The sequence below is a fragment of the Gossypium hirsutum genome, chromosome A08 (assembly GCF_007990345.1).
Source record: "Gossypium hirsutum isolate 1008001.06 chromosome A08, Gossypium_hirsutum_v2.1, whole genome shotgun sequence".
NCBI lineage: Eukaryota > Viridiplantae > Streptophyta > Magnoliopsida > Malvales > Malvaceae > Gossypium > Gossypium hirsutum.
In genome coordinates this window covers 122342935-122403882 of record NC_053431.1, presented here as the reverse complement: position 1 = coordinate 122403882, position 60948 = coordinate 122342935, and the positions used below count along the sequence as shown (strand labels likewise).

At 32.4% G+C, this 60948-nt stretch overlaps 6 protein-coding genes across 9 annotated transcripts; 3 read left to right on the top strand and 3 right to left on the bottom strand.

Moving 5' to 3' along the window:
* The first annotated feature begins 2411 nt into the window (after positions 1-2411).
* LOC107894236 (lysine-specific demethylase JMJ25) lies at positions 2412-8312 on the top strand. Its single transcript, XM_016819499.2, is given in 15 exon segments — positions 2412-2720; positions 3063-3245; positions 3248-3654; positions 4059-4195; positions 4267-4366; positions 4471-4603; positions 4692-4746; positions 4919-5597; positions 5708-6037; positions 6420-6827; positions 6914-6986; positions 7198-7283; positions 7460-7579; positions 7731-7801; positions 8038-8312. Coding segments are annotated over 14 exon segments (2826 nt in total). The 5' UTR covers positions 2412-2720; positions 3063-3115; the 3' UTR covers positions 8135-8312.
* A 10691-nt stretch (positions 8313-19003) lies between these two features.
* On the bottom strand, positions 19004-23485 carry LOC107894224 (uncharacterized). Of its 2 annotated transcripts, none has more exons than XM_016819478.2 (3): positions 23306-23485; positions 21463-22263; positions 19004-21321 (listed from the first exon to the last, which is right to left on the bottom strand). In XM_016819478.2, the coding sequence occupies exons 2-3, from the start codon at positions 22261-22263 to the stop codon at positions 19279-19281; spliced, it is 2844 nt and encodes a 947-aa protein (XP_016674967.2). In that variant the 5' UTR covers positions 23306-23485; the 3' UTR covers positions 19004-19278. The 2 variants fall into 2 exon arrangements, with proteins under 2 accessions (XP_016674967.2, XP_016674975.2); XM_016819486.2 differs by having other exon boundaries at positions 19004-21318.
* A 2151-nt stretch (positions 23486-25636) lies between these two features.
* On the top strand, positions 25637-27222 carry LOC107905207 (probable methyltransferase At1g29790). The gene has a single exon (XM_016831801.2). It carries the CDS (start codon positions 25814-25816, stop codon positions 27176-27178), a length of 1365 nt encoding a protein of 454 aa, XP_016687290.1. The 5' UTR covers positions 25637-25813; the 3' UTR covers positions 27179-27222.
* Positions 27223-29537: 2315 nt separating this feature from the next.
* LOC107958132 (uncharacterized) lies at positions 29538-33641 on the top strand. The gene is made up of 5 exons (XM_016893812.1): positions 29538-29570; positions 29683-29915; positions 30177-30573; positions 30655-30789; positions 33576-33641. The coding sequence occupies exons 1-5, from the start codon at positions 29538-29540 to the stop codon at positions 33639-33641; spliced, it is 864 nt and encodes a 287-aa protein (XP_016749301.1).
* Positions 33642-41167: 7526 nt separating this feature from the next.
* On the bottom strand, positions 41168-44656 carry LOC107894209 (putative protease Do-like 14). 3 transcript variants are annotated; one of them, XM_016819451.2, is made up of 11 exons: positions 44436-44656; positions 44248-44350; positions 44063-44158; positions 43779-43958; positions 43559-43686; positions 43213-43424; positions 42867-42948; positions 42374-42516; positions 41962-42082; positions 41721-41813; positions 41168-41600 (listed from the first exon to the last, which is right to left on the bottom strand). In XM_016819451.2, the coding sequence occupies exons 1-11, from the start codon at positions 44448-44450 to the stop codon at positions 41484-41486; spliced, it is 1290 nt and encodes a 429-aa protein (XP_016674940.1). In that variant the 5' UTR covers positions 44451-44656; the 3' UTR covers positions 41168-41483. The 3 variants fall into 3 exon arrangements, with proteins under 3 accessions (XP_016674940.1, XP_016674946.1, XP_016674956.1); XM_016819457.2 differs by having other exon boundaries at positions 44063-44155; positions 44436-44624; XM_016819467.2 differs by lacking the exon at positions 44063-44158.
* Positions 44657-46312: 1656 nt separating this feature from the next.
* Positions 46313-47264, bottom strand: LOC107894206 (probable histone H2A.5). The gene is made up of 2 exons (XM_016819444.2): positions 46959-47264; positions 46313-46767 (listed from the first exon to the last, which is right to left on the bottom strand). The coding sequence occupies exons 1-2, from the start codon at positions 47154-47156 to the stop codon at positions 46531-46533; spliced, it is 435 nt and encodes a 144-aa protein (XP_016674933.2). The 5' UTR covers positions 47157-47264; the 3' UTR covers positions 46313-46530.
* Positions 47265-60948: the final 13684 nt, after the last annotated feature.

The window sequence follows — 60948 nt, the reverse complement described above, 5'->3', positions numbered from 1 at the left end:
TTTAGTCCCTACAACATAAAACTTATAACTTACTTTACAATTTGATCCTATTATCAATTCTAGCTTGAAATTTACTCAATTAAACCCTTAATTCACTATTTTATTCAACATGAACTATACTTGAAAATCTATAAACTCTCAAAATATCAACTTAATTTCATCAAAGTCTTGTTCCAAAGCTTCTAAAACATCAAAATTTAAGAAGAAATGACTTAATTGACTTACCAAATTAAACTTTGAGCCTTGAAACCCAAATTTTCCTTTTCCTTTTTCTTTTTCTTTCTTTCTTTCTCCCGTGTTTCTTCTTTGTTTCGTTTGCTTTCATTCTGTTTCTTATGTTTCTTTACTTATTTATATAATATAATATATAATATAATATTCTATAATATAATAATAATTTAATATATATATTTTAACACATAAAAAATCTCAGATTTTTATGTTTATGCAGCCTCACTTAGGACAAATGGCATAATTGCCATTTTGGTCATCTTCATTTTCTTTTATTCTACAATTCAACTTTCATCCTTTATTCAATTTAGTCATTTTTCCTAATTACTCTTAATTAAACTAAATTTACTTAATTAAACTCTAATTAACCACTCAATTGACTTCGTAAATATTTTTAATAAATATTTACAAATCCATTTTTCAGAAACGGAGACCCGAAAATACACTTTTTCGGTAACGGTAAAATTCGGATCGTTACAAAAGTACTTAAACAATAGAGCTTGGTACAATAGACCTTCATACCTATACATGTTGTTAGGGAGATTAATTACATTGGAGATCGGATTGTCAAGATGGTACAAAGTGATTTAGAGGGTATCAACATATTAGTAGAAACTCCTTTTAATTGAACCGAAGACCTTAATAATGATAAGGCTAAAGGCTTGTTCGAACTAATCAATGTAGTTTAATTCTCTAAATTTTGTTTTTATTTACCAAAAAAAATAGACCTATTTATATGATTTTTAATAAAGTTATTTGCCAATCAATGTTTTATTGATATTTAATTTTGAGATATAAAAATTCTATAAATAAATTGATAAAATTCGAAAGTACACATCAAAGTTACACTTATTATTTCTAATATTTTATTAGAAGCATTTAGTTAATTGAATGATTATTTTTGATAATAAGATTACAATAGAATGTAAAATTATTTGAAGTTATTAATATGTTACGCTACCTTTCATTTTTTTTCCTATTAACGAAATTTAGGATTATCTAAAAACACATTTTATTAATTTATTTTACTACACAAAGTTTGAAACTTATAATATTTTATTTATGTATTTCTGGAGTAAATTAATTTCATCTCCTTTCTCGAATAAATAAACTGAAATTGCATAGGTGATATAAGTAGTTAAGACTTTTTTTTTTAATCAAAGTGATTGAAGAAAGAAAGAAGAAAAATACAATTATTATTATTATTATTAAAACACTATATGTATACGGTTAAAAGAAAATTGATCAAAATGATAAAAAAAATGGTAAATTTGTTAATGCATATAGAATGTAATATGCAAAATGTAATATAACTGACTAATGCGTCAGTTGGTTACTAGTGTTATAACATTATAAAAAAAGCTTATTTATTATATATGTATTAAAATAATTAAACATAAAATAAAGAATAATCTATATAAATTTAAATTTGAAATTAGAAATATAAATAAAAATTCTTGTAAAGAATAAGAATTTTTCAAAATAAACAAAAAAAATTAGTTGAAAAACATATTAAAGAATTGATGAATTTGATTTATTAGCTTTGGGGTTTAGTTAGATTTATTAATCACTCAGTTATAGGTAAGTTTTCATTTTGACTATTTAACTAAAAAAATTACAATTTAATTTGTAATGTTTTCGAAAATATTTTTCTTATGATCCTACGGTGAAGTGACTAATGATGCCATTTTTTTAATTGGTATAATAACAATTTTAATTCTAAACATTTATACTTTATGTCACTTTAACCCTAATTCCATATAAAATAATAAAAAATTGAAATTCTTTTTAAAAAGTTAGAAAATTCTAAAAAGTTCTAAAAAAACATAAAAATTAAAAAAAAGAATATAAAATTTGAAGAATAAAATTATTATTATAACGACTAAAAAAGTTCCATTCGAATATATTAATGATCAAATCGTAACTTTTTTTAATTAGATGATTAAAATAAAAACTTACTCATAAATAAATAACTAATAATAAAATTTATCCACATTAATTTTGAAGCCTAAAATGATAGAGGTATTAATGAATCATGTCATCATTATATCATTAAACCTTAAAAACACTTTCGTTATGTAAAAATTAAATCGAGAATTAAACATATCTAAATTTAAAATGTAAATCCAAAGTTAATTAAATTAGAGGAATAAATAAATGTAAAATGTGTGGGACGATTTATGCAAATTCAAAATTTTGAGTTTCCTGTTTTGGGCTGATGATGTTGGGGATTTTATGGTACGGCAGAAGTTAACAGTTGTTCAGTACTTTAGTTATTACGAACTTCCACAAAGACATGTCTGAAATAACCAGCAACCAAAAAAAGAACAAAAAAAAGAAAAAAGGAACCCACAGTAGAAGCGAAAAACCGTGAAGTCAAGTAACAGTTCGATCCAACCACTGTTTATTTGGCTTTACAAAACTCTGGGTCGCCCCATATATATCCTTTTTTCTCCGTCTCATACTCTCTATCAAAGCCCTAGCTTCAGGTTCTTTCATTCTTCTTCTTTCTTTGTTTCCCCCCCCCTCAATTTATTGGGGGTTTTGGTTTTGTTTTTACATTGCTTTTTTTTTTAAAGTTACTTCTGGGTTTAAGAGTCTGGGGTTCTCTTTGAAAATTAAGTGATTGATTCTTTGTTTAATGATCTGGGTTTTGTTCTTCTGTCTTGCCAATCTTGTTTATTTTTATGATTTTGGTTCAATTTTTTGAATTTCCAATAAAGGGTTTGTAGTTATTTTTTTGGATTTTTTTTTGGTTGATTGTTTTTGGTGATATTCTTTTTACTGGTTTAGTAGGTGAATTTAGGAACTTTTTTTTTACTGTTTTTTAGGTTGAATTTGGGGATGCTTTACTGCTAGTGGATTTGAATTGCAAAGAAGTGGAATGGAGCATCCAAGATCAGGTTCTGGGAATGGTGAGGATAATGTTGGGATACCTGATGATTTGCGATGCAAAAGGTCAGATGGGAAGCAATGGAGGTGTACTGCCATGTCTATGCCAGATAAAACTGTTTGTGAAAACATTATATCCAGGCTAAAAGGAGGGCTGCCAATTCTGCGTTAAGAGCTAGCCTTAAGAAAAAGAGGAAGTTGGGTGGTGATACTGAGATGTATGGGGGAGACACTAAGAGTGATGACTTTGATGTGCCGCCTGTTAGCAGGAAAGTGGAGGACTATCCTCCTCCAGTTTCTGGGAAGAAACATAAAGAGAAGGTTTCTAAGAATCAAATTCAGTATTCACCCGAGACACCTCCTATGAGGAATCTCTCGGCACGAAATTCTGCAAAGGTGGAAGATGATTATCAAAGAGATGGCTCACCTTTTGAAGAGAGTTGGAGGTCATACAAGACACCGTCTTTTTCTGCTGCAGATTCATCCAGGAACAGATCACAGAGAAGCAATGATGATGTTGCTATGGCGGCGGTGAGTTAACTTACAACATGGTGGTTCTGGTAGCATTAGTATTGTTTGATCTTAAAGAATAAAACATGTATTGAATACACTCGACTTTTAGTAAGGGTGATTCTTCATGAGGAGGAATCTTGCCCATATAAGACATTGTGGCGGTCCTATTGTTGATCGTGATAATAGTATCAATTAGAAAAAAATGGAGAGAATAGGTTACCATCTTATTAGGTTTCATAGCAAATGAATGGGTAAAATGAGTTGAAAGTTTATAGTTAATTTATAATCAGATTTTTTATGATTGTTTTCTCCAAGATATTGCTGATTTGCAGGGTTCCTTTCATGCTCTATGATGATTATTTCTCTTTTTTCTTTTTACTATTTTATGTTGCTGATACAGATATTAATGTGGTGGTTTTCAGGATGACTCCGAAGATTCCTCCGAAGAAGTTTTTGTCGGGCAAACTTGCCATCAATGCCGGCAGAATGATAGAGAGAGAGTTACTTCATGCCTCAAATGTGAAAAGAGAGGATATTGTGATAGCTGTATCTCTTCATGGTAAGTTGAACGTTTAGTTAAAAATGCCCACATTTCCGTTTTCTAGCAATTATTTATGCTTTTCTTATTAGGTACTCGAACACCCCATTGGAAGAAATTGAGAAGGCTTGTCCTGCATGTCGTGGTTCCTGTAATTGCAAGGCATGCTTACGAGGTGATAACATGATAAAGGTATTGCCCTCCCTTTCAAAGGGTTTGCATGTCTAATTAATAGATTTTTTGACAGTTTAATTGTATAATTTCTTGAGGAATAATTTACTTTTCACCGAGTGCAGGTAAGGATACGGGAAATACCTGTCCTGGACAAGCTACAGTATCACTACTGTCTTTTATCTTCAGTGCTTCCTGTTATTAAGAAGATCCATCAGGAACAGTGTTCTGAAGTGGAATTGGAAAGAAAACTTCGTAGTAAGATGCTTGTTGATTAAATGGTTTGAGCTCAGGTTCCTACTGAGTTTAATGTCCTTATCTAACCATTAATAAATATGTTTTTCAGGAACTGAAATAGACCTTTTTAGGGCAAAGGTGAATGCAGATGAGCAGATGTGCTGGTACCTAATAACATTTACTAGCTATTTTAAAATCATCTCGCTTAGTGTGGTTAGTTTAATAGGTTAATTTTCTGTCCATTTGGTGAGGTTTATTAATTAGATTTACAAAAGTATGGTTAACACATTCTCATATTTATTGTGCTAAGGACATATAGTTCATGTCTTTTTGCAGCAACTTTTGTAGGATACCAATTGTTGATTATCATCGGCATTGTCCAAATTGCTCATATGATCTGTGTCTCCGTTGCTGTCAAGATCTTCGGGGTGCATCTTCTGTCGGTGTTGAAGATATAGGAAATGAGACTGGTGAGAGAACTCCAGACAAAGAAACTTCTATGGGACAAGTATCCAAATTGAAACTGAATTTCTTGGATAAGTTCTCTGGCTGGAAAGCCAACAGTGATGGCAGTATACCATGTCCTCCAAAGGAGTATGGTGGTTGCGGTCATAACTCATTAAACCTAAATCGTATTTTTAAGATGAATTGGGTTGCAAAGCTGGTTAAGAATGTAGAGGAAATGGTTAGTGGCTGTAAGGTTTATGATGTTGAAAGTTCAGAAAAGATTGAATTGAATGATCCCAGACTTTGTCAGTTTGCTGACAGAGAAGGTAGTGATGATAATCTTTTGTACTGCCCTTCATCTCATGATACTAAAGCAGAAGGGATTGCTGATTTTAGAAGGCATTGGAGCAAGGGTGAACCTGTGATTGTTAAAGAGGTATTTGATAGCTCATCCATTTCAAGTTGGGATCCCCTGGCTATTTGGAGAGGAATTCAGGAGACGGCTGATGAGAAAATAAAAGATGAGACCAGAATGGTGAAGGCCCTAGATTGCTTAGACTGGTCAGAGGTAGGCTCTATGCTCCTGCTTATATGTGCGTGATCTTCATATCTCTGTAATTTAATTGATATTATGTGTCACTCTCTTATAGATGCATGTTGGGTTTGATATGATGTCAGGTTGATATTGAACTTGATCAATTCATTAAAGGATACACAGAGGGGCGGACACATGAAAATGGACCGCCAGCAATGTTGAAGTTGAAAGATTGGCCTTCTCCCGGTGCTTCGGAAGAGTTTTTGATGTTCCAGAGACCTGAGTTCATCAGTAAACTTCCCTTACTTGAGTACATTCATTCCAGGTTGGGTCTCCTAAATGTCGCTGCAAAATTGCCCCATTATTCTTTGCAAAATGATGCTGGACCTAAGATTTATTTATCTTATGGGACCTATGAAGAACTTGATAGAGGGAATTCGGTAACCAATCTCCATTTCAAAATGCGAGATATGGTAAGTTGCATTTCCCCTCTCCTTGACTAATCAAGGAAATTCATTTTTGATTAATTATTACAAGGACACTATGAAACTGAAGTCTTCTATGTTTATATTACTTTTATGACTTGATCTCTGTATCTTATACTGGAATCTAATGCTTGAATAAGATTTAGGCTTTCATTCAGTGCATCTTGTTTTGCAATTTTTAGTCTATTATACATGTGAGGTCAAGGCCTTGTTTTGTCTTATACTAGCTCAAACCTTTTAATATAAAAGGGACACTGAATTAAGTCACTAACAAAATCTGTATAACCGTCAAGGCTTTCTTGTAATAATTAAAAGTAAATATGAATCTTTGTGGTGAAGCGTATGAATTGAAAGCTGAGTTGTTTTCCAGGTGTATCTGTTGGTGCATACATGTGAAGTAAAGGTAAATGGTCAGAGGACAAAAAAGGACATACTCAAATCCAATGGGAAATCTGAGGTAAATGAGTCCTTGAGGGATTCTGAAACAAGGTCAGATGAGAAAAGATTGCCTGATTTATCTATTGATGGACCTGATATTGATGACGAATCTGAGAGCACATCTGATGTACATGAGGATCAAGAAACTGAAACTACCATGATTGCAGAGAAATCTGCAGATTTTGAACAGTTAAATGGGGATAGCAGGGACGTGATAGGAAATCCTAAAGCAGGAGCGTGTTGGGATGTCTTTCGTCGACAGGATGTTCCGAAGTTAACTGAGTATTTGCAAAAGCATTGGAGGGATTTCAGGAAGCCTGAAAGTGCAGTAAGTGATTCTGTAAGTTTATGCTCTTAGTTGTAGAATATACTTTTTAACACATTGCGTAAAAGTGCATGTTGATGATTTTCTATTTTCATTATTAGGTGATGCGTCCTCTGTATGACGAAGTGGTGTACTTGAATGAGCATCATAAGAGAAAATTAAGGCAAGAATTTGGTAAGATAAGATAAACAACCTGTCTATAAAAAGTTTACAAACCGATTTTATAGTAGATGAAATTGGATTTTGGGTCAAAACAAATTCTCCTGGAAAATCTTATTCTAATTTTTAATCCAGTAAAAAGTTCAATATTTTCCTTTTATTGCTATAATAGAATCATTAATATAGTAGATGATCAAGTGTTGATTGTCGTTCATTTCGTTTACAGGAGTGGTGCCATGGTCATTCGAACAGAATTTGGGGCAAGCTGTCTTTCTCCCTGCTGGTTGCCCTTTCCAAGTGAGGAATCTCCAGGTAGGTCTCTCTGATAAATAACCTTCCATGTTTCGATATTTGTTGCAAATCCTGCTGAGAAGGTGATCTTTGATGTCATTGAGTATGTCCGATATGATAATCTTTTACCTTGTTCAATAAATGATGTTCGTCAGCATGGAAATTAATAACTTATTTCCTTCTTGTTGAACTTTCAGTCCAATGTTCAGTTAGGACTTGACTTCTTATTTCCAGAAAGTGTGGGGGAGGCTGTAAGATTGGCTGAAGATATCCGCTGTCTTCCAAATGACCATGATGGAAAACTTCAAATTTTGGAGGTCAGGCTAATAAAATTATCCCGAAAAGTGTTCAGTGCTTTTTTTTATCACGTGTTTGTCAAGTTCCTAGACTCTTTTTAAATCATGAGTTATGTATGTTAGACCTTTTTGTCCCAGTGAGTTTACCAACTTTACCATCATGTTCAATCAGGTTGGGAAGATCTCGTTATATGCAGCTAGTTCGGCCATTAAAGAGGTCCAGAAATTGGTGCTGGATCCAAAGTAAGTAAAATTTTAACTTATCTTGGTCTTTATGTAAACATTTCATTTTGTTCATTTTGATAATTTAGATGCAATTGCATGTTCAGTTAGGAATTTGGTCTTGCGAAAGTATAGGCCATTCTAGAGCTTACCCTCTGTAAAACTGCTTCTCCGACCCATTACTTTTTCATTTTCCCTTCGAAGTTGCTTTTCTCTTCCGCTGAATCCATTCTTTCTAATCCCTGCCCCTGTTGCAGATTGGGTGCTGAGCTTGGATTTGAAGATCCTAATTTAACCGCAGCAGTATCGGAGAATCTGGAGGTTGTGAAGCGAAGTCAAATAACTTGTGCCTGAATTTCTGTATAGTAACTGTAGGTTTGTTATGGAAACCATAGTTTCTCCATAAGCCATTGTGGGTTCCTGAAGGAATTTTAGTGTATAAATGTATTTATATGTAATCTTCTTAATGCTTTTGATACTTGATGATTCAAAACATCCTATTCTTGACAATATTATCATGTTTTAGAAGGAACATTGGCAACTTCTACTATACGGTTTAAATGTATCAGTTTATATTCATACAACCTATTCACTACGAAAGTTCCATAGCTATATGAAAACATTGATGAACCACCACCAGCATCCACCTTGAACCTCAGAGCCTTCTTGATTGCTAGTGAGGCATCGAGTGCAGTTGACTTTGTAACAATGGATGCAAGTTGCCGCAACTTGTGTAGCTATGTTCGGCACAGTCGAAAAAGTGGATGCTGACCAAAACTCTGATGGAGAACCATGATTATGAACACCATAAGTTTAAGATACAACTGGCCATTCTATTCGTAGACTCCCTCCAAGTCCCTCTTGCTAAAACTATACGACTAGTATCTATACGAATCGGTTTCAGCATAGCTGTATTTTTAAGCAAATAAGCAACAACTTCAGCTTCTGCTTCATCCCAACTACGGAAGCCAATTATTTCCATATCTCCTGCACTTCACTACTCTTATCTTCTTCTTCATCTAATCATCACTATGACGAACCTGTGACAATTATTAGTATATTTTTCAACAATCAATTGATGCAAATTAGTTAGAAGGAACCCCAGTTCGAATTTGGAATGGGGCTACCTCTATCATCGAAGCAATGTTTGGGGAAATGCGAAAAGCTTCACACGTCAAGTGCTTCAATTTAGGGATGAAGCCAAAAAAAAAAAAATTAGGAGAGGCAGAAATTAAGTTGTAATTTTTACAATAGTAAATATATTATTAAAAAATTATTTATTTTAAAATCTCATAAATATTTAACTTAGTGGATTAGATGACTATTATAAAGAATAGATATTCGGATTTAATATAAAGATATTAACGTTTATGATTTTTTTAATTTATAATTATTTTTTTATAATTTTTAAATTATTTATTAACGTGACATATAAGATAAATAGTGTCATGCAAACATAAAGTTTATATGAATTGTCATCTAGGTTGTCACGCTAGTAATATTAAAAAAATAAATATTTTAATTAGTATTTTTGTTAAAGAAAAGTAATTTGATTTTTTTTAAAATATTAATAATAAATTTAATTAAAAATAAATATAAAATAAGTTGAAAACTAAATCAATCAATATACCTAAAAAAGAGAGGTTTGAATTTATTAAACTTTGGACATGTGGTTGTATAAGCTATTTAGGATTGTTGGAGGATCTTGGATCATAGTAATTTATTACTCACACGTTACCTTGTTATTAGAGCTACGTTGGCTGTTACCGGTGATTAAAATCGAAGAGAAAAAATTTCAAAAAAAAAAAAAATAATAAAAACGAAGAGAAAAAAAAATAAAAAAATTCTGAACTTAAATTGAATTTGGATCTAATTGTTTATAATTAAAAAATGATGACATATTTAGGTAATCATTATAATTGGTGAGTTTCATTAATTGGGTGTAAATGGAGCTAGGAATGTAAATGAACAGAACATTTGATGAACCGTTCGTATAACATTTGTTTATGTTCGTTTATTAAGCTAAATAAACAAGTATGAACAAAATTTTTATGTTCGTTTAATAAACAAACAAGCTCGTTTATTAACTCGTATATGATTCATTTATTTATTAATGATATTTTCTTATAAAAATTCTATTAGAATATATTAATAAAATTATCTTGGTTTGTATTTTTTTCATTTATAATATGATTATTAATATTTATATTTGACTATTTTATATCTAAACAATATATGTGTGTATGTATTTATTTATTATTTGTTTGTTTATTATTTATTAACATTGTTCGTGAACATGTTCGATTAAATTAAATGAACATGGTCGTGAACATTAAACAAACGAACATGAACAAAAATTTGAAATTCTTAACTAATACAAATTGAACACAAACAAGCTTAAAAATAAATAAACGAACATGAACAGAGATTTGTTCATTCAAGTTCAGTTTATTTACAGCCCTAAATTTGGAGCACCCACTTACACTCAATTTTTAGGGAGAATGTGAAAATTGAAATAATTACATAGGTAATTACACCCAAATCTAATTTTAAAAATTATTTTTATAAAAGTTATATTATAAACATGAATGCGTATGAGTGCTTAAGATGATTACAACAAAAAAAAATATATTATAAATATTAAAAAATTATATTATTTAAATCTTAAAAAAAGTTCTAAAATAATGACAAAAAAATTATTATAAAAACAATTTACCTGCTATAAAAATGTTATAATACATCTATTTATAAAAAGTTCTGGCCAAATATGGATATAAATTATTTATGTGTCAATGCCTATATATAATAAAAATAATTTACTTATTTATAAAAAATGGTATAGGTTTTTTTATTATAACTTATTTATAAAAAATAAATTTTGAAAAAAAAAATTATTTATAAAAAGTGTTATGAAAGTTTTGGGCAATATATACAATTTTTTTATATAGGTTTTATATTTTTTTTACTTATTTTTCGAATTAAGTTTATATGGTTAAAGCTACAAACTATTTGGATTGTGAACTCAAATATTATAAGGTTGATGCATGCAAATATAAAAAGTTTTCTTGCAGTATTTTGTGGGATATGATACTATTTAAGAGAATGATACCAAATACAAGCACCATAGATAGTTTACGAATTTTTTAATTTGAGACATTCAAGGCTTCGAAATATGGTTGGAAAAACATATGTTGTTCCAAAATATATTTCTCATGTTAACACTACCACCTTAGTAAAGCATAACAAAACAATGTTGGATCTTACTAGCATGTTACATATTTCAACACTTTAATCATAGGTGGAATAGAGATTATCCATACTCCATAGAGTACATTAAGAAGGAGATTTTGATAATTTTAATTATGCATATTCAAATTCGTATGGTGATGATGAACTCAGTCAAAGATCAACAAATGATTATAAAGAGTATATGTTAAATATTAAAGAGGAAATAACCAATAAATATGCAACAGAACAATTAGATAAAATTGTAAATGAGGTTTATTTTTCTAGCTATTTTTACTATTAATCATGTTATTAGCTACTTTTTTAGATTAACATAAAGCATAAGATGATTCAATTTTAATTATTGCTACTTGTTTAGAAATGATTTTGATCATACTAATAATTTTTATAGTAATTAATGTATTTATAAAAATATGAATAATGTAACTATATAATTACAATTTGTACTACCACACATGACATAATTACGATGTAATTACACTATATCAGCCAAACACATCTAGAAAATTGCAACACTTTCATTCAATTAGTTTGTGCTATCCAAACAAACCCTTAATGAAAATTAAGACTAAATTACCTAAAAAGGCCATTTTTCATGCATATTTAAGGAAATGGGCCGATTACACCATTATTTACCGGAAATGGCTGATTTTTACAAAACGCGCCTATGTGACCGCATTTTAGGGGGAAAAGCCAGGAAATCGCTCCCTTGAGGAACCGTTTTTTGCCACATCATCCAAAAACGCGCTTACGTGGAAGCGTTTTGCTGACATGGCGAAAAACGCTTGCTCAAGGGAGCGGTTTGCTCCGTGTTTTTATGTTAAGGATATTTGCATGTTTAGTCCCTATGGTTTTTAGGGTTTTTAAGGTTAGGGTTTTGGTAAAACAAGTTAGGGTTTAGTATTTAGGTTTTTGTTAAAACAAATTATGGTTTTAGAGTTTTAGTAGCTTTTAAAAATAAATCAGGATTTAGTGTTATTTTATAAAAATTATTTAAATTAGGGTTAATTATTTTTAAATAAATTAAGTTAGGGTTTTAAATAAATTAGGGCTTAGGTTTTAAATAGATTAAGTAAATTAGGGTTCTAGGATTTTAAATAAATTAAGTTAGTGTTTAAAATAAATTAAATTAAGGTTTAGGGTTTATTAAATTAGGGTTTATGTTTTTAAATATATTAAGTAAATTAGGGTTCTAGGGTTTTAAATAAATTAAGTTAGGGTTTTAAATAAATTAAATTAAATATTTGGGTTTAGGGAATTAGGGCTTATGTTTTTTAAATAGATTAAGTAAATTAGAGTTCTAGGGTTTTAAATAAATTAAGTTAAGATTTAAAGTAAACTAAATTAGGGTTTAAGGTTTATTAAATTAGGGTTTATGTTTTTTAAATAGAGTAATTAAATTAGGGTTTAGTTTTTAAAAAAATAACATTGTGTTTTTTTGAGAAAATTGACTATTTTTACCGTGAAAAAATAATTTTAAGAAGCGTTTCTGAACAAATAGTGTCAAAAATGCTTCAAGCAGGATGCAATGTCAGCAAAAATACAGAAAAAAGCTCCCACGTGGACGCTGTTTTGCTACAGTAGTTTCTGAAAAAATAATTTTGAGAAGACGTTTTTGAATAAATAGTGTCAAAAACGCTTCAAGCAGGATACAATGTCAGCAAAATTTATGAAAAAAGCTCCCATGTGGACGCTCTTTTTCTACAGTAGTTCCTGAAAAAATAATTTTGAGAAGACGTTTCTGAACAAATAGTGTCAAAAACGCTTCAAGCAGGATGCAATGTCAACAAAATTTATGAAAAAAGCTCCCACGTGAATGCTCTTTTTCTACTATAAACGAGGCAAATATCATTCTTAGGTTGCATAAGTTTCGGTAAGAAAAATTAGAGAGGCTAAGCAGAATATAAATTGAAGATGAGTGAACGTACTAGTGCTATTATTTACTATGATAGTGAGGTCTATGACACCGAGAACGACGTTGTTTTTTTATCAGAGAACACAACGCAAATGGCTTTTAACCAGAGTATAGATTTATAGAATTTTGTAAAAGAATTAGGCGCAAATTCTTCGGAACGACGCCAAATAGAGTTTCTTCTATTAAGTATCGATTTTGTGCTTCGATTGATCTCGTGACATATGACTCATTTGATATCAAAAGTGTTCATAGCTTTGAGGCGATTGTACAGACTCATCTCATTAGTGGATCACCCTATCTTGAGTTATATGTTCAATTTTCATCGCCAAATGAAACATTTGTGACTTCAATATCAACTGCTGTTCGAGAGGAATACACGACCCCTAGCCGACACTCTGTTAGTGAGAGGCAGAACACGGAAGTGCCCATGTTTGGTGGCAGTATGAAAAACATAACTCCTGCGTGACACTCGATTAGTGGATGGGACGTGCAGATCGGTAGGTTGATATTCAATGTTGAAAATACGTATTGAGGAACGACATCAACTTTTAGTGGTTGGTTTTCCATGTATGATTGGGGATGTTATGAAACATCTACAAGAAGGGATGATGTACTCCCTACGACGTCCATCGGCGAGAGGACCTCATATGTTGCAGATGATGGTGGGTTGGATGATGAGTTCGATGTGGATCCACTTCGAGAGCCCGGTCCCAATGGTGCAGAAGTTGCATTATTTTCTGAACCGGAGTCTGTTCCATCCGAACCTGAAGACGTTGAAGGGGGTTCAGATGAAGAAAAAGAAGATCCACGATTCAGGCCGTACTCACCTCCAGCTCACATGCATAATGTCGATATAGCAACAGATAATGTGTTGGAGTTTCCAGATCTACCACACAGAACGCGTGACCATACAGGTTCGACATTGGATTCGGGTGATTTGGAAGTCGGTAAGGAGTTTTCCAATAAGGATAGTTTTCTTGGTGCTTTGAAACAACATAGCATCAATCACGAGGTTAACTACAACGTGGTTAAATCCAAACCCGAGAAGTTTGAGGCCAAGTGTGCAGTGCAAGACGGTACATGTTCATGGAAAATAATAGATTCTTTAAGGAAAAATACAGAATTGTGAGAGATAAAAGAGTACAAAGGTCCACATATCTGTGTTGCTGGTACAGTATCACTGAGTGTTTAGAGTTTTGAATAATAATGTTATTACTTAATGTTGTATTGTTTAACGTACTTTGCTAAAATGTGTTTCATAAGATCATCCCAAGATGGATTTAGGCATGATAGCTAGCTTAATACTACTGATTTTGAAGGCAGATATCGGAACTTCTATGTCATGCATAATTGCCAGTATTCGTAGCCAAAAGAGGTACATGCCCTCTTACCGCAAGGTTTGGATAGCAAAGAAAAAACGTAGGAAAAGATGTATAGTGGGTGGGATGCTTTATATAATGAGGTTTGACAATGGTGTCAAGTGCTGAAGAGGTACGTCCCAAGTTGCATAACAGACCTTTAAATGGTCCCTCCGTACTACAATGACCGATTGCTCCGTGGATGCCAAGTGTTCAAACGTCTTTTTTGGAGCTTTAAACAATGTCGGAACGCATTTGTGTACTACAAGCCATGGGTACAAATTGACGGTACATTTATGTATGGTAGATATACCCATCTGTTATTGCTAGCTGTGGCACAGAGAGACAGTGGGAGAATTCTTCCAATTGCGTTTACAATAACATCGGGGGAGTCACTTGATGACTGAGATTTCTTTCTTTCTAGGACAAGGAGGCATGTATGCCCCCAACCTGATATCTGCGTTATATCAGATCGGGGCATTAGAATACTAGTTACAATTGAGCGACATAGAAGCCTATGGGATCGCACACACTATCGATATTGTCAAAGGCACGTTGTGTCCAACTACTACGGGTAATATCGCTCTACGACTGAACGAAAGCAAGTGACCAACATGGGTATTTAATCTCTATTAATATACTCTCGGTTGTAATATTTAATTTATTCTGAATGGAATCTTGGTATGTAATTTTTACTATCAACTTATATTGGCAAGGTACGAGATCAATAATGACTGTTTTTATGAGATGTTGGGGATTTTGCGTTCAGTTCATGATCAAATAGCGGACTACCTTTTTAACATACCCTTCGAACAGTGGATACAAGCATACGACGGCGGCTTACGATATGGTCATATGACCACAAAACTAGCTTAATGCATAAATTTTGCTCTAAAAGAAACGCATCATTTGTTGATAACCTCGGTTGTGTGAGAGGCATATTTTCATTTGGTGGCACTATTCCCAAAGCGAGCAGCAAGTTATAAAGGCCAAATGCAGGGAGGCCATGTATGGTTACGGAAGGTATTGCAAGAAATTAACAAGGCCAAGACGTGGGGCAACACGATGCATATTGTGTGTCACGATCGCGACAACCTATGGTTTTGTGTGACGGAGTTTGACAGATCGAGCTAATGTATTACTAGCTGGTAATATCGTGTACACATGATAAATAGAACTTGCAACTGTGGGATGTTTGACGCACTTCGTTCTTCATGCGCTCATGCAATTACAGCTTGTCAGAATCTCTGTTTGGATCCAATGAGATATGTCGACAAAGTGTATAAAATAGAAAACATGTAAAATATGTGGAGACACGTATTCCCACTGGTCCTAGATGAATGTAAGTGGCCGTCTGTATCACTTGCTCCGTTTAAGTTTTTACCGGATAGAGAATTGTGTCGCAAACCAAAATGTCAACCTTGCTCGAGTAGAATACATAATAATATAGATATTCGGGAAAGAATGAACCAACAAAAGTTGTGTAGATGGTGTAGAAACCCAGGTCATACAATTCGATCATGTCCAAACCGAAATGTTGATAATTGTTGTAATGAAACGATGTTGCATTATTTCTATTCCGCTTATTCAAAAGAACTTATATTTTATTAAAATTATAAAATAAAAAATAATTTACTATTAAAATATAAAAAAACAACTTTTTTATTAAATGAAACAATATAGAAACAACTTTTACAAATATATTAAAAACAAATCAATGTATATGCCAGTCGGAATCAGTGTCACATAAGGGTGGACGACGGTTACGCGCTGGATTCCTCCTTGGTTACTCCGGCGGGGGTCGTAGTTGTTCTGATAGAGGTTGTAATTGCTAAGGCGGGAGTTGTAGTTGCTCCGATTGTGGGTGTTGAGAGGATGACCCACCTTGGTAGAATAAAGAATGTCGAGGTGTTTGGATCACCCACGACAGAGATGTTTGAATCCAATAAGGCGATGGTGAATGGTAATGAGATGAGTTCCCCGACGGTGCCTCGTGCGACCTCTCCGACGATGATGGCCTATATATCATTGGTTAAGTCAGAGTCATCAGGAAAGGAGTTACACCGGGCCATGTATTCTAACTTGGCTTAGAACTGAAAAAAGGAAAATAGATTAGGATACATATAAGGGCTAGGATACACACCTAGCAAAATCTAAAGGAGCTGTGATGTTGGTGTTGTAGGTTGACGCATTGGGCCCGATGATTGGTGGGTACTGTTGATGAGCCAGATGATTGTGTGGGTACTGTTGATGGGCCCATGTCGTCATCCATTCTCCTTGGATTTAAAGGACCCTGTTGTTCCTTTTCCACACGGATTTGCCGACGTCTCTGCTCTTCCGCAAGCAAATATGGCTTACCATGGATCCTAAATTATGGCATGTAATCTGGGGTGCAAGCTAACTCTGGGACGATGATCGGTTCGCGATCAGGTATATGATCGTACCGATTTTTCCAAATTTTGATATATTCCGACCAGAATAACGACCAATTTGTATTCGTTAGCCGTAAGTCTATTTTGTGCTACTCATCGAGCACCTCAGGTTCCTCAGGAATTGATTGTCGAAATCCAAATTGTTGCAACATTCTATCTGTCTGGTGCATATCGACAATAGAATAATTTACCAATGGGACCTTAACATCCAAATGTTCAAATTTTGAAAGAATTCTTCCGGAATCACTGCCCGTATTGCCGGATCCTCGTATGGTGTCCATTGAAACTATATGAACAAGATAAAAATATTAGTTATATACATAATACTAAATACTAAATATTAAATATGAAACGACTATTTTATGTATATATATTATTCAATACTTACTTGCGCTTCCAATTGTTGGTCTAATAGAAGCCATATATCTTCAAGAGCGGTAGGTATTCCAACATAACTCATCGGATGGTTCCACCTAATTATATAAATTTTAAGCATACAATTTTATTTTAAATCTATAGAATAATTGTAAAATCAAATAAAAATTTTACCTTGTTATGAGTGAGAATGTATATGGGTGGTTCACTCGAGGACGTAAAAATAGAAAGAAAAATCGAGCCCATAATTGTAGTAGGATAGGCAACCTCTAATTTTTACTTTATTTGGTGGCGTCGTCTCGCATATCTCCCGGTACAATGTTTCCAACATAGCAGACCCCCAACTAAGTTCGCCAACTGCTCTAAAATCAACGAGTTTCAGCAGCCACATCAGATGTACGAGGTTTCGTTACAAGTCTGGCATCAAATAACCTCTAATCATCTCAAGGATATATGTCCGAGCATATTGTATTCTTTCTAATTCAGTCGAATCATTCCTCGGCTCTGGGAATGTGTCTCGTAACCAGCCCATCTCGATCCGACCTCCGTAAATATTATTCGGAATGAAACCCAAAAGATCGTAGCATATGGGTCCCCAATCAGCAAATTGAACAGACTCGGTGAGTGCGGCCCCATCCACCGGCAATCCTAATTGTAATTGGACGTCCTCCAAAGTGATAGCACACTCTTCGCATGGAAGATGGAATGTGTGCGTCTCCGGTCTCCACCTCTCTATTAACGCGCTGATGAGTTTCGGGTCCAACTTGCACCCCCAGCCTATAGTGGCCGCGTGCCAAAAACCCGCTTCCCTCAAGTAATTTTCTATCAATGGTGATAGCGGACCAGACATGTTACGAATATAACATTGTAACACCCGATCTACAAACTATTATAAAAAATTATAAAATACAAATTAATTAAAATTACATAAATGAAAAAAAAATTAAATAATATTCAATATCTAAAAGAAACTGTTACCATTTTCATTTGTTCGACGGAGATATGTTTATGATCGAGACGAATTAATCCCCGGGCCATTGCTAACATGATCAAATATCTTTAAAATTATAAAAAAATAATACTAATTTAGGAAAAATAAAAGTAAATAATTAATTATAAGAGCTTTAAGAAATTTAATAAGAAATTTGAGAGCTCTAAGGAGAAATTGTAGAGAATTTTTGCTAAATTGTTAAGAAATTTTGTGTGAAAATAAGTTGAGGGGAGGGGGTTTTTATAGTTCTTTTTTTTTGTTTCTTTTTTTTATCATTGGAACCCCCCAATGGTCAAAAAAATGTAGCCGTTGAAGTTGAAAAAGCCAAAAAATCGCTCCCCCAAGGGAGCGTTTTTTGCCACGTTAGCAAAACGCGCTGACGTGGCAAAAAACGCTTCCTTGGGGGCGTGATTTCCTGGTTTTTTTTCCCCTAAAACGTGGCCACGTAGGCACATTTTGCCAAAAACGGCATTTCCAGAAAATATTGTTATCGGCCCATTTCCGTAAATTTACTTGGAAATGAGCCTTTTTAGGTAATTTAGTAAAAAATTAAATACAAATATTGTGTTTGGTACAAGAAGTTTAAATCTTTTCCATATGCATTGTTCATTTATATTTATATTCAAAATTGCTAATTATATAAGATTTGTTATAATTTCCCAATCATTGAGATTAATCATTAAGTGAAGGAAAACAAAGTGCACAAGAATCATGGGTTGAATTTAACAAACAAACTACTATACCTATGATTTCATCCATGAAAATGATGGAATGACTCTCTTGAGATCAGCTGTATCCATGTACTAATTGTGGAGATGCCTCATTAAATTGCTTGAATTTCACAAAAATGTTCAATGTCTTGATGTTTAGCAATATCATTGTGGTTCTTAAATATTGATCCATGGCTACACAAGAATATTATATTTGAAGATATATAGAGAACAAAGGAAAATACAAGAAGTTGACAAGGATAGTTAATCAAACAACTAAACAAGTTCTATTTAGAGCTACCTCTAACTTTAATTTTAAAGTTTCTGAAAATGGCTCAAGCCTTGCATTCTTGCTCGGCCAATTCCTCCTAATCGACATCTTGTTGTTGATGATGATGATGACGATGACTGTTTTCCGAGGAATGTCCTCGATGTCTGCCAATTCCGCAAACTGTTGGTTACTGTGCATAGCTAGTGAGCCATTTGAGGAGGTTCATTTGTAACATCTTTGGAACAGATAGATGCACCACCTTCCACAGTCTTATCGCTAGCACTCTCACGCTTTGATGTTGCATCGACTGTACTGAGTGCCTTTAGGGAAGGGCTCGATAATCGCATTGCTTCTGCTTGTGCATCTCTAACCTTTTTCATCCTCTTCATGTTCAAGAATCCGCTCTCAAGAGCTTCCAACACTTTACTTGTCAATGGTCTGATTCTTTTGCTTTGCCTCCGAGAGCTTGTCATAGGTTGTTCGTCTTCTGCACAGATAGTAGCATCGGTTTTCGACAAATCAGCATAATCATTCTCAATGGCCAACTGGCTGCCATCAGTTTCCAGCATTCCTGGCTCACCATTTCTAGCATCCAGCGGAAGCAGGGGTGGGTTTGAACCATCTGATGACAGCAATGGAAGCTTCTCACTACTCCCTTGAAGAGTCTCTATGGATTGAGGATTGCCTTCAGCAGAAGAACCGATAGATGATACTTTCTCTTCAGAATCACTTACGCGGAGAACCTCAATGCTGCCATCATCTTGAGATTTTAAGGCACAACATAGCTCCGTTTGTTCATGAATGTCAGCAGGAAATTTCTCACTGAAGCAACTTTCCTCTATCTTTCCACAAGCATTGAGTCTCTGTCTCTTCACAGGAGAAACCGAATGAATTGGATTACTAGAGATATTCTCAGTACGGTGCCTTCTCTGTGTCTTAGCAGGAGCAGTTAATCTTTCCCCTTTCATTGGAGAAGCTAAACTAATTGCCGGAGCAGTTATTTTCTTTCCCGAGGGAACTAAACAAGGAGAATGACTAGATTTAGCTCTTCTACTGAAATGGTGCTTTATAATCGTATTTGACCTTGTATCTTCTGATGCATTGGTCCTCTCATACTGGTGAGTAAGAAAACCCTGGTCTGCCATGCATGAGTTCTTCGGATTTTGGTTATCAGCAGTAACTGGTTTACTGCCAGGTTTCATATCCATGACAACTGAACCATGACTTGATAATCCGTCAGTGATTCTTTGCTCACGCTCATCTGAAGAATCATCACTTGAATTATCTTCATTTCCTCCTGAACAAACCTTAATTTTGGAAGAAATGTCAAACTTAACCGGCAAATATCTGAGTTCTCTGACCTGGGAGGATTTTCCTCCATGGAGCAAACTGGTATCCACAACGCTGAATTTAGTATGGCGTGCAGTAGAGCTAGCGGTTATGCCCTCACAATGGCGAGCCTTAGTATGATTAGCATTTACCTGGCCAGAATCTTGAGTTACCTTCTGCATTGGTTTGGAAGTAAACATCAAATCAATTGGCGAACATCTAAGTTCTCTCATCTTGGATGCTTTTCCTCCATGGACCAAACTGGAATCAACAACCGTGAACTTCATATGGTTTGAACTGAAAATAGAGACTCGGGGCTTGAGATAATGAGGCTTATGATTGGGAAGATCATCTTGATCTGATGATTCTCCTGAAAGGCAACTATTTTCTCCATTGCAGCTCCGAAAATCATTTCCTTCAGCATCAAGCTCAATGAGCGTTGGCTCAGATACCACTTTGCTCAAAACATCGCTAACGGAATCAAAGTAGTGATTTCCTTTAACAAGCTTTCTTCGTGAGAACTTCTTCACTCCAGGAATAAGAAACACTAGACAATGTTTGGAGCTAAAAGAGCATTGATTCTTGGGTTGCTCCGAGTGCCATCCTCTAGCTAGCAGACGTGGCCAAACAGCTTCCCAAAAAATATCATTGCATCGAGCTTTGCTCAACCGACAACCTGCTGTTAAAAAACCGAGGATTTCACCACATGTAAGAGATGAACAAGCCTTACCAGAAGGTATTTCAGGGGAAACTTGAGTGGTCCTTGGAGGCTCCATGGCCAGGCCTGTAAGATCAACCTTCCCCTTACCAATGCCAACAGCTTCTACAAGATTACATATCCCAACATTATCCTTCAAATGGAAGACATAATTTTCAAGTGAAGTTCTCCCCTCAACAAATGACTTCGAGACCTGCTAATAGTGAGAGGAGAGTGCAACCATGATCAGAACAACGTTCAGTAACTAACTAGAAGATTTATCAAAGTCAACAGAAGGACCATGAATAATGATTCTGAAGCAAACTTCTACATGAAGTCAGTAGTAAATTAAGTTTACCTCTAGAAAATTATTTTGTAATTCATCCTGGACATGAGTAAGCAAACGAGACAACAATTTCTGTTGCCTCCAGCCAGTAAAGATTTTCCGTCCACATATAATTCTTCGATTTCTTCTCTTTTGGCCACTTGACCATCTGCGGTATCTATCTGACTTATAAAATGCCCCATAGTAAAATGACAATATATCCCCCATCTTCTTGTTTCCAATTAATTGTTTTATCTTCCCGAAATCTTTCCCAAATATATACAAACCAAGAAGAAAACTATCCGCTTCTGTGTTGTTCCAGGCATCACTTGATGAACCAGGAATCAGATGAGAGCTTTTACCTCCACATGGTGCCATTCCACATTCAAGGTTCTCTGCATTTGATTCCTTTTCATCGACCAACCTAGCATTCGACCGTTCAGCACTTAGTTCTGAATTTTTCTTCCTCTTAGAATTCTGGCCCTTTCTGCACTTTCTAGCCACCTTTGTTGCATCATCAGGCTTACTTGGACCCTCCTTGCCTTCATCCTCGAAATCAATATCTTGTTCGTGGATCCAAGTGACTGGGACAGCTAAGCTGAATATAAAGGAATGGTCAATATAAGGACTACCTTCTGAGTTCATCAAAAGCTGAAGATGTTCCCATCCTGCTATCATAGGAGGAATTTCCGCCTGGTATCTGTTGCCAACTCTCGGACTTAATTGTGAATCGCCAAATATATCACTTATATCAGGAGAATCCGGGGGAAGCAACTGCTTTGGAGATGTTTCTTGAGTAAGGTTGCAGTTAGGATCAACCTGAATTGTCTCCATCTGCAAAAAGAATATGGTACTGAGCATCAAATCCGAACTCATTAAAAGGACACTGACAACTTTAAGTCATGAACAGAGAAAATGGTAAACGTAGATCAGTACTTGGGTTTAAAAATGAAAGAAAATCTCTCCGAGATGGTGAAATGTAGTGAATTTAATCAAAGACAATATTTAAGGAATGGTTCAAACTATGGGGTTCATGATTCATAGCTGAAGAATCAATTTTCACTCCCAGATGAACAATTAAAGCAACAGGAACAAAGATTCAAGCAGCAGAAAGATTCAATCTTGGGGAACCATATAAATATATATATATTTCTTATTTCTAAAACTGAAAACATAACAGGCAATTTAGTTCTCAGGGCATTCATATATTGCACGCAAACATGCATTAACCGATCACTGCACAAAATCAAACACATCAGAAACATAAACAGAAACCTAAAAAAAAAAAAAAAAAACCCAGATTAAAGAAACACAAAGAACAGCAGCTAATAACAAGATCACCAACCACAGTTCCTCTTTCATATCCAAACAATTCACCATTCAAACAAAAACCTAACAAGTGATACAAAAGAATACATTAACATACGAAAAAAAAAAATTAAACCAACACAGAAATTACTATCAAAACGATGACAACACAAGTAACCCAATGAATTACAACCAAAATCATGATGTGATCCTATCTATAATAAGGTTAACTTGGTTTTTTTTTTGAAAAAACAGATAGCTTAAGGAGCAAAGAAGCAGAAACATTGCATAAAGGAAAACAACATTAGATTGAAACAGTAAACATAACCCATCTATAAGGAAGAAGAAGAAAAGCTTTGAAACGTTAAAAGTAAAAGGGTCTGAGCAAATGGGTAGTTATGCATTGATTCACAGCTTCTTATTAAATCAAAATATGAACATATCAAATAAGAAGAAACATGAAAACTATAAACAAAAACAAGTGGCTGGTCCTTGCGTTTTATAACTAAAAATCTAGGGGAAAAAATATACCAAAAAAAAGAGATTGAAGAAGAGTTGGAGATAGTACCTGGGCTTGAAGAGAGGATTAGCCTTTATTATTACATAAAAGAAACCGAATTGTATGTATGGTTTTGGCAGAGATTGAAGGACAAAAGTATGGTTGGTCTTTATAGAAAAGCTTTTATTTTGGTAGTAGACCTCTCCACGGCCGGGTCGTGAGTCGTGACTCAATTCTTCAATTTTCAAGCTTGGTTCTTTGAGTTGAGTTGAAATGTTGGATCATATTTGTTATTAATTAGGGTAAATTACATTCAAGATTATTAAATTATTAATAAGTTTATGTTTTGGTCACTTAGCTTTAAAAAGTTGCAAAATAATTGTTGAACTATTCGAAAGTTTTCATTTATATTACTAGTTTGTTAAAATCACTACTGAATGTCTTTTTTTGCTTTCAGCGTTTGCACTAATTGAAAGTTCTCCTTTTCATTCTCTTTTATAATTTGGTTTTTTTTTCATAAAACAACTTTGAATATCAAAAATTGCGACAGCGGACCAAATTTAAATAATTTTCTTCTTCAATCTTTGACATTAACTTTCATATCGGTTTGGATCTAAGATATATTCTACTCGTTGATGGGTACTAATCTACCTACCACTAGTCGAATTGTCACTTGAAACTTATTAGCCGAACTTTTAAAAAAAATATTAACAACATAATGAATTAAATAAAACCTTTTAAATAGTTCAATTATTTAAATGAAATTTTTTGAATAATTTAGTGATCATTTTATTACTTTTTAAAATTGGGTGACCAAAACGTAAATTTACTAATAATTTAGGGACTTTGGATGTATTTTACCCTATTAATTAAACAATAAAAAATATTTAAAGAAAAACAGCAATAAAATATCATTGGCCAAAAAAATATTAATATTTATATATTTTGTAATTGAATTAAATGAAAATGTTTATAATTAGATTTTATTATCAAATTTCAACCGAAAACTTAAAAGCATAAATCTTTACATTTTATCTATAGTTGAATTTAATTTACAATTTATTTACTATTAAATGATTTGAAATATTAAGGATAGTTAAAAGAATAATTAATCATATTAGGGTTTAACTTTGGAGAAAGTGCTTTAGTTTAGTCTTTAGGAGCACTTCACATTATTTAGTATTAATTTAGTGTCTTCTATTAAATTAAATTATATGGTATTTTTAAAATAATAAATTAAATGTGGGAGTTGTAAGTTTCTTTTAACACCGTGGAAATTAATATTTCTTTTTTTTACTTACAGTTTTAATTAATCAGGTGATCATATTTTCAATCTTATAAAAATTGTGTAATTATTTTATCAATTAAACTTAAATGGTTAAATCATTGTTCTTGATACAAAGCTTACTACTACTTAAAACCTCTCCTCACTCTTAAATCAAAGGAAAAAACGGCTTAAACACACTCAAACTCAGTTCTCTTGATTGTTGTAATAGTAATGATACTAATTGAGCTAAAACTCAATTAATAAATTATTATTTAATCAATAGAATAAAAAGATTAAAATTTAAATATATAAGGAATATAAGGACCAAAAATAAAATTTAACCGAATTAAAAAATCAGATTTAAGATGGTTGAAACTTTATAAACACCAATGAAAGTGGCCTAAATTTGCTGGCTTTGCCAATGAAGCTAAACCAGCCCCCGTTTCATTTCATTTTCAACCATACAAATTAATCAAATTTCTTTTCTTTTTTCTCTTTTCAGTACCGATACAAATTGGGGTATTTGAAGTGCAATAAGGACCATTGACTCCATTCCACGACCTTTTTCTACTCTATTTTTTCCCCTTAGAAATTTGTTTTCTTCTTAAAGCAAATATAGCCATTTCTGATCTGTTATCTGATTGAGGTGGACTTGATTTTTTTTACTTTAATAGTTAAACCATTCAGTTCGCTTGTATGAGTTCATAATTAATGAGTCCGCGTCATCATACAAGTGAACTCATACTCAAGGGCATGATTCTAGAATATAATACATATTGATATACATCAAAATTTACTTAATACATCACATTGAGAAATCATATCATATAAATAAAAAACTTAAGGGAGAGAGAATCACGAAATACTCAACAGGTAGCAATAGTTTGATAGCTTTGAGTCAACGCTAGAAGATTTATCTTATGTTAAAAGCTAATGTAAGTAATAAATAATTAATCTTCTGCACCGTGGCTGTTAATGCTCAACGAGATCCGAGCAATTTGTCCCTTCTGTTTATAATAATTTATAATATATGATGTATAGCCTGCCTCTTGCTTCACTAGTATTTAGCTTAGGTTCTACGATTTTCCAGCTTTATAGATCAAGTTGAGCAATTCTGGATAGCTGCACTGAGATCTGTTTTAGAGCAAATTTCTGGGTATACGTAGTTTTTTGCCAGTTTTATCAGGTATGTTCTAATTTTGGTCATAAATCTTTGTGTTTTTTTTTTTCACTTCCATTCATAATTTTCCCACTTTTTCTTGGGAACCAAACAGAGCTAGTGCAAATTTTTATGAACCAAGGTTTTGCAAATGGGGAGATCATGTTTTCCAAGATGTGGATTTGCAAGAATAATAGCATGGCTTCAGCTTGTTCTGGGGATTCTTGTTATAGTTGTAAGTATATCAAGTCTCTTTAGGTTCTATTCTGCTGGATTTTTTGTGCACAATGAAGATATATGCCGCCATTTTTACGGTCCCAAGGATGTTTATCAAGGTTTCGATATAAACGATCGGATCGCGGAAGTACTAACAACAATCGAAAACTTGCACAAGAAGTTAGAGATGAATCTGCAACAGATGGAGAAGAGCAATACAAGATTGGAGTATAAGAAATATTTGGAAGTGGAAGTTCTTAGGCCAGTTTATAGTGCTTACACTGCTCTTAAACAGCTTCGGCTACCTAAGATTGGGAACGGTACGGTGAAAGAGGAGTCATTGATTGATACATTCACAACGGAAGAAATCCGGAAGTATATAACCCCGAAAGAGAACAGAATTGGGAAGATCAATTTTTACGGAACCGAGAAGATATATAATACAATAGGGCATGCATGTGTTTTGATGAAGAAGGAACTTGAAGAGTACATGGATTATGATATAGGATCATATTGTAAAGATGACTGGAATTTAGCTCAGAAGCTTATGGTAAACGGTTGTGATCCGTTGCCTCGAAGGCGGTGCTTGACGAGAGCTTCCAAGGTGTTCCAGAAGCCTTATCCTATCAACGAGTCTCTATGGAAGTTGCCTGATGACCGAAATGTCAGGTGGGGTAATTATCAGTGCAGGAATTTCGGTTGCTTGTCAGGCAAGAATCCGAAACGAGGTTACACAAAGTGTATCGGATGTTTCGAGATGGAAAAGGAGAAGCTTAAGTGGGTAACCAACACTTCCCTTCAAGTTGATTTCTTGATTAGAAATGTTCTAGCCATTAAACCGGGCCAGATAAGGATCGGTCTAGACTACGGTGTCGGGACCGGGACTTTCGCAGCAAGGATGCGAGAATTGAACGTAACGATTGTTTCAACTGCTTTGAACCTCGGGGCTCCTTTCAATGAGATCATTGCACTTAGGGGCCTAATTCCTTTGTATGCAACTTTGAACCAACGCCTTCCATTCTTCGACAACACGATGGACTTGATTCACACGACTGGGTTCTTGGACGGGTGGATCGACCTCCTGCTGATGGATTTCATAATTTTCGATTGGGACAGGGTGCTAAGACCAGGAGGACTGTTGTGGATAGACAGATTCTTTTGTAATAAAAAGGACATGGAGGACTACACGTACATGTTTCAGCAATTGAGATATAAGAAACACAAGTGGGTTATTGCTCCTAAATCACAACACCAAGTTTATCTTTCTGCTGTCTTAGAGAAACCTCCCCGAGCTATTTGAATCATGTAACAAACACAAACTGAGTTACTTGCTCTTCAATTAAAGCATGAACTTTTATCTTTCTTTAATCATAATTTATCACTTATGTAGGTTGTGGCAAGCTAGTAGTAGACAGTCATGAAACCAGGAAAATATTTTAAGGGACCGAAATTAAATTGTCTATATTTTTATAATTTTTAAAAGATTAAATTAAATTTTGATATTTTTAGGATGAGCCAAAGTACAATTTTACTTTAATAATTTAAAATTTTTAAAAAATTTAAAGGACCAAAATAGTAAAATTTCCATTTTAGAGGGACCGGCCTATTAATATTATTAATTAATATTAATTATTTAAAAACATTTAAAATTTATATTTTATATACTAAAATATTAATAATGAGTTACAATAAATTTTTTTTATTTTTCTACTAAAATATCATAATATTAATGAATTTGAAATTATTTAAAAGGATAATATCAAGATTTATCCTTGTACTTTTAACAAAATTATCATTTCGATACCTGTACTTTCAATTTGTTCATTTTATTACATATACTTTTGTTAATTTGTTAACAAAAAATTGACTACAAAGTTTTTTATATCGGCCACAAAGAAAAGGCTAAATAAATTATTGTTTTTTTTTCTTTTTGTTTTGAAGGTAAAAATCATTAAATATTGTAATAAATTTAATTTTTTTTTCTTCTCCCATTTTTCTTCTACATGCATGTGTCTAAACAATAATATCATACGACAATCACTTCCTAAATGTGAATCATCTACTTTTCGAAGGTCATTTGGTCAAAAACTAAGAGAAAGACGGCTAATGCTTTCTTAAGATTGGGAATTTGATACACTTTTATCTGTGGTGGTTGCTTCACCTGTCATCGTTGCTGCTCCTGTTGCTCCTCCCAATTGCTTGAGCCAACGGCGTTGGATCTGTGTAGAGAATCACATTCCTCACCACCAGTTATAGAATAAGAAGTCATTCATCCATTCAAGCACAAACAAAAAATCTCATAAAAAGAAAGAAGCACTCATCTTTAGATTGTGACAACAGCACCGTCGACCTTTTGCAATGTGGCCATATCTTTAAGAATCTGGTTGGAGAATGGATGAAGAAGAGTTCCCTTGTTGCTAGGATTGAAGCCACTTTCAATTCGCAGACCAATTTTAAAACTTCCCACTTTCAAAGTGCAAATAGAAAGAAAAAGAAAAGAGAGGCGATCAACAACCCAACCGAACCCAGATCGAACGCCTAACCGAGAATGCATGGCCAACTGGTGGTTGGTAGTGGTCAGCTGTGATCGATGTTCAAGGGCCACAGTGACTTTTGGTTTTATAGTGAAGTAGTAAATAATATATATATATATAAATATAGAAAGAAATAACAAATATTTTTATAGTAATAAATGTGAAATATATTATACGGTTAAATATATTATACTAATAAATATTAAATCTTCTAGAAAAAAATATTTTGTAAACATAATTTACAATTAAACTTTTCAAATCTAGTTTGTATTTTTTAGCTTACTAAAGTTGAAATATTCGCCAATTTTACATGAACGATTATCTCGCAACACATATATAATTTTTAGTTATTTTATTTAAGTATTATATAAAAGTATGAAAATTATAACAATATTAGTTATCATTTAAAAGAAAGAATATATTATTATTTTTAATTAAATTAGTATTTTTAATTAAATTAGTATCCTGTTAAATCATGATATCAATTAAATAAGAGGCTTATGAGAAGTATAGATATATCTATTATTACATAAAATATAAGTATATTGATAAATTTAGCCTTTGACGTTTATCTCTAAAATCGGTTTGTTTTTAAAAAAAATTGAATTAGACCATCAACTTTTCACAAAAGAGAATTGTTTTTTTTAATTGTAATATTGATTAAAACGTTAATTTCAATTTTTTTAATTTTCTATAAATTATTTTGAATATTTTTATATTTTTAATTTTATTTATTGATATGATATATAAAACAAATAATGTCATATGTATGAAATATATGTGAATTATTATGTCAATATCAATAAAAAATAAAAATAAAAATATTTTAATCTGAATTTCTATTAAAAATGATTTGATTGTTTTTGGAAAATTAATAATTTAATTTAATTTAAAAATAAAAATTAAATTATCATAAGATATAATACATAAATTTTAATAACTAAATTTATTATTTTTCATAAAATATATATATTTGAACACCTATAAAAAAACCTAATAAAATTTAAAGAGAAAAAAACACATTGAATTCAAATCCAAATCAAAATCAAAGACTAACTGCAGAGAGAGCAGTCTCACCACATTCTTAAGAAAAGCAAACAATTTAATTGCAGAGAGAGCAATCTCATGGAGAATATGGAACTCCATCAATCGAAAATGGTAATCTTATTATTATTATTATTATTATTATTCATTGTTTTATTTTTTTGTCTTTCTTTGGAGAATATTATTCATGGTTAAGAATTAAATCTTTGCTTTGAAATCTGTTCAGGTTTTAGAAGGTGAGGAGAATAGGAGGGATGAAACAAGTAGATTAAATGATGATATTCTGATCAGAATACTGGGTTTTCTCAGCTTTAAAGAAGCAGTAAGAAGCAGCGTTATTTCACGCAGATGGCAACATCTTTGGAAGTATTTTTCAGTTTGTTTAAGGTTCGAGCAAACCAAGCCTAGACTTGCTTCCTGGAACTTGAATGTTCGGACTCGGAAGAAAATTGCCGAAAGGTGTGAGTTTATAGAGTGGGTCAATAAATATCTAAACTCAAATCAAGCTTCAACCATTGACGAATTTAGAGTTGATAATTTTGATTTAGATAAAGATTCCAAAGCTTTTGTGGATGAATGTGTTGGGATTGCATTGCAAAAGAAGACTAAAAAGCTTCAACTTAACTTTGGACCAGAAAGTTACGTACGATGTAGTGTAGGTGCTAGTAGAGTAGCTGCTAGATGTTACTGTCTCACTCACTAACGAAACCTTTTCTTCAGCTTTATCTGGAATTCACTTCCTTACTTGTCTGTCAAATTTGTTGGGGTAAGCGATGAGATGTTGGAGCATATTGTTTCGATTTGTCCCTTACTCGAGAGCTTGGAGCTGGACCATTCACCACAACTTACACATCCTAAAGTTTCAGCTTTGAGGTTGAAACACTTGAACATACGTCACTGTGAATACTTTATTGAAAGTACAGAGATTTATGCACCCAATTTGGTTTCATTTGATTACACTGGGAAGAAAATACCATTGCAGATAAAGTATGCCCCCAAACTCAAGCAAGTGTTCTATGGTGATGGCTCAAGCTCTGCCATTCAACATTTATCAATCCACCTAGCAAATTATCTTCCTCAGCTAGTGACTCTATCGATTGGGATGTCCGTTGTCGGGGTAAATATCGAATATTGATTTTTATTCTCTTCTTTCTACTTCACTTTTTAACAATCATAATCTGGTATTCTTTTTCATCAGGTCGTAAGCAACTTTCCCAAATTGACAAGTTTGAAGCACTTGCGGTGTGACGCTCTTAAATCTAATGGAAATAGCCTGAGATGTTTGACATCGTTGATAGAGGTAGCCCCTTTCTTGCACAAATTCGTACAGGAGGTTAGTTAATTAGCATATAATATATATTAATTGTCGAAACTTTTTTTTTTTAAAAACGGAGTCGACTTGATTTTGGAAAGGAAAACGAAAAAATGAGAGTCGCCACTAATCTTTTTTGATGAGGTATGAACGGGTCACCTCGTAAAAATGGTTATTTTTAATAAATGATTTGATTTATTTAAACAACGATTTTGGTCCGCGAAATTCAGAAAAAACGGGTTCGGGAGTCGTTTACATACGAGGAAGGATTAGCACCCTCGTAACTCCCAAAAATTGGTACCTAGTTGATTAATTAGTGTCTTAATGTCGAAAATTTGAAAACTTGAAAGACTTTAAAATACGGTCCCTCTTTTTGTAAAAACACTCGAATGTTAAAGACCTTTTCGTCTCGAAGTAATAAAATGTCACATCCAGTAAGTTAGGACACGGCATCTTGAACTTTTGAGAATGAGCTTGCCTTTTATTTAAAATTTGTGTATTTTAGCTTTTTTAAAAGGATACTCGATTATTTAGGGTAAACGAGAAAAAATCGAAACCCAGTAAGTTAGGGCACGATCCCTCGAACTTTCAAATACCGAATATTGCCTTTATTAAAAGACTCAATTTTGGGACGGGTAAAGACTAATATAACATAAGTTTATAATGAGATGATAAAGAATGCATAAACAAATACAAATTTCGGTATTGACAAGCATAACAGAATAAACATAGAAGCGAACGTGAAAGATAATGATAAGAGCAAAAATAAAATGAATGAATAAAACGAATAAGCTAAAATAAAAAAAATGAAATAATAAGTAAGCTACAAAATATTTGAAATTAAAAAAGAACTAGTAGTGAATAAATAAATATTATGTAAAACTATTTTAAAAAAGGATAATAATAGTAATGATAATAATAATAATATGAAATTATAGCAATAGTAAAATAATGATATTAATACATAAATATAAATAGAGATATAATACCTAAAATATAATAGTAACAAAAATATAAGTAGGCAAGAAATATAAATAGATAAATGAAAACTAGATAAATAATAAGAAAACAAATATAGGTGTAAATATAATAATAGTAATAATACAATAATAATAATAAAAAGGGTAATAATAATATATTAAATAGCAAAAGAAATAATAGTAACAGTAATTTAAAAAATATATAATAGTAATAATAATAATAATAATAATAATAGTAACGACGATAATAATATTATAAGTGAAAACATAAATAATTTGATTTATAAAAGTATACAAAGAAATGGGTAACAAATAAATAAATGATTACATTATAATAATAATAATAATGATGATGATAATAATAATAATAAATATTTTAAAATTTGAAATTATTTAAAAAGATATAAATAAAATGAATGATAAATTGATAATAATAAGAGTAACGGTGTAAAAAAATAAAATAAAATAAATGTGCTAAAAATAATATTAAATTATTTAATATAATAATGCTGACTTATATGTAGAAACGAAAATATAATAATGATGATAATAATAGTAATACAATGGTAATAATAATAATAACAAAAGTAGAAATAATAATAGTAATGAAAACAATAATAATAGCAATAATGAAACATGCGTATGGCAGACTACATAATAATATAAATTTGAAATATGAAATAAATGTATAAAGAAACAAATAAATGAATAGACATATGCGTAAACAATTAAAATATAAAATAATAATCTACAAAGGTAGGAATTAAACGAATAAAAGATTAAATCAAAATAAAAAATGAAATTTAGAGGTTAGAGTGTAATAAAAATAACAAATAAAGACTGAATCAAAACCAAATGAGGTTAAAAGGGATAGATAGAATAAAATAAATAACAGAAGGGCTAAAATGCAACGTGTGACAACAGGGGAGGACCAACAATGAAACAATCCCCGTCCCCAAAATGGCGTCACTCAGGCGTTTAACCCCTTTAAACGGTCCAAGGACCAAAATGAAACAAAGTTAAAAGTTTGTGGTAAAATTTAAAAAGAATAAAACTAAGATAGGACTTAATTGAAGTGCACTGCAAAAGCGGAGGGACTAGAAGCATAAATTGCCCATTCATCTCAAAATGTGCAAATCCTCTTAGCAGGTCGGGTCAACAGGTGGATCTAAAGGGTAAAACGGCGCCGTTTTCTGAACTTGAACACCAAAACGACGTCGTTTTAGTGTTGCTATATAAACTAAAAAATTTCAAAAAAATATCGTTCTTCTTTTATTTTCCAAAAAAAATTTGAGAGCTCTCAAACTCTTTCACCCTCTCCCCTCTTCCCTCTCCGGTCATGGCTCCGGCGCCGGACCACCGTGCTGGCCCCCGGTCGCCAGCAAAGACGCTGCCGTCTACGGTGGCCGGAGAAAAATTTTAAGCCCCTTTTGGCCTCTTTTCGGCTCCAAGATTCCAAAATACCATCATTCATTGGTGATGGTGAACCTCAACCTCTCCCCATGGCTGTGCAAACTTGAAAAAGGTAAGATTTCCTTTTTTTTTTCTTTTTTCGTTTTTTCTTTGAAATATAAATAAATAAAATCACAAAGTGAAGAGAGGAAAAAGCCTTTTAATCCTTTCAAATAAAAGTAAATATAAACAAAGCGATAAAAGAACAACCTTTGAAGTTTTTTTGATTAATTCTGCATTTTTTTTTCTAAAATCCCCCCTTTTTTACAACGATTTTATCATGGCTTTATAGCCAAATTATTACACTGTTTTCCATCATTGTTTGCTACTGTTCTCTGTTGTCCTTGCTGTTGCGTGTTTTGTTTTTCTTTGCAGGTGATAGTGATGGAGCAAGTGGTGGCAGAGGAGGGCAGCAGGGGGTGCGGCGCTAGAGGCTGTTAGGGATTAGGGTTTCAATTTTTACTGAAACTAGGTTTAGGTTTTTGGGCCACTGGGCTTGTAATTTTTTTTAGGTCTAATATATTTCTAAATGGACTGTTGTTATTAAGGCCCGGTCAAATTTGGGCATGTACACTAATACCGAGTTAGCCCCTTACTTAATTAGCTTTGCTGATAATTTTCACAGGTTAGTCATGGTACAGGTGAGATTATTAAGAAGATTCACCCAAGTGAAGTGCGATTTATGTATAGGAGTGTGAGCGGGCATCCCTATGTGTAACGGCCCAAATTTCAGTTATATCAGAATAGTGATTTGAGATCACTAAATCCGACATGTGAGTTTAGATATTAGTAAGTAAAAGTTAAATGTGGTTTTAGAAATATTTTTTAGTGAAATTATGTATTAAAGGAAATTTGTAGATAAAATGAGATAAAAAATGAGGTACCGAGGCCTCGAATTTATAAATTGAGCCTTAAATATTTCTAAAAATATTTATGGAGTGTTAATAAGTTAGTATTAAAGTTTCGTTAGGAAATTTTACCATTTTGATAGTTAATTGAAGAAAAAGGACTAAATTGAATAAGATGTAAAACTGTGGGAAGTGATTAAATAGGTTAAATAATAAATAAGAGGGACTCAAAGAACAAATTGGCCCAAAATAAAATGGGTTGGACGGGTAGGTGAGTATTAGCTGAGAAATGGTGTGAATTAAGGGTAAATTGGTAATTTAGTTAAAATTTAATAGTTAAAAATTGAATTAAATTATGAAATCTAGAATTTTGTTTATGTTTCATCATCCTCTCAGAAAAAACACTATTGAAGGGTTTTCTTAAGCTGGTCTCTCATATTTTTACTACATGCAAGCTCAATTCTTGATTATTTCTTGTAATTTTTGTGATTTTGAGACTTTTACAACTAGGTCCTATTATCTAATCCATTAGTTTTTGCTTTTATGAATGATTTAGAAAGTTTCGGTGAGTAAGAGCTGAAATTTTATGATTATTTAGTATGGAAGTAGGGTTCTAATTTTATTATATGATGATTTTAGGAAGAGATTTTTTATAGGAATTGATTTTTAGGACCTAATTGTGAAAGTTGTTGTAATTAGGGTCTTATGTTGAAACTTTGTGTGTCAAAGACTGTGAAATAGATTATAATGTTTAAATAAAGTGTTATTTGAGAGAAATTAGTTCAATTGATGAATAAATTGAGCAGGGACTAAATTGTAACGATTTAGAAAGTTTGGGGTAAAAGTGTAATTTTAAAAATTAAATGGCATAAATTATGAAATAGAATTGAATTGAATTAAATTCTAATGAGGGAATGAATTTATAATTATATATCAAGAAAATGAAGTGAATCTTAGAAAGGAGAAATTACAAGAATAGTCCCTAAAAATTCTACCACTTTTACAAATCAGCCCAGGTAAGTTAATATGGAAAAGTTTAATATTTTATTATGAAAATATTATGATTACTAAGGTATCTTATTGTAGATGAACACTATCAAATTGTATTAATTACCAAATGATATTTAACTAAAAGTGCAAATTAGTCAGAACAATGGTTTTGAGTGCTTTCATTTAATGAACATGATGAATTGACAGAATGATGTGATATGTGCGCCCGTATAAGACCATATTTGGGCTATATCATTGGTGCATTGTGATATGTGTGCCCGTATAAGACCATAGTTGGGCTATGGCATCGGTGTATTGTGATATGTACTCCCGTATAAGACCATGGTTGGGCTATGGCATCAATATGATGTGATAATGTGCCTCCGTATAAGACCATGCCTGGGATATAGCATCGGTATGATATGTGATCCGTGTAAGACAATGGCAAGGCTATGGCTTCGGTGTGTAATATGTGACTATGTGCAAGTCCATGTTTTACTATGGCAATGTGATAATGAAGCACTCAATTCCATTATTGTTCCCTAATTTAACTATGGAAGTAAATAAGAAATGGGCCCATAGGAGTTAAATTCGTAAATAGTAACATGGAAATTATTCAAATGAGCTTATTAATAATTTTATGATTTATAAGAAGAATTAGTTAAATTAAAAGTTATATGATTGTGTACAATGTTCAATAAGATTTATGTTTTTATGCCTATGAGCTTACTAAGATTCTATAAGCTTACTTGCGTATGTTATTTGTTTTGTAGATTGACTTATATACATATAGAGGATCGGATCTACATCAAGGATCACACTATCCAGATTATTCCGGTAGATTTTGTTAAATAACTTTTTGATTTATATGGCATGTATAGGGGTTGAATTGATAATGTAATTGTATGAATGATTAAGTATATAAGTAAGTTGAATGTAATGTTTGTGTTTGAAAGTGGAATATACATGTTTTGTCTTGAAATAATTGAGTGGTTGGACTTTATTAGTGTATAAATCTAATAGCCTAATTTTCAGTGGTATCGGGAATAGAGATTTGAGATCACTAAATCCGACGGGTGAGTTAAAAATTTAATAAATTAATACCTATGAGTCAAATGCGAATATAAAAGCATTTTTGAATTAGTGAATTTGGTGATTTAAAAGAATTAATTAGGTAAATTGGGTCGAGAATGAGGTATCGAGACCTCAACTTCATAAATCGAGCCATAAATATTTTTAGAAATATTTATGGAGTGTTGGTGAGGTAGTATTAAAATTTAGTCAGAAAATTTTTACGTTTGGGTGGTTAATTAAATAAAAAGGACTAAATTGAAAAGGGTGTAAAAGTTGCTAGAAGGATTAAATAGCTCAATTGTCAAATGAGGAAGGACCTAAAGTGAAAATAGTCCTAAAGGAGATATTTTGGGCGGCAATAGCTGAGAAAAATCAGGAAATGGATGAAATAAGGGCAAAATTGGAAAATTGCCAAAATTGGCTAAATAAAAATGGTACTAAATTGGAATATCTAGAATTCTCTTCATTTCTCTTCATATTCATCAGCTGAAAAACAGCCATGGAGGAGGGTTCAAGCTGGTTTTCATACTCTAGCTTCATGTAAGTTTAATTCTTGCTTTCTCCTTGAAATTTTTATGTTTTTGTGACTTTTACAACTAGGTCCACTTGTTGAATTCATTAGTTTTTGATTCTATGAAAGAAATTGAAAGTTGTTATGAATATGTGCTGGAAGTATATGATGATTTGGCATGGAATTAGAGTTTTAAATTATTTATATGCTGATTTTATTGAAAGAATTGAATAGAAAGTGAATGTTTGAGACCTAATTGTAAAAGAGTTTGAAGTTAAAGTTTCATATGGAAATTCTGAATTTCAATAGTTATGAAATAACTTATAATGTCTAGAAAAAGTGTTAATTGAGAAAATTATCTTAATTGAGGGGTTAATTGAACAAGGACTGAATTTTATGAATTGTGAAATTTGGGGCAAAATGGAAATAAACATTTTACACTAAAACTGTTTTAGACAGCAACAGTAGTCTAACTTTGAAAAATTGCTAAAAATTATAGAAATCGAATTAGAGGATGAATAAAATATGAAATTAAAGCTTATTGAGTCTAGTTTCTTATAAAAGAAATTATGTAAGCAATGGAATTGTAAATCATCAGATACAATAACTTTTGTGAGACAAGGTCAGAATGATTTCGAGTTCCCCTGTTCTGACTTTGGAAAATCATAAAAAATTGGATAAAAATAATTAGGGGCTTAAATTTATATGTTTAGAATCCTGAATGAGTCTATTTTCAATAGAAACAAATGAGGACATCATTCGAATCCTGTACAAGAAGATGATTAATTTTTAGTGAAGAAGGGTCGGAACTGTCAGACAGCAGAATAGGGGAGACTTCAATGAATAAACTGTATTAATTGGCCCAACCAAAAATTATTAAATTTTTATGGTAAGAAGGTATATGAGTCTAGTTTCAGAAAAAATTAGCGGATCTTAATTTTGAGTCCTGTAGCTCAAGATAAAAATAATTTAGTGACTATGACACAGATGGATAGCTTGAATATTCACATAACTAGATAATGAAAATTATGGATAATGTTACTTACAAGTGTGTTGTTTATACTAAGGATGTGGATGGAGAGGAGGAGGAGGAAAAATATACATATATATGAATGACTCGTGTATAAATTGATCACATGCCCGGTTATAATCGATGAGTGTTGGATTAGAAATGATATAATGTTTTATTTGGAATATTTATTATGAAATTATGATTATCGTTATAATACCAAAATTGAACTTGTGAGTTTATATGGCTAAATTTTAGTGATTATTTGTTAATTTTATGAATTTTATGATGAGTTATTTCATATGTATTGATGATAAAATCGTGAATAATGTAAAAGCATGAAAATTGAATAAATGATCAAATTGAGCATTTCAGTTCAGTGACAAGATGAATTGAAGGAAAAGACCATGGTTGGACCATGGAAACAAGTGATAAGTGATAGCTTCGGCTACACTTATCTGATCAAGGACAAATGAAAGTGATAAGTAATAACTTCGGCTACACTTATCTGATTAAGGACAAGTGAAAGTGATAAGTGATAGCTTCGGCTACACTTATCTGATCAATGGCAAATGACAACTGAAAAGTGGTAGCTTCAGCTACCTGATCAGTGAAAAGTGGTAGTTTCAGCTACCTGATCAGTGAAAAGTGGTAGCTTCTGCTACCTAATCAGTGAAAAGTGGTAGCTTCGGCTACCTGATCAGTGAAAAGTGGTAGCTCCGGCTACCTGATCAGTGAAAAATGGTAGCACCAGCTACCTGATCAGTGAATAGTGGTAGCTTTGGCTACAAGTGACAAGTGACAAGTGACAAGTGATTTCTGTATAAGACCATATCTGGGATATGGCATCGTTGTGATATATGCTACTGTATAATACCATATCTGGGATATGACATTAGTGAGATATGTGATTACGTGTAAGACCATAGCTGGGCTATGGCATTATTATGTAAAGATGTGTAAGACCATAGTTGAACTATAGCATCGAAAAAAACGAAGTACTCAATTCCGTAAGATGTTCACTAATTTGAAGAAGTTTGGTAAGTATTACATGGAATTATGTGACATAAAGAAATACGAGTTGATGAGACATGAGCATAAAACTTGGTTGATGGATGAATTCATTTGTGATTATATATTTCTACGCCTTGAGTGTATTATCCGTATGAATTGGTACTCCAAATGAGTTAATGAGAAAACTTCTAGTATGAAATAATCTGAGTTCGAAATGAAATATCATGAAAACGTACTTGAAATACATTGGTATGTATTGTATATGCTATTTGAATTCATAAATGTGGAAAGCAAATGTATGTGGAAATATAAGATGATCATATTTGTACATGGAATTTATTGGTGAATACGTACATCAAAATTTATATGATAAATTTTAGTGAACATTGAAATTGGGCTCAATAAGTGATTTGGCAATTTAAATCGTAATTGGTAGGAAGTGTTAATGAATTGCATATTTATGAATTGTTACACATATTTGTCTGAAATACGAGGAAGTGATGGTAATTGATACATGGAAATATGAAACTATGATATATATAAAAACATGGAATATGTTTGATAAATGTGTTCATTCATAATTATAGAATTATGTACCTCATGTGTGCTATTTGCATAAAGATGATATTTCAAATACTTTATAATAAAGCTTAAATATGAAATAGTATGAAATCGAAACAAATTGTTATGAAAATGTATTTAAATTATCTGTAAGTGTTTCGTGCTTCTCGGTAATGCCTCGTACTCTATTCCGGCGACAGATACGGGTAGGGGGTGTTACAATAAATGTGATTTTGTACAGGTGATATCAAAAAGGGTGAGAAATTTGGCCTTAAATGGCCTATTTTCATCCACACACGGCCTACCACATGGGCATGTGATAAGGCCATGTGTCCCCTGCAGCTTAAAAATAAGAAACAGAATGTCCAGGTTTGGGTACACGGCCTAGCACACGGGTGTGTGGCTTGGCCGTGTGACTCACACGGGATTCAACATGGCCATGTGATGCAGCCGTGTGAAGTCTGCACCTTAATTTTGAAATTTAATTATCAAACGGCCTGGCAACACGGGCATGTGCTCAGGCCGTGTGACTCGAGTTTCTTCTTGAATGTAAGTCAGAGAGCTCCACGGGCTTGGGACACGGGCGTGTGTGACCACACGGCCAACCCACACGGGCGTGTCCCTATTCACACGGGCGTGTGGCCCTGTTTCAAGATAAAATTTTCTTAAGTTATCTCAGAACTCTTAAAGTTTTCGGTTTGGTCCCGGATTATCTCTAACGAATATTTTAGGCCTTGTAGGCCTGTATAAGGGACTTTAAGCATGTGTTTGAATAATATTTAATTTGGAATGAAGTTTTATAATCACGATTTGTGTATGTTTTATTGTGTTTAAGTCTGGTAATGCCTCATACCCTGTTCCGACATTAAATACGAGTAAGGGTGTTACACCATGAGTATAAAAGAGGTGGAAATAGTTGGCTTCTGTGGGAATAAAGGAGAAGCTGAAATTCTTACATATTTGCTTAAAAATGCAGTTACGCTTGAAACGATTCGTATAGAAGTTAGTGTTGACACACCAAAAAAAAAAACTATGCATATCCTGAGGAGATAAAGCAAATGACCAATTACATGATCAATTACCTCATCCAAAATCGGTCACCACCTCAATTACTTTTTCTACTTTTATAGCCTTACTATACATGTTTTTCAGATTGTTAGAACTTTAAAAAAACTCTTTAGTTAGTAAGATTTTTTATTTGTTTGGTTTTATATCCAAGTTTTTTCTTTTGAATATAGAAAGCAAATGGAGCTAAGCTAGCCATGTTTTTCTTTGAGTCAACGCTTGAAGATTATGTTATGTTTAACTATTAATTGATCTGATGCATCATGGCTGTTCTTGTTAACAAGATCCCACCATTTGGCCCTTTTGTTTGTAATATATAATGTATAACTAGCCTCTTGGTTGACTAACTATAACCACTGAACTAATTGTCTTTTATTACTCAAGCATTTAGCTTAAGTGGGGCAATTCCAAAAAGCTAGATTGAGATTTGTTTTAGAGCAAAACTCTGGGTGTACTTTGCTAGCTTTTGATGATGAAATTGCCAGTTTTGTCATGTATGTTTTTTTTGAGTTATAAACCTTTTGTTCTATCAGTTCATTAATTGTTTTATTGGTTAGTGACAAAATGAAAAGCAAAACTTGAAAGAAGGAATGAAAGAGAATGATCCAAAAATTCATATTTTTCTAGGTTGGTAATTTAGCCTTTGGGTGTTTATTTTGCTGCTGTTGTTAATTTCATGACGGCGTTTGATTGGCTAACAAAAATTAAGTGATGATATTCTGATCAGAATGCTGGGTTTTCTCAGCTTAAAGTAGTAGTAAGAAGCAGTATCATTGCAAGTCTTATGCTTAATATCCAATCAACATATTTAATATCTATAATCGAATTAAAACATCCAATGAAGTAAATGTACAAAATACCTATGCCTGACCAAAATTCAGATTTATGAAGTGTATGATCTAAAAAACTTTTTTATTGAAATTGACAAGTTTTATCTTTGCAATATAATTATTGCTAAAGCTCTAATATACAAATCAAATGTGTAAGGGTTTTACTTACCAGAAACTCACAGCAAAAAGATGGTGAGGACTGAGGAACACTTATTCTAATAAATTATGGGTGTTTGTTTATATATATGTATATATATAAAAGAAAAAAAGAAAAAAAAAGTAGTAATAATTTTTAAGGGTTAAAGAATAAGGAAACATCAACATAAAAATATAATGTAGGAGCCTGCCTTGCCAAAGCTTAAAGCAAAATAATCATGTCTCTCACATATCTGGATTAGCTTCCTCTGGGATCACTGTCAATTTCACCACTTCATTATTTGCTCTCTTTACAACAACATTCAATGGTTTTCCGATTCTATCATCCATTATCTCAACAATCTGCCACGTCAAATTTGATGTAAATCATGAAACATTTAACTAGGAAAGGGGCAAAACACATTTTTGAATCTCTATAAAAACCAAAGAAGCTACGTTATATTGAAGTTAAATGCTAAATACCTCCTTGATACTTTGAACTGGTTTCCCGTCGAATTCAATAACAACATCACCTGGATGGAATCCAGCACGATCAGCTGGAGAACCTGGGGTTACCTGGACAAAATTCAAAGCGCGGAGAAGATGAAAAATATCCAATCTTCTTTTATAATTTAAAACACGGTTTCAAGGCAATATACAAATGCATATCTCTTTAACTTGGCTCGGAAATGATGCAGGGAAGAAATAAGTAACATAAACATACCATAGGCACAAGAATGCCTTTTTCAACTTCGGGAAATTTGGCATCTCTTTCTTTAAGCTGAGAGATGATTAACTCATTAAGATCGAGCATTTTTAATCCAAGCCAAGGCCGTATAACTCTCCTGCTCGAAAAAATCAATTAGTAATGCATATAATATTTTAACCGGGAAAGCAATAGTAGAGGAAAGCTAACCAAGTAAAACAAGCCAAAAGGATAAATTTTGTCATAGCATATATGTGATGGGAAACGAAAACAAGCAACAAAATTCAAATGCATGAAATTTTCTCTAAGTTAAAAATGTCCAAAAATATTAAGAACGATAAAGATCAAACGAGCTCCATTACCATAAATAAAGTAAGTATTCCAAATTTCAAAGAGATATGCTTAGTTCCATAAGGAGATATAATTATACCCACTCTTCTTGAAATGCTCTATAATTTTAGAAACTGAGTCAATTGGTATAGAAAAACTCAATCCATCCGCAGCTGCTACTTTCATAATATTAACTCCGACAATCTCTCCATCAATATTAACAAGGGGGCCACCAGAATTTCCCTAAACCAGAGAAGTATGCTGTCATTATTATCTTTGTATTGCTTAAAATCTACATACATGTCAAGTAATCTATGAAAGAAACTAGGCAGAAAACAAGATACTAAATATGAGTAAATATGGGAACAATTTGAGAATGCTAAGCTACGATTCTACAATATTCATAACCATGCACTTGATGCTTTTCAGAGAACAAAATTAGTCACTGACTACAGTCCAAAAGCAGTACAAACGATTACACGCTACTCAAATAAAAAATTCACTTTTCAAGAAATCACTATGTTCATGACTATGTTCATGAGCAAAAATGAGATAGGTTAACTGATGCACACAAGCTGAGAGAAAGAAAGTACAGCATTGATTGCACAATCAGTTTGTAAATACTCTCTGCGCATCCCTCCAAGACCCAAATCACTGCTTTTACGATCAACACAGCTATACAATGAGGTAACAAAGACAGAAAAAGACATCAGTAGTAAGTCAGAAAACTCATCAATTAATCTAACATGTTCAGGCACTAATTTTCTTTCACCGGAAACTTAATAACCTGACATACATAAAAGCCATATCAACTAACACCACAAAGTGGCAGCAACCACCGAAATAAGCAAAATTTCCAAAGACAGACCATGTACTGATTAAAACCTTGAATGTTTTTGACTGAACTAGAAATAAAAGACAAATTCAGTGTAAAAATACCTCACAATACCCGCGGTGACAGTATTCTGAAGGCTAAGCGGAGTACCCATAGCTATCACCCAATCCCCAGGGCGAAGCTTGCTTGATGAGCCAAGTTTTGCAGTTGGAAGTGGAGTTTTTGATTTGATCTTGACTATTGCAATATCAGAGTGTAAATCAGAATTAATTACTGTACCTTCAAATGTTCGGCCATCTTGCAAAGTGACATCAATCTGCAAAAAATCAATCATAATCCAAAATCATACAGAGCTACAGGTATTAAAATTCAGTCTTTACAAATGGAAATCTAATCAAACTTCAGATAGCTTATAAATGAAAATCTAATCAAACAATTTTAATTACTGACCTTTCCCTTGGTTGTTAGTTGTCTGCCTTGAGAATCAACTACACCATGAGCACATGTTAAAATAGTACCATCGGCATCAATAATAGTTCCAGAACACATACTCCTCACGGTTGTAAACCCATATAAATCTGTATGATACAAATTTACCAGTAAAATGGACCATACAACTAGAAAAAGAATCAAAATGCAAATGAAAATATTCCTGAAAACAGACAATAACCTTGTTGAACAGACAGATTGACAACAGCAGGAGCAACCTTTGCAGCTGCATTGGCAATAAAATCTCTACCTAAACATCCACAACTTGGTTTTCCCCCGTCTCCAACTGCTACCGGAGCTCCCTTTGCGACATCTCCTGCTAGAGCCGGATCAACTCTTGATAAAAATAATGGAAATTTTCCTACAAATGGATGCAAATTTCATGTAACATACATAGACAATAAACGAAGATACTATCCAATTAAAAGATGTGGACAACTTAAATGTACAAAGGATGGGACAAACCAAATTGCCAATGATCAGATGAAACAAAAGAGGGGTGTCCTTGAAATGGGAGGTGTTTACGTAATATTGTAGGAATTGATAGTTTCACAGTTGCTTCTAGAATTCAACCAAGAGTAAGAAATTAGAAATCCCAATAACCCAAGACGAAAAATGAACAATTCTTTTAGGAAAAATTGAGAGCCTACTCGAATCTGGGTTGTTGCTCAAGTAAAGAAGACCCGCACTAGCAGCACCAATGGCTATGATCCGAACTATGGACTTGCTACCAGAAGAAAATGAAGCTTTTCTCTGCCAAAATGTATAAATAATCAGTAGCTTTTGAGTAATTTGAGATAGGATATTGATTAGGAACATAATATGGAATGTTAATTACCAGAAAATGATCCATGGATAGATTAGCTTCCAAAGTCAAAAAGCCTGGTGTTGAGGTTGTTTGACAATGAGCTTACTTGTGTTTGATTGATTCTGCTTAAACCCTAGCAAAACCCGTGAATGTTCCAGAGTTTTAGTTTCAGTTCCAAGTTCCAATCTATGCTTCCCACGGTTTACCACTAACGTAGAATTGGACAAAGCCGAAAATTTTTAAAATAAGGCCCAACAAACAAGAAGACGATGCCCGAGTATAGAAATAGATGTTAAATCTCTAATATGTAATATATAATATATAATATTATCAAAATCATATTTAAAAATAATTATAATTTAACAAAAATTGTAATAATTACATATTTAAAAATTATTATATAATATTAAAATAGAGATATTAATAATACTTTAAGGAAAAATATTGTGATAATTAAAAAAAAGTTTTAAGTTAAAAAAATTGTGCTATTTTTACTGAGATAAAATAGAATTATTAATTAAATAGAATTCTAATCATTTTAATTAGTTATTATTTCGAAGAATGTTAAAAATGTAATTATGATTTTAATTTTTTATTATAATATTTTAATTAATAAATTAATATATTTTAATTATATCCAATAATTCAAATAAAAAATATTATCTTAAATTAATTATTATAGATAAAATCATAATATTTAAAAAGTAATTAAATATTTCATATGTGAAATAACATAGCATGCATGTGACATTAAAAATTGATAACTTAAAAAATGGTAATAACTAACACGCGATTGGAAATTTTAGAAGAAAATACGAACTAAGGGGAGCAAATTAAAGAGAAACTTATTCCCAAATTGACAAATGTAAATGCTCAACTACCTATTTTTTATTAGCATAGTTGTTGGAAGGGATCAAACCTATTAGTTAAATGAATTATCGGTCTTAACAAAAGCATTGAAGTGATTAATGATTTTTTTTTGTCTTTTTTATGCAAATTGGAAGTGAAGTTTGGAGTTGATGTTAATCCAAATGGGAAGTGAAAATGCTGTTTTGACTAATGATTCCTGGCTTCAAATCCCATTTTACATTGCTTGTATGTGGAGTATAATATTAATAACCATTTACAATATAGAGTAAAAAAATCAGACATCAATATCACACATACGAAAGTGTAAAAGTGGCTTTCGTAAAAGTGGTGGGTAGCAAAATGTGTGCAACTAAACGGGGGAGTCATTCCCACGAACCAGAACAAGCAGTTTCAACAGAGTGAACAAAAGTAGAAGCATTGTTGATGCCAAAGTTTGAAGGACCATATACCCCATTAAGAACCTTGATTGATTCATACAAGATCTCAACTCCAATGCTCCAGTAGCCTACACATTGGAAATCAAATTCCCTGAAGAGTCGGTACATTTAACCTGTACCTACAGGAATTTCTTATGATTGAAAAATTCGGAAACGTTTGTTCTGTTAATAACAGAGTTTTTTCTCTTTCAAGATTCTCCATGCTTGCTTAGATTAGGAAGTAAACCTTCTTTAAGATAGTCAAATATATAAATCTTAATATGTACCCATGATTGAGATTATTTTCTTAAGCCCTCAGCAGAGCAAAAAATAACATTATCACGCAATACATAAATATGGAGAAATGGTCTCTCTGCCTTGAAGAAATTGGACACTTATAGTAGCGACGCAGGTCACAGTCCTACAAATCCACCAAGAAGGAAAACTGATAACCTCTAAAACACATTCTATGAAAACCCAATTCGTCCTGTCAAAGGCTTTATTAAAATCCAATTTCAGTCCCTTCGTATTACTAATCCTTTACTCCTAGCTTGATTCCTTTTAAGTCAAAAGGCAAGAGGATATTGTTAGCTAATTGTCCTTTCATGCCATCCACCATGCTTGCTTTAAGCCAGGATTTCTTTAATGATTAAAAAAAAGCAATCCATTTGCTTGGAGCACTTTACAAAATGCGGAATCAGAGTACAAAGTTTTAAAGCCAAAATACCAATTATCATCCACCATTTCTAAGATAATACAAAAAAATGGCGAGATCCCTAAACTACTAGCATACCACAGAAGCAAAAAGAGTTGTACATTGTTTGCATCAGATTCAATGTCTATGCCTTTTTAGGGGATTTGGATTTAGCTTTTTCAGAATCAGAAGCAGCAGCAGCAGCAGTTTTCTTGGGTAATAACACAGGGTTAATGTTTGGAAGAACACCCCCACTAGCAATGGTCACTCCTTGAAGAAGCTTACCCAACTCTTCGTCGTTCCTCACTGCTAGTAGCACGTGCCTCGGGTTGATCCTGTTCTTTTTGTTGTCACGTGCCGCATTCCCCGCCAGTTCCAAAACCTAACACCCCCCCCACAAAACAAAATCAAACAAATAATCAGTTTTTCGATTCTTAAAAATCGAATCCAATCGAACAAATCTCAGAAACAGATTTTTAGGATTAAAATATGGATATCTATCACTGGAAAACCGAATTTTAAACAGATAACTATCGAAAGGAAATAAAAGAAAGATCAGAATGTGTCAAATACCTCAGCGGCAAGATACTCAAGGACGGCGGCAAGATAAACGGGAGCGCCACCGCCGTAACGCTGCGCATAACGACCTTTCTTGAGGAACCGGGCTATACGACCCACGGGAAATTGGAGCCCCGCTTTTACCGACTTAGATACTGCCTTCTTCTTCACTCCTCCCTTTCTACCACCCGCTGGCTTCGCCGATGATTCCATCTGAACTTGAAACGACGTTGTTTTGATTCTGGAACGTAGTTGAAGCAACTACGTGAAAAAATGGATTTATGGAGATGATTTTTTATTTGAATGATCGAGTGGAAAGTGACTGATGAGAGCGGGATTTTATATTGGTGTATGCCACGCTGGCAATCCGTGGGGTGTCTTCGTTTAGGTTAAAAGTAATATCTTTAATCTTGTTTTAATCCAACGGTTGGAGTTTGACGGTTTGGGCATGGTCAAGTACTGAGATCTTACGCTCAGGGAGTGTACAGCGTGGCGATCTTAGTGTTTTGGGTTTTGGCAGATAGTAAGATTGCTTAGGAGAAATAACTTTATAATATAAAAATCCATGTATTATAATGCATTTTTGACAGAATTTGTATCTTTACTATAATTTGTTAATTCTTAGTCCCTTAGTTTTAGAAGTGTGCATCTACATCCCTCAAATCAACATTTTTTTTTCGTTAATCTCGTAAAATAATTTGACGTAATTTATTTTTAAAGAAAAAATGTAATGATGTCATATATTAGTATTTTTTTGTACATCAAAAAAATTATAATATTTGTTCACTTGTATAAAAATGTCACGTCACTATATACTTAAAAAACACAATTAATATAAACTATGGAGATTACGTCCCAAATAAGGCAACAAGTTCATTGGGAGGAGAACTCACCCAGTCAATATCGACGGATCCGATCGAGCAAATCTGGCAATCCAATCAGCAATTTTGTTGCCTTCTTTAATGATAAAAGAGAAAATTAACTAACTCGAACTCTTTACATAAAGATAAGATATCTTACTCGATCACAATAACATTCCAAAATGTCAAAGAAAAAAAGAGTTAATTTTATGAACCACATTAAAACAGTTACATTCAAATATTAATATTTTCCATCCTTTTTCCTTGGTTTTGAGACATGCACTTTTTATGGGCTTTTGCCAATTCCATCGAAGTTGCATCAACAATGTCATCCCATCCATCAATGATATTGCCATCACGATCATGAAAATTTCTCCCAATTCCAAACTTACCATAAATTGGATCAAAAGAGGCATCAATGTTGCTTTCACAGCTGATAGAAGGGGAGTTGTCCATTTAGAAACATGTGATTGTGCAACTCTTTGTCTAGTCAATAGACCAATTGAGCAATTAGACCCTTTTAAATATGACAAACAGTGGTGGTGGATAGCTAGAATCTACTAAATCGTGTTAAATTATATCATTTAAAAGCTAATTGAGGTATAAAAGAAAAGAAAAAGATGACATTTCTATCATCTTCTTCACTTAGTCGTAGCAAGAAAAAGAGAAAGAGGTTTAGAAACTTTCAACTTTTTGCTATTAATTAGATCGAGAATTGAACCAAAAAAGGGTTAATAAAAAAAAGACGAATTTGTTGATTAGTCCTTGAACATTTGGTTGTTTGTTGTTTTGACTGGGTAAGTTCATATGATATGATTTTATTTAAATTATTATATGCTTGAATTATGAATTTGTGTATGTTTGATAATAATTTAAATTGTTGCAATTTGGTACAAAATGTGATATGTGGACTAAATCGTAAAGGAATGATAAATTGAGTTATTTAATAAATTGATAGTTGATTAAGACTAATTGAATCATATTGGTATGTTTGTGAATGATTATTGAGAAAGATGACTAAATTGAATAAAATTAAAAATAAAATAAGTTGGCAAAATTACGAATTTGGCTTGAAATTGAGATGAATTATACTATATATGTATGAAATGATAATTGATGAATTGATGATATTGAAATCAATAGAATGGGAGTCGAACCTATAATGAAATTGGATTATCGATTACTCTGTTAATTGTTCAGGCAGAGTCGGAGATAGTTGGCATGCCATAGGATAGATAGAGTACAGGTTACTTCGACTACATATTGATAAGTGCTAGACACAACTTTTACTTTGGTTTATACCAATGAGTGCGGGGTGCAAACTATTTACTTCGGTATTTCTGATAAGGCACTGAGTGCCAAATTGGTGTGTTGGTTGGATTCGTGTATTCGTCCGAGTTCAAGTCAGGTTAATAGGGGTATAAAATGTAATTTGGATAAATGATATTCAAATTGAGTTGATAACGTGATTTGATGATACAAATACATACTATGATTTAATGATACAAATACATATTGTGATATATGAATACCGATAGCATGTGAAAGATCATGCGAACCTATTATACGAGCCTAAATAACCAAAAAGGAAATGTGTCGAATCAATGAATTCGACTTGAAATTTGAACAATGAAATGAAATAGTGATTAACATTAAATTGAATTTGGATATGTTGTTGATAAATAGGTGGAATGGTGTAAATATGATAGTGAATTGATTAAATGTTGATTGAATAAGTGAATCGAAATGTTATATGTTTGAATTACTATATGATATGATAAATGTTGAATTGACATTGTTGATATGTGGTTGCCATGTTAGGCAAAGTTGAGAAGCTACTAGTTTATCGTATTAAATTGTAAATTGAGGTAAGTTATTGTTTAATATATATGAACTTACTAAGCATTCGATATGCTTACCCCATTATTTTTCCTTTCCTTGTAGATTGCCAACTTGCAGAACGTGTCAAGCGGATCTTCGAGAAACTCACACTATCCCATTATTGAGCTGGTAGTATCGTAATCGTTTCAAAACTCAATTTTGTAGCATACATATAAGTGTTATATATTTGTTGAATCTTGATTATTAGTATAGCTTGAAACCTTTAATGTTTGGTATTGGCGAGGTTAATGCCTATATAAAATGATGTGTTTTTGGTAATGTGATTAGGTTATGTTTGGTAAGATAATAAGTTATAAATATGATATTTGAATGACAAATTTGCATGATAAATTGGTATTGTATGTATCAGTCCGTTTTTGGGTCAAATCAGAACAGTGATTTCGGGACCACAAATTCAAAGTCAAAATATTATTTTATTATTTTAATGAGGTCTACAACATGGTAGATTTATTATGTGAAAGTTTCGTAAAGAAATTTTACCGTTTAAATGTTTAATTTGATAAAAAGGATTAAATCGCGTAACGCATAAAGGTAGAATTCTATTGTTTAAAGGCATTAGATGTTTATAACTTGAAATATGGGAGTCATTGCATGTCAATTAGACCTTTAATGACATAGTGGAAGTTGTTGGCTTGGATATTTTGAAGTTATCAAATGTTATAAAGGTTAATTTTGTAAATGGTTTATTAAGTTAATAATAAAAAAACAAAATCAAAATCACATTGTTTTAGTCGTCTTCCTAAATCGAAATTGAGAAAGAAAAATCAGCCATAGCTAGGTTTTACATTCGGCCAAGCTTGAAGGAGCAATCAAGGTACGGTTTTGACTCGGTTTTTAATGATTTCTATGTTTTTAAGTTCGTTGCAGCTTAATCTAGCTAGCCCGTATCTTTGTTTTTGAAACTGTTATAGATTTTAAGATATGCAATTGTTGAATTCTTAGATATTTTGAAGGTTCTTGTTAGATTATTGCTGGTTATTAATAGTTATACAAGTTTTATAAAGTGATTTTTGACAAAAATGAGATTTTGGGATTAAATTGAAAAAGATAAAAATATTGTGGTTGAAAATGTGAATAAAATGAAAATATGGGCTGTTATTTGATCATGTGAAATTCTACTATACATGGTTTAAGGGTAAATTGCAGAAATTTGCCATTGTATATATAAAGGACTAAATTGCATAATAGTTAAAATTACGAGGGCAAATGTGTAAATTGCCATATACGTGAATTAGGGACTAAATTAAATTGAATGAAAGTTTGAATGAGTTAAATTGATATCATATAGATCAAGATAAGCAAATACCGGAATTAGATCAGGGGAAACGAAAAGTAGACGAGTAGACACTAGTTTTCATCCGAGCAACTCGAGGTAAGTTCGTATAATTAGAATCGAACTTTACTATACTTGCAATGATTGAATTGAATTATTTGAGATATGAATGCTTTAATGATATATCGAATATGTTACCGAGCCTTAGTTGAACTATGTTGTAACAGCCTAATTTTCAGTGGTACCGGGAATAGAGATTTGAGATTACTAAATCCAACGGGTGAGTTTAAAATTTAATAAATTAATACCTATGAGTCAAATGTGAATATAGAAGCATTTTTGAATTAGTGAAAATGGTGATTTAAAAGATTTAATTAGGTAAATTGGGTCGAGAATAAGGTATCGAGACCTCAAATTCATAAATCAAGCCATAAATATTTTTAGAAATATTTATGGAGTGTTGGTGAGGTAGTAATAAAATTTAGTCAGAAAATTTTGACGTTTGGGTGGTTAATTAAATAAAAAGGACTAAATTGAAAAGGGTGTAAAAGTTACTAAAAGGATTAAATAGCTCAATTGTCAAATGAGGAAGGACCTAAAGTGAAAATAAGCCCAAAGGAGATATTTTGGGCGGCAATAGCTAAGAAAAATCAGGAAACTGGTGAAATAAGGGAAAAATTGGAAAATTGCCAAAATTGGCTAAATAAAAATAGGACTAAATTGGAATATCTAGAATTCTCTTCATTTCTCTTCATATTCATCAGCTGAAAAACAGCCATGGAGGAGGTTTCAAGCTGGTTTTCATACTCTAGTTTCATGTAAGTTTAATTCTTGCTTTCTCCTTAAAATTTTTATGTTTTTGGACTTTTACAATTGGGTCCAACCTACTACTTCATTAGTTTTTGATTCCATGTCTAATTTTTGAAGTTGTTATGGATGAGTGCTGGAATTATATGATGATTTGGCATGTAATTAGAGCTTTAAATTTTTTATATTCTGATTTTATTGAAAGAATTGAATAGAAAATGAATATTTGGGATCTAATTGTAAAAGAGTTTGAAGTTAAAGTTTTATGTGGAAATTATGAATTTTAATAGTTATGAAATAAATTATAATGTCTAGAAAAAGTATTAATTGAGAAAATTATCTTAATTGAGGGGTTAATTGAGCAAGGACTGAATCGTATGAATTGTGAAATTTGGGGTAAAATGGAAATCAACCTTTTGCACTAAAACTGTTTTGGACAGCAGCAGTAGTTTAACTTTGAAAAATCACCAAAAATTGTATAAATCGAATTAGAGGATTAATAAAATATGAAATTAAAGCTTATTGAGTCTAGTTTCTTATAAAATAAATTATGTAAGCAATGAAGTTGTAAATCATAAGATACAATAACTTTTGTGAGACAAGGTCAGAATGATTTCGGGTTCCCCTGTTTTGAATTTGGAAAATCATCAAAAATTGGATAAAAATAATTAGAGGCTTAAATTTATATGTTTAGAATTCTGAATGGGTCTAATTTCAAGATAAACAAACAAAGACATCATTCAAATCTTGTACGATAAGATAATTAATTTTTAGTGAAGAAGGGCGGAACCGTTAGACAGCAGAACAGGGGAGACTTCAATGAATAAACTGTATTAATTGGCCCAACCAAAAATTATGAAATTTTTATGGTAAGAATACATATGAGTCTAGTTTCTGGGAAAATTTATGGATCTTAATTTGGAGTTCTGTAGCTCAAGATAAAAATAATTTAGTGACTATGACACAGATGGACAGCTTGAATATTCACATAAGTAGATAGTGAAAATTATGGATAATGTTATCTACAAGTGTGTTGTTTATACTAAGGATGTGGATGGAGAGGAGGAGGAGGAAAAATATAAAAATATATATGAATGACTCGTGTATAAATTGATCACATGCCCGGTTATAATCGATAAGTGTTGGATTAGAAATGATATAATGTTTTATTTGGAATATTTATTATGAAATTATGATTATTGTTATAATACAAAAATTGAACTTGTGAGTTTATATGGCTAAATTTTAGTGATTATTTGTTAATTTTATGAATTTCATGATGTGTTATTTCATATGTATTGATGATAGAATCGTGAATAATGTAAAAGCATGAAAATTGAATAAATGATCAAATTGAGCATTTCAGTTCAGTGACAAGATGAATTGAAGGAAAAGACCATGGTTGGACCATGGCAACAAGTGATAAGTGATAGCTTCGGCCACACTTATCTGATCAAGGACAAATGAAAGTGACAAGTAATAGCTTCGGCTACACTTATCTGATCAATGACAAGTGAAAGTGATAAGTGATAGCTTCGGCTACACTTATCTGATCAATGACAAATGACAAGAGAAAAGTGGTAGCTTCAGCTACCTGATCAGTGAAAAGTGGTAGCTTCTGCTACCTGATCAGTGAAAAATGGTAGCTCCGGCTACCTGTTCAGTGAATAGTGGTAGCTTCATCTACAAGTGACAAGTAATTTTCGTATAAGACCATATCTGGGATATGGCATCAGTAAGATATGTGATTCGTGTAAGACCATAGCTGGGCTATGGCATCGATATATGAATATGTGTAAGACCATAGTTGGGCTATGGCATCATTATGTGAAGATGTGTAAGACCATAGTTGAACTATGGCATCGAGAAAACGAAGTACTCAATTCCGTAAGACGTTCACTAATTTGACAAAGTTTGATAAGTGTTACATGGATTTATGTGATACAAGGAAGTACGAGTTGATAAGATACGAGTATAGAACTTGGTTAATAAATGAATTCATTTGTGATTATATAATTGTTCATCTTGAATGTACTGTCCATATGTATTGATAATTCAAATGTTTTAATGAATAAAATTCCAATATGGAATAAATTGAACACGAGACAAATAATTATGAAATTGAACTCGGAATTCATGAAAATGACGGTTATTGATATATGGAGACATGAGACATTGATATATGAATATGGAAAATGTTTGATAAATGTGTTTATTCATAATTATAGAATTATATACCTCATGGGTACTATTTGCATAAAGATGATATTTCAAATACTTTGGTTATTTAAGCTTAAATATGAAATAGTATGAAATCAAGATAAGTTGTTATGAAAATATATTTAGATTACAGAGATATGGCTGATATATGTTGTATGACTACATAATGTGAAATTGTGTATATATATGATAAATATAATGAGAATTAAGCCAATACACGTTTCTTGTTATTTATATGAAGTGTACGATTGACAAGGGTGATGAAGTTATAAACAGAGAGTTACACGAGTTGAAAACACGAGCGTGTGACTCTCCAAAGTGTGAAAATTTTCTAAGTGTTGCAAAAGTTTCATATGTTTACGGTTTGGTCCCAAACTACCCTGAATGTATGTTTTGGGCCCCCTAGGCCCATATAAGGGACGTTAAACATATGTATGAAAGTTTTTAATTTAGAAGAAATTTTATGGCTGATTTTTTTACATGATTGATTATATTAAGTTCGGTAATGCCTCGTACCCTATTCTAGGCTCGGAATACGCGTAGGGGTTGTTACATATGTGAATTCATTGGATACGAGTGACGTGTTACTGGAATTATCGATATGGTTGAGCTCCTGCATTTGTTGCGGATTCACCATAGCTCGTATGAGCTTACTGTTTCAGCTCATTGGAACTTACTAATTTAGCTCAGAAGAGCTTATTGTTCAACTCAATAGAGCATACCGTTTTCAGCTCAATAGAGTTTACTGTTATCAGCTCATAAAGAGCTTACTGGCCATGTCTTGAAAGAGCATGTATGATGATGAATTGACGGATTTATTGACATTGTTCACTCGATTATCCTTTGAAGTTCTAATAGATTCAACGGGCCTAAATAATTGTAACGCCCCCTACCCGTATCCGTCGCTGTAATAGAGTACGAGGCATTATCGAGGAGTATGAAACACTTACAGATAATTTAAATATATTTTCATAACAACTTGTCTCGGTTTCATACTGTTTCATATTTAAGCTTTACTCACCAAAGTATTTGAAATATCATCTTTATGCAAATAGCACACATAAGGTACATAATTCCATAATTATAAATAAACACATTTTTCAAACATATTCCATATTCATACGTCGTTGCTCAGTGTCACGATTCACAACTAAGTATGGTTTTCCTTATTGAAATACCATACCTACATTTCACAACTCGGTATGGGAAATGCCATACCTACGTTCTTAACTCAGTATGGATAATACCATACCTATGTTTCACAACTCGGTATGGATGATATCATACCTATGTTTCACAACTCAGTATGGTTAATACCATACCTACTTTCACAACTCGGTATGGATGATACCATACCTACATTTCACAACTCGGTATGGTTAACACCATACCTACGTTTCACAACTCGGTATGGATGATATCACACCTACGTTTCACAACTAGGTATGGTTAATACCATACCTACATTTCACAACTCGGTATGGATGATACCATACCTACGTTTCACACTTTTCCATGGATCAACCATTGTCTTTTCCGTCAATTCATCTTGTTACTGAACTAAACTGTTCAATTTGATCATTTATTCAATTTTCATGCTTTTACATTATTCACGATTTTATCATCAATACATATGAAATAACACATCATGAAATTCATAAAATTAACAAATGGTCACTAAAATTTAGTTATACAAACTCACAAGTTTAATTTTTGTATTATAACGATAATTATAATTTCATAATAAATATTCTAAATAAAACATTATATCATTTCTAATTCAACATTTATCGATTATAATCGGGCATGTGATCAATTTATACACAAGTCATTCACACACATATATATATATAATTTTTCCCCTTCCTCCTCTCCATGCACATCCTTGGTATAAATAACACACTTGTAAGTAAGCTTATCCATAATTTTCACTAATTACTTATGTGAATATTCAAGCTATCCACCCGTGTCATAGTCACTAAATTATTTATATCTAGAGCTACAGAACTCCAAATTAAGATCCGCTAATTTTCCCTAAAATTAGGCTCATATATCTTCTTACTATAAAATTTTCAGAATTTTTGATTTAACCAATAATTACAGTTTATTCTTTAAAGTCACCCATTTTCTGCTATCTGACAGTTCCGACCCTTATTCACTAAAAATTAATTATCTCTTCGTACAAGATTCTAATGATGTTTTCATTTGTTTCTATTGAAAATAGACTCATTCAGAATTCTATACATATAAATTTAATCCCCTAATTATTTTTATTCAATTTTTTATTATTTTTTAAAGTCAGAACAGGGGAACCCGGATTCATTCTAACCTTGTCTCACAAAATTCATTATATCTCATTATTTACAAATCTATTGCTTACACAGTTTCTTCTATGAGAAACTAGACTCAATAAGATTTAATTTCATATTTTGTTCATTTTCTAATTCAATTTATAAAATTTATGGTGATTTTTCAAAGTTAGTCTACTGCTGCTGTCCAAAATTGTTTTAGTGCAAGCTGTTTATTACCATTTTTCCCCTAAGCTTTTAATAAATAACAATTCCGTCCCTACTCAATTGGCCTCTCAATTGAGCTGATTTTTCTCAATTAACACTTTATTCTATAACTTTAAACTACTTTACAACCTTTTTAAATCATAAATTCAGCACTAGACTTTAATTCCAAACATTTTCACAATTAGGTCCTAAAATCAATTTCCACCAATTTTACTTGATAAAATTATCATATATCTAAATTAAAGCTTCAATTATATGTTTATTCATCATATACTTCCATCACTAATCCATAAAAACTTTAAAAATTAACCATGAAATCAAAAACTAACGAAATAGTAAGTTGGACCTAATTGTAAAAGTCCAAAAACATAGAAATTTCTAGGAGAAAGCAAGAATTAAACTTACATGTAGCTAGAGAATGAAAACCAGCTTGAACCCTCTTCCATGGCTGTTTTTCAGCTGATGAAAATAAAGAAAAATGAAGAGAATTCTGGATATTCCAATTTAGTCCCATGTTTATTCATCATATTCTTCCATCACTAATCCATAAAAACTTTAAAAATTAACCATGAAATCAAAAACTAATGAAATAGTAAGTTGGACCTAATTGTAAAAGTCCAAAAACATAGAAATTTCTAGGAGAAAGCAAGAATTAAACTTACATGTAGCTAGAGAATGAAAACCAGCTTGAACCCTCTTCCATGGCTGTTTTTCAGCTGATGAAAATAAAGAAAAATGAAGAGAATTCTAGATATTCCAATTTAGTCCCATTTTTATTTAGCTAATTTTGGCAATCTTCCAATTTTGCCCTTATTTCACCTCTTTTCCTGATTTTTCTCTGCTATTGCCGCCCAATTTATCTCCTTTGGGCTTATTTCACTTTAGGTCCTTCCTCATTTGACAATTGAGCTATTTAATATTTTGCAACTTTTACACCTTTTTTAATTTAGTCCTTTTATTTAATTAACCACCCAAACGTCAAAATTTTCTGACGAAATTTTAATACTACCTCACTAACACTCCATAAATATTTTTAAAAATATTTATGGCTTGGTTTATGAATTTGAGGTCTCGATACCTCATTCTCAACATAATTTACCTAATTAATTATTTTAAATCACTCACTTCACTAATTCAAAAATACTTTTATATTCACACTTGCCTCGTAGGTATTAATTTATGAAATTTTTGACTCATTCGTCGGATTTAGTGATCTCAAATCACTGTTCCGACACCACTGAAAACTAGGCTATTACAATAATGTTGTATGAACAAGTTACGATTTATGTATTAATTGAATGACTAACATGTGATGATTATGTGTGATTAGGTGATGGTTATATTGAATTGTTATCAAGTTATTATTGCATTTGATTACTTTAAATGGTAAGTTTAATTCTAAATTATACGGGATTCCTAAGCTTAGAAGCTTACTCTGTTTCTATTTCTATGTCTTATAGAGGTTCGTTAGCTCACTCGTTCTAGACAAGTCAGATTTGCACGTCACACTATCCAAATTTTTGTTTGGTATTTTGAACTTTTGAACCTATGTAAATATGGCATGTATAGGCTAGTTTGATAGTAAAAGTTATGTTTTGGAATCATGTTTTGAGTATGAATTTGTATATAAGTTAAGCCATGTGATTTGGCTTATTTGGTACCATGTTTTGGTTGTATATATATGTGTTTGAATATAGCATGTTTTGGTATGATAATATTTCAATGAAAATATGCAAAGATAGTCTTGATTTATGGATGAATTGTATATTTTGTTGTATAGGTATATGGACATGTAAATGGTAATTTTGGAATATGGCTTATAATGTGTATTGAATTGGTTCACTTGGTTATGAATTGAGTTGTTTAAATATGGTCAAATATGAATGTATATGCTTATGTTTTAGAGTGGCAAATTTAGCTATTCCAATGGCTTATTTTTGTCCACACGAGCAGAGACAAGGGCATGTGTCTTAGCCGTGTGCGACACACGGTCATGATACACGACCGTGGGTCCCCTAGGGTACCCTACGAATTAAAGTCAGTATACCCTCCAGTTTTGACACGGCCTAGACACATGGGTGTGTCTATTGGTCGTGTGTGGCACACGGGCGTGTGGTCGGCCGTGTGGCCAAGTCAGTAGCCTCCCTAATTTTCACACGGTCTGGTACACAGGCGTGTCTTGTGGCCGTGTGGACAAGTCAGTATGTATGCCCTATTTTGCCACAGTTTAGACACACGGGCGTGTCTAAAGTCGTGTGAGGCACATGGCCTGTTAACACGGGCGTGTGACATTTGTAAAGTTGAATCTAAGTTTCTGAAACTTTCATACATTACCGATTTGGTCTCGAATGCATGATTTAAACCTTGTATGCTCGATTTAAGTTTATATTAATGATTTGTTTTTATTGTAATGAGATGATATTCGATATATGATTGTTCTGAACTGAGTCACAAGTCCGGTAATGCCTCTTAACCTATTCCGGCAACAGTTATTGGTTAGGGGTGTTACATTGTAGATGATGATATGGAAGGTTAAAGGGTATGATTGATTAGGCTGAGTTTAACTAAGTTGAATTGGTTGGGTTTGGTGTCTAACTATGGCATATTGGATTGGATAATTGGAATTGGTTAAATGCCATGTTTTAGCATGTATTCAGCATGGTTTATGCAGATAATGTTTGTTATATATGCACCAAATGTGCTATTAGTTAAGTTGGCATGAAATAGGGACTAAAATGTATATTTCCAAGACTTTACCTACAAGGTATCAATGCCTAGGCAAAAGTATCGATACTCTAGCAATTTTTTCTTTTAATTTTTAGAACACCGAACCTTAAAATGTTATCAATACGAGGGGTAAGGTATTGATACCTTGAGTAAGGTATCTATACTTTATAATTGGCATCAATATAATTGGTTTTAGATTAATTTTTCTAATCATCAAAGTTCAAATTGGTACTAGTACCAAGTAAGGGTATCGATATCTAATATGAAATTTTGAAAACTTTACAAAGTGGTCATATTTCATGCTCGAGCCAATAAAAGAGCTTTCGTAAGCTCGATTGAGACTCGAAAAAGATTGTCTATCATGATGTAAATGTATTTATAATATGATTGGATGTTTGAATGATTTGTTTGCTGAATATTTGACAGTAGTTGCTCCGACAATGGATGTGACATCCTGTAGCTTGAACCCGACGATCAGGTTGGACGAAGGGTGTTAAACATTTAATTCCAACACTAAAGCAAACATAGGGAAGAAAGGATAGAAAAACCTCGTTACTCGCAATACATACACCTTGCAACAACTCTTTACTAACCTCTCCCTACACCCAAAATCTATATTCTTAATGGTTCTTTGCAACTTACACGATGTGAACCACCACCAAAGTCAACCTCCAACACATTATGTAACATTATTATAACAATTATTTTATTTTTACATATTATGAAATTTATATGACATAAAAATTAAATCTTAATTTTATATAATACTATAATGTAATACTATAATGTAAACATTAAAATATATGTTGAGTAGTCTATATTTAAAATTTGTACTAAAAATAGATTGAATTATTAAATATTAAATTAAAAATAATATTATTTTTTTATAAAAAATAAAACAACAAACCTAAAAAGAATTTAAATTAATCATTTACAAATACAAATGAATTTAAAATCAAAATCAAAACAAATATTTCAAGCTAAACAAAACTCAAACAAACATAAAATATATTAATTCCATACATAAATTCAACCTAACCTCTCAAAAACACCTCTACCAAGTATATCCTCATAAAATACTAGGCTTAGAGTATTCAAGCAAAGCTGCAAATCAATCAATCCTTGTGTGGCAAAAGGCAAAGTGAGGGTATTGGAGAAATAAATTGGACCATTCAATTTGGGAATTAATAAAAGGAGAGGTAACTTTATTCTTAATGTTTCTCAAAGCAGTAGTCATTTGCTATCAAAGTTGTGTAAGTAAGAGGTGCTAATAGATCGAGTCGGGCTGAGTTCTGGTTTAAGCATAATATTAATATATTTTATGTCTATTTAAGTTTGGCCCGACCCAACTCGAATTATGAACTTAAAATTTTATCCAAATCCGCTCATATTTGTAAAAGACTAACTCAAAGCCATTTAGTCCCGCCCATCTTATTTTTTAATATTTTTAAATTATTTTATTTATTTTATTTTAATATTTAATAATTTTATACATTTTTTATTTATTGAAAATTTTTATATAGTCAATCTTAATATTATTTTGATGTTTACATTAAAGTAGTATTATATATTTAATATAGATTTATTTTTTTAATTAGTTTTAAATTTCGTAATATATAAAAAAACATAATATAAAGTATTATAAATTTAAAAATGAGTTTAGTCGAGTTGAGTTTGGGTCTTGAATGTTCAATCTTGAG

Coding starts and splice junctions, on each gene's coding strand:
- LOC107894224 (XM_016819478.2), bottom strand. CDS start 22,263: ATGGAGACAATTCAGGTTGATCCTAACTGCAACCTTACTCAAGAAACA. Junction 21,322..21,462: donor TACAAAATAATTTTCTAGAG/GTAAACTTAATT, acceptor TCTCACTATTAG/CAGGTCTCGAAGTCATTTGT.
- LOC107905207 (XM_016831801.2), top strand. CDS start 25,814: ATGGGGAGATCATGTTTTCCAAGATGTGGATTTGCAAGAATAATAGCA.
- LOC107894206 (XM_016819444.2), bottom strand. CDS start 47,156: ATGGAATCATCGGCGAAGCCAGCGGGTGGTAGAAAGGGAGGAGTGAAG. Junction 46,768..46,958: donor TTGAGTATCTTGCCGCTGAG/GTATTTGACACA, acceptor GGGGGGTGTTAG/GTTTTGGAACTGGCGGGGAA.
- LOC107958132 (XM_016893812.1), top strand. CDS start 29,538: ATGGAGAATATGGAACTCCATCAATCGAAAATG. Junction 30,574..30,654: donor TTGGGATGTCCGTTGTCGGG/GTAAATATCGAA, acceptor CTTTTTCATCAG/GTCGTAAGCAACTTTCCCAA. Junction 30,790..33,575: donor TGCACAAATTCGTACAGGAG/GTTAGTTAATTA, acceptor TTTTCTTTGCAG/GTGATAGTGATGGAGCAAGT.
- LOC107894209 (XM_016819451.2), bottom strand. Junction 44,159..44,247: donor GAGCAACAACCCAGATTCGA/GTAGGCTCTCAA, acceptor GTTGAATTCTAG/AAGCAACTGTGAAACTATCA. Junction 43,959..44,062: donor ATCTGATCATTGGCAATTTG/GTTTGTCCCATC, acceptor ATCCATTTGTAG/GAAAATTTCCATTATTTTTA.